Source organism: Amblyomma mixtum, chromosome 5, assembly GCF_055824585.1.
Source record: "Amblyomma mixtum isolate Tamu chromosome 5, ASM5582458v1, whole genome shotgun sequence".
NCBI classification, from domain to species: domain Eukaryota; kingdom Metazoa; phylum Arthropoda; class Arachnida; order Ixodida; family Ixodidae; genus Amblyomma; species Amblyomma mixtum.
In genome coordinates, this window is record NC_143016.1 from 172189790 (window position 1) to 172250737 (window position 60948).

General features: G+C 49.8%; 1 protein-coding gene and 1 pseudogene across 1 annotated transcript; one reads left to right on the plus strand and one right to left on the minus strand.

The window, feature by feature from the left end:
* Positions 1–45571: 45571 nt before the first annotated feature.
* LOC149344693 (uncharacterized) lies at positions 45572–51075 on the minus strand. Its single transcript, XM_089546342.1, has 4 exons — positions 49707–51075; positions 49347–49624; positions 48620–48880; positions 45572–47514 (listed from the first exon to the last, which is right to left on the minus strand). Exons 2-4 carry the CDS (start codon positions 49450–49452, stop codon positions 47210–47212), a joined length of 672 nt encoding a protein of 223 aa, XP_089402468.1. The 5' UTR covers positions 49453–49624; positions 49707–51075; the 3' UTR covers positions 45572–47209.
* LOC149344694 (uncharacterized) lies at positions 45960–47742 on the plus strand (annotated as a pseudogene).
* Positions 51076–60948: the final 9873 nt, after the last annotated feature.

A 60948-nucleotide genomic window follows, 5' to 3' on the forward strand; every position in this document is an offset into this window, starting at 1 on the left:
CAATTTAATTGTCACGCACACACACACACACACACACACACGCACGCACGCACGCACGCACGCACACACACACACACACACACACACACACACACACACATGCATGCATGGCGCATTTAGATAGAAGAAATCATCTCTGATTAACAGCAGACGTGAACTTGCTGTGCATTTACAGTGTGAACAGGCACGACACGAGAAAGGATTTCAAATGGAGGTGTAGCTTAGCTTTAAAAAATAAGGAAACAGTAAACGGCTCTGTCTCCTGAAGCCGCGATGCTAAAGGTAGCTAGCTTTTTTAATGTCGTAAATTCATTTGTAATTTGTTGTTCTTTGGATTATTCTGTATTGATGGCTCTTCTTGCATACGCTTTTGCTTATGTACCGTACTGTGCGTTTTTGTCGTAAAGACTTTCAAAAATTTTCCCGCCTCATCCACTCGATCGTTTGCGGTGAAACTGCACACAGAGCTTGCGCAACACGGTAACTTTTGTATCGTAGCAAGTTTTAGAACGGTACTTACTTAGTTGAGCCGTGCATGATGCGAAATCGTAGTTGTCTGCGTAGGGATCGTCGAACCAAAACCCGCAGACGCCGTTTTTTCGCTGAAAGGCGGCAGTGGCGCCATCTGTTTTCAGCAGTGAAAAGCGTCACGACAAGGTGCCGAGGTGATTTTGCAAATAATATCATCTGAAAGGTAAAGCCTCGTTAAATCTGTTGTTCTGATATTTCTTTTCGCTCAGTTAGCCGAAAAAAACGGCATATTCAAAGGGCACGCGTACAGCGTAGGCACGCGCTTCATGCAACGCTCACCTCGGCCAAACATGCCCTGGTTCGAGAAGAGCCTTGCGGGAGGGCTACGCCTGCCGCCAAAGGACAGCGAAGCCATAAACTTTGCCCTTGGCGATTTACACTAAGAAGTCGGGTTACGCTTTAAGTATGACCAGTATTGATCGCTTAATGTGATCGCAGAATGGCGACTGTTGTGGCCTCCTTCGAGAGGAGACGCGATTGCACTGACTTCAGCACGGGTGACTACATTAATTCGCAATGGACCACCTAGAGCAGGCATCGACTCTCTCCTCGGCTCTCACGCCTTACGTCTCTTCTGATCTCAGAATGGCGACCATCGTGGCCTGCTTCGAGAAAAGACGCGTTTCCACGTGCTCCGGCAGAGATGGCTACCTTACGCCACCAACAACAGCCATCGACAATAGCTTTCACTACCCAAATAGAGCCCAACATAATTGCTGCTCGCTTTAATTTCAAAAATCGCGACGATCGTGACCTGCTTCAAGAAGAGACTTCTGTTTTCACTTGCTATATATATAGCGGGGAGGCCTACGTCACACCACCTACAACACGCAATGACTGTACCTTGCACTGTTTACACGAAAAGGTAGTGGCTACATCGAGGACCTCAGACTCCCCACCATCGCTCCCTGTTTCGTGAAGAGACGCGTTGCCACTTCCTACACATGGGTTGAGTAAGCCCATTACCAATGGACAACCTCTAAAATGCACCACATCTACCCTTCACTGTATCTATTATGAGGTCTCATCACGTCTCACGTTGATGCACCTTTGCTGTTTCTTTCCAGGTCCTGGCATTAACCATCGTGGCCTGCTGCGACAAGAGCCTTGGGTTTCCACTTGCTCAAATCGCGATGGCTGCGTCCGTCCCCAATGAATCATGAAGCCATCAACTTTATCCTTCTCTGTTTACACGACGTCGGGTCAGGTCTTACGCCTCACCACCATTGCAGCTTACTTTTATCGCAGAATGGCGGCCGTCGTGGCCTCCTGCGAGAACAGACGCGTTTCCACTGGCTCGAGCACAGATGGATGACTACGTCCAGCGCGAATAGACCACCTACAACAGATATGCACTGTACCTTTCACTGTTAACCGGAAAAGCTCTGGTCATGCCTTCCGTCTCCACGATTGCTGCATGCTTTGATGATCTCAGAATGGCGAGCGTCGCGGCCTCCTTCGAGAAGAGACTTGGCTTTCCATTGATTGCACCAGAGATGGCTACATTCCTTTGCGATGGACGAACTAGAGCAGGCATCGACTGTACCCTTCACAGTGTCCACGAAGAGGTCAGAACATGTCTGTGCCCACTAAGAGATCGGGAAATGCCGAGGCTGTGGGAGATGGAACACCAAATTTCAGTTTCTTGGTGCTTTTCTGCTCTACACGTGTCCATCGTGTGACGATGTCGGCGTCCTGGCCAACCACAAGAGCGTCGGGTGGCCTCCTGACCGCTCTGCCCCGTAATCCCCCAAGCTCGCCCATTACCGGCAGCACCCCATGCTGGACTCATGGAAACTCTTGCAAGTGACAACACAGCGTCCACCGCAGCAGTGGCAGCAGCAGCGCGCAGAGGCCGCTGTGTGATGTGCACACTTAACTGTCGAGGAATTTTTGGAACGCGGCGTGTCGGCAGTGGTGCGTCAGACAGCGGAGCGCCATGCGTGCCAGCTCCGCGTTTCGCGTGTGCTCGTGCGAATGGTGTGCGCGAGGCAGGCACGAGGAACACACCGCACCACAAATCTGGTCGTTCAAGCGTGGAAGTGGCAGCTGTCGGACGTTGGGTCCGAGCTGCCACTGACTCCTATGGATCATCGACGGAAGACCATTGAGTCCCATTGAAGCATTTAGGCGGCAGCGGTCGGACTTCGGGTCCGTGCTGCCGTGGACTTCCCTTGAATCAATGACGCAGGCCTACTGCGTCCCTTTCGATTTCAGAAGAGGCAGCATATAGATTGAGGGTCCTTGCTGCCAAGGCTTCCTTGGATAGCCTGCACAAGCCTACGGCGTTTTGGAATGCCGTCGACAGGACCTGGCTACGGTTGTCCTGCTGCAGCTACCCAGTTCTTGGGGGCGGCTGACAGGAGTTCGTCAGCATCTCCTGTGCCCATCTCTGTTCCTCACCTCCTGGCTCTATACCACCGCCGCCCTGGACGCAACGCCAGCCACGCTTCGCAAGTTTGCAACTCGCGTCCTTGGTGCCTGCAAGACATTGCCGCTCCACTAGCGACGCTTTGTATCCGGTGAGCTCTCCTTTTTATCCGTAGTGTTGTACGCGTGTCTAGTCTGTGTTTTCTTTGGTGTTTTCGTTTCATTTATTGGCTCCATTCCTTTAAAGCATAAACACGGCTTCGTTTTGTTTTGTTTGATTCGTTTGTTTTCTTCTTCGAACCTGCACGCGAAAGCGTTCCCTTCCAGCCTTCGGGGACGCGTCACCCCAATTCGCGACACACTGTAGCCACGGCCATGGACCAAGAATATGGAAACATACGACCGTGAGATCGCGCAACCGGCAAGATACTGGACGAAACTGCAGAGGACTTGGCCCAGACCACATTTACGCTCGTGTCTTACATTGCAAGAAAAAACGTGCTGCTGGGGTTTGTGTCGCCTTCAGGCGCAGAAAAAACTAGGAGGCGAGTTATGGAAAACCAATCCTAACGCCATGGCAACAGCAGTTGTGATGTCAGCCCAAGCAAATGTGCTTAGACAGCGCCACAAAAACAGCAGCTTGTTAGGTTGGGCACTTACGCTTCCCCCCCCCCCCCCCCCCCCCCGGCCCCAACAAGCCGTCTGCTTGCAGTGACAGAACTGGCTGGAGTCGCTGTAGAGTCCCGCGTGCCACACTCGTATAAGGCAAGCTACGAGAAAATGGAGGACGCACATCTGATTTAAACAAACGAACACCGGCATGACTGCCTGCCGGAGCGAAGCATTGTCTTAGCAAGGAGACTCACCGCTCACAGTCGTGAAGACAGTGGAAACATCATGAAGATACGTCGTCACACCATAATAATTGAATTCACCAAAGGTTATCCGCTGCCTAAAGGGGTTACACTGGGCTTTTGCAGTTACCCGGTAACTGAATACTCTAGAACAACAACACATTGTTTTAAATGCCAGAAATATGGACACATCTCAAGGCATTGGAACCTTCCTCTACGCTGCAAAGTATGTTCTGGTCCTCACTCACACAAGGAATGTACATCGAGAGCGTGACCAAAATGCGCAAACTGCCATGGGCCACAACAACGCATCATAGGGTGGGTGTCGCAAACGAAAAGCCACTACGCTTCCACGCACACTGGAACAAGTACACGAAAAGCCGTCTAAACGTCTGAACCCGCCGTCTAATCCTGAATTTGTTTTTGCATCAATCCAGGACGAAGGTCAACAAACTTCACAACATAAAACAGCTGGGAACTCCTACGCAACTGCTAGTAAGAAAAAGCACGGCAAGCCCTCTATCTCTTCACCTATTTTAAAGTGATGCCCATCTTTCGCAAAAGAGGCGGTAAATACCAACTCCCGCCTGCAACCTAAGACACGGCAACGCGACAGGATGACGTACCATAAGCATCAAATTGCCGCAGAAAAAGATATTTTGGGACTACAGATACATATCCTGTTTGCAGCCAACAAGTCTCTCGTCGGTGCAAGCCCTTCTTCACGAAGTCTGGCTGAGGTGAAAGCTGTTCTGGCAATGGAGCCGCTGGTGTCATGGCTTCGACAAAAACAACCACACCTTGTCTAACCATTCTACAGCCGAAACTTTCAGACTTTCGACAGGTGGTGCGAGCGTATATTAATTTCCTTTTGTTGCGATATCAGAGTCGCGTGTTTGTGAAATCACTTCCGATTGAACGGCAACCACTTGCTTCAGTCCCACCGGTCAGATAATGTCAGCAGGTTGCTGATGGGTTTCTGTTAGGATATTCTGGCTTCCTTGGTTCAAGTGTCATGGTCAAACGACTTGATGTCATGGGATTTAGGGGTCCCTTTAACGATCTGCTGAAAGACTGACTATTTTTTCTAATCTGCCCCATATTCTCGAAATAGGTGGGCATCGAAGTGCGGAGCCACTTATGGCAGCAAGCATTCCACAGGGCTCTGTTTTATCGCCTTTGCTTTTCAGTTATGTCCAAATGATTAATCAAACACTGAAGAAAAATGCGACTGTTTCAATACGCCGATGACACACTTTTGTTGTCAACAAATACTTCCGCTCCTCTGGCCACGGATGCTCTTAGAGATGTGGTGCATGTTACGGACCGGTTCTTAAGTGACTCTCTTTAAATTAATCAACAGACTAAACTCGTCTGGTTTCTCAATACCCATAAAGCTTCCCCACTGTTTAACCTTCTTTCTTGCTAAATGTTCTTGATAAATAAGCTTGATAAGCTTTCTTGATAAATTTAAAGCACTTTACACCGCACATTTTCCGTACAAGGCGCACGTAAGACCTCGGAAAGGGCGCAAAGAGTGGATGACGTCACAATTGCTCAAGGAGATACAATCTAAAGAAAAAATGTACCAAGACTTCATTAATACACGCGACCCCGATCTATTAGCAAGATACAAAGCCCTCAGAAATAAGCTAAACAAAAAGTTAAGGCGCGCTAGGGATTCGTATTACTACGGCAAATTCGAATCATGCCACGGTGATTCTCGAAAGTTATGGAACCAGATTAACAACGTTGTTTTACGCACACCCCAGACACAGCCCTCCTCAAGAAGTACTTATTAAAGGACGAAGAGTAAATGGGCAGGAGCTAGCAGAGGCGTTTAATCGATATTTCGTCACGCGTGAATACCTAAGTTCGTCAAACATGCCATATGATGCCCACATAAGTCAAAGGATTTGGCGATTCTATGTATCTAAGTCCAACTACATCTTCCGAAGTATTCACTGCATTCATGAACATGAAGAACAGCAGATGCCAGGATGCGGATGATTTGCAGATACGGCCTGTGAAGCATGTGCTAGATATTCTAGCACCAATTTTAGCACATATATTTAAGTTTGGAATGCGGAGTGTTCCCACAGCGCATGCAAATTGCTAAGGTGACAGCTTTGTATAGGAAAGGTGATAAGCTTTGTGTTTCAAATTATAGGCCAGTTTCCGTGCTGCCAATCTTTTCTAAAGGACTAGAAAAAATTATCCACACGCGAATATCATGTTTTTGTGACAAACACGAAATAATAACAGATTCGCAGTTTGGAAGGCAAAAAGAGTACCTCTTACAGTGTTTCGAGGAAAAAAAAATTGCTCCTGGCGTTTTTATAGATTTTTCGCAGGCTTTCGACTACATATGCCACAATATACTTTTGACAAAACTGTTCGACTACGGTTTCAGGGGTCGTGTTCACGCGCATCTTACGTCATATCTTGCACATCGCTTTCAGTGTGTTGATATTAATAGCTGTCGATCCTCAGTAAAGAAAGTACCTGCTGGCGTACCTCAGGGAAGTATCCTTGGACCGCTTCTTTTTAACTTGTATATCAATGATATTGTTAATCAATGCCTGCATGTGAAGTGTGTTATGTATGCAGATGACGTCTGACTGTTTTTCTCATCAAGCGCATGTGAAGATGTGATAAACGAGGCCAATAGGACACTAAGTACACTCCATCAGTGGTCGCTTAATAATCTGTTGAAAATCAATGTAACTAAAACTAAGGCAATTATGTTCAAACCAAAAAATAAACACGTTATTCTACCATGCGATCTTAAGCTAGGTTTGGAAACGATAGAGGTTGTAGATAATATTAAGATATTAGGGGTTCATTTCAGCAGCCAGCTAAGCTGGGACAATCATGTTAAAGCTGTCATCAGTAAGCTTTCTCGTGTCACAGGTATCATTAACCGGCATCGTCACTTACTTCCATGCAAAGTTAAAATTCTCCTATATAATTCGCTCTTTATGTCCCAAGTGAACTATGCGCATTTAGTTTGGGGAACAACTACAGGTACCAATAAAAATAAGATTTATGTTTTACAGAAGAAGGCTCTGCGTGCAGTACTTAATGTTGGTTCTCATATAAACACATGCGATTTATTCCACCAGTTCAATGCCATAAAAGTGTCTGAAATGTATAATGTTAGGCTAGCTGAAAGATACAAGAAGGACATAAAACAAAATATAAATTACTTGCGTGATACGGCACACCTTTCACTAAATGTACAAGTTTATCCTAGCAGACACAGAGAACTGTGGCATATTCCAACCTGCCGCACAATATATGGTACACATAGTCTACCTAGCAAACACGTTGCCCCGTCTTCTAAATAAGTTTCAAACTGCACAAGTTGATCTTTCACGCGCATGCCGCCAAGTTATACACGATGTATGTGCCACTTTATATATTCATTGCTTCTTTATCCCTTCACTGCTTCTTTATCTCCTTCGTTTCCGTATAGTGTTGACCTGATTTCAGTAACCGAATTCCTGTTGTTCGATGACGTGTGTTTTTCTCTTTCCTTTTTTTGTTACCATTTTTTATTGTAGACTTCATTCGTTGTCATTTTTCTAATAATACGCAAAACCATTTTTGATAACTATTGTTAGCATTTTGAGATGCTACTTGTTTAAAACATTTATGTTACCTGCTGCCCGGCAATGTAGGGGCCGAGAAGCACGTCAAGCCAAAATTTCTGGCTTTTTTCCCTCGGCCCTCACCATGTGTACATGGGAAAATAAATTGAAATTGAAATTGAAATTTTTAAACCATCCAAACAACCAAGATTCTTCACACTGTATGTCTTAATTGCTGTTGCTTTGTTGTTAAATTTTCACAAGTGTCAAATATGTTGGTATACTTTTTCACAAAGATATGTCTGGGAATAGTGAAATTATCTTAGTACGTAACAAGCTTCATGGTTTAGCCTGTGTTCTATACAACGTCCGATATTTATAACCTTTCCAGACTAGCCAACTTAGTGCGCAATGCTTTATTTATGGTACCTCAAGGTCACTGTGTTTTTTTATCAGTGCTTAAAAATTTGGCGAATAAAATTTAAGCGAACTTCGATCCGTTGTATACAACATGGTCGTGTCACATGACAAATTTATTTTAGTTTTTGCAACTGCCCTCTTTTGACGCCATCTTTTACCATGTATGTAGTTTTTTGTACTCACATTTGGAAAAATGTTCGTATCACAGTCGTTTTATGTCACAATAAAGTATTTCTTAAAACCTCTTCTGTGGTAACTTAAACTCTTTTTTGTTATTGTTTTGTTATTAAGGTAACTTTTGTTTGCTTGTTTTCCTTTCTCACACCTGTATCGCACTATCTTCGTCATTCACCGACTGCCGGGTAACGCACTACAAGCCTTTACATACTTAAGACAGGTCTGCCCACGCCGTAGACAAGTTTCCTATAAAATAAAGGTGCTTATTTTTATTACTATTAAGTCCTACATCACTGCGACAACGATGAAGTGTGTGCCCTGATAGTAATTGGCAGGGAAGTCTACAATCTCACTGGTGTATGTTTTGGAGCCAGGCAAGCCACTAGACATCTGTCAAGGCTTGAACATTTAATATCGACAATGTATTCGCCACATATTATTAGTGGAGGCAATTAAATATGGGTCCACTAAAACACATATGCGCCAGGTGCCAAACTTGCCGACATTTTCGCAAAGTATTCAATTGACCCCCAAAACGACCGCAGTATAAGCTACCTCCGATGTGTGACGACTGGCATTGATGTGACCTTCGCAACAAGTGCAGCTGCTCAAATCTTCTCCTGGTGTGCTGAGCTAAAAAAAAGTGCCAGTGATCACTGCCCAATTCTCCTATGCGCTAACAATGAATGCGCAGACGTCACCAAGAATAAAAGTTCCGAAGTCTGCGAAATTATATGCCTATAATAATGCAGTGAGCTGGGAAATTTCGGCTGCAACCCAGAACATGGAATTAATGGCCACATTGGCTCACTACCTGGCATTGAGCACACAAATCGCAGCCAAAAGTGACAGAGTACCGTTAAGTGGTGCGGAATACGAAAGGCTGTGTGCGATGCGCAGGCGTGCCGAAAGTAAATATTTGCGCACGGGAACCCTTGAGAAATTTTGGGCCTGCGGACGGGCACAAAGACCCATTAGGCGCTACCTAGACAAACTAAGTCTGCAAAGGTGGCGAAACTTCTGTTCAACATTGGATGTACGAAAGCCAGCTTCTAGAATATGGCGGACTGTTCGAGGTGTGCGCACGCCTCTTCACCAGATTCACCCATTGCCGCACTATCTCTGCATGAACGCAAACCTCTATGGGAAACTTCAGAGGAATACTGCATGTTTTTTTATCAGCGGGCTCGCAGCCTTCGACACCGGACTTAAGATGTCGATTGTACCTCCCACAGGCGGACGCACCTGCGATGGACAACCTGCGATGGACTAAACACGGCTATCACTGAGACGACAACAGCACGTCGCCGGGCAGAGAAGGTGAGCAGCGAAGCTCTTGCAAAGCTACCTCAGAACTGCCGGCTTCGCCTGGTAGAATATTACTATTCCTGGCTTAGTGACGAGATATCTGCGGAGTGGAAGCTGGTAAAAGTTATTCCCATTTTGAACTCGACTTTCCGGCCCATCGCCCTACTGTGGTCCCATGGAGCGTATGATCCAAAAGCGCATAGTGCCTCGAAAGCCGCAATCCGTTACCCCAAGAAATGAAGGGGATTTGTGATTTGTCAGCAGATATCTGAAAATTTCATTGTCTTCGTCACATAACATAAAGGAAACCTACATGCTGGGTGCACCGTGATAGCTATTTATCTCGACATCGACTGCTTTTCATTGTTTTCCACCATGCATTCTTGCAGCATCGGCCAGTCATGGATCAGTCTTGGACAAGTAGATCGAAAACTTTTTAAAAGGGCGATAAATTTTTATGAGTACCCCGGACGCCCGAACCTTGTCTCACGCAGTAGAGAAGGACTTACCGCAGGGTGCTGTGCTCAACCTCCTGTTCAACTGTTCAATATCACACTGATACAGTAGCACGAAATCTACCACATGGAATACGCACCACGCTTTATGCAGATATCTGCCTATCGAGCGAATCCAGATCGCACCACGTCAGGCAGCGACGTCTTCAGTAAAGCATTAAATAAAGACTTCCACGTGCTAGCCTGTGCGAGGACTGTATCTTTTGTAGGAAAAAAGTGCTGCCATGGGATTCACTAGAAAAAAAAAAGACCAAATATCTGCTCCTTTTTGGTAGAAAGCTGCTACCCTACGTACGGACCCAGCGATTCCTCGGCACTGTCATCGACAGAAACATCTCTTGGAAACCCCATGTTAAAGCTCCGTGCAACAATTGCAGAAGCATCACAAATCTTCAAGTTCATGGCAGCAACACGTTGGGGCTGCAATTATTTTTCTCAACTGCTTTTTCAGTTCAAACAGACGCATTTTCAACTACTTCATCACTTCTCACAATAAACGTAGATTGGCGAAAACGCCACCAAATTTCAGGCCTTGTGAAAAAGCCTCAGCTGAAATCTCCACCATCGACAAACGATATGGCGCCACAGGTGCGATTGAAGACAGAACGGCTTGATTTCCTTCGCCGTCGTCGCTGCTCACGATGCGAATATGCGACTTTTGATTGATTCAGGCAAGTGACCCAAAGAAATGTAGCATGAAACATTTCTGCAGACCAAATGCCATTTCTGTGCTAGATTTGAACTCGAACAATCAACTCGTTTATCTGAAAGAAGCACTCTACTGCGCGCGATTATTTTCGCAAAAGTCGGTATTGCGTTGCAACCCTCTTCAATGAACACACTCTTTTCTACCACCCTTCATTCATCTTTACTCTCCGATTCTCTCCCCTACGCAGGTTAGCAAGCATGTCAGGGAATGTTCAGGCCGGCTAGAGCCTTTCTTTACCATTAAAGAGCTCTCTCTCTCTCGGGACATGCCTCACGTCTCGCCGGCATTGCTCCTCGCGTTAGCATTCTCAGAAAAGCGACGACTGTGGCCGGTATGAAGAAGAGTCTCTCGTTTCCACTTTTCTCTAGCACAGATTACTACGTCCATCACCAATGGACGATGCAGAACAGGCATCGACTCTATTCTTAACTTTGCAAAAAGAGTTCTGGATATTACCGAAAGGTTCCCACGGCACGCGGTCTCGAATATGCAGTGAATTTATACGTGTTGTAAATGCGCACAACAATGACTAGGCACTAGCTCATCAGCGGGGCGAACGTGTTGCTTTTTGTATTTTGTGAACAGTAAAAATCTTCCGCGTCTTTTCTCTTGGTCGCTTTGCTCTATACTTCTCGCTATCTTCGCCATTTGAATTTAGTTCTTCTGGCTAAAGCTCTGGTCCTTTCTATTTGTATCATTTGTCATTAAACCATAACTGCGACTGCGGGCGTTTCCAGAGAATTTCTTAACCCCATATATTTTCCACCGCAGGATCATGGAAGGTAAACCGTGGATGTAAGTATAGGGTGTGGTTCCCAGAGAACATTTACCATTCTCCTGCGTCATGAAGACTTCTGCACAATTTATCTCTGTCTCCAGCACAATGGTTCTGTTAAAGTAAATCTAATGGTTACATGCCTGGAAGTACTGGGCCATGCACCGCGCTTCACTCTCAGTTCATTTGTCAGACATAAGCTTTTTGCTGCTTCACCCTTTCCGACATATTGCTGGTGTCCCGAACCTAAACGCGAAGCACTCGAAACTGGGGGTTTTGCACACCACACCTAGCACATATTCTTTATGATGACGGGTCTTTAGGACGGTGTAGGTGGCACCTCATAATGGAGTGCGGCTTGTGTGCAGTTTGCGCCGCTACGTCCACTGCTAATGCACCACGTACAAATGACATCGACTTTATCCTTCAATTTCCAAGAAGAGCTCAGGGCACGCAGTAATTGTGCTTGACCAAATGTTTAGGGAAATCCCCCAAGGTGGAGTAGATTTGTAATAAGCGAGTAGTTTTACTCATTGACGTCCACCCGAGCGCAGCCATACGGCTACAAAGGAAAGCTACACAGCTTTCTCAGAAACTTCGTAGTCAAAGAAAAATTCGTCCTGGTGCGGGGTTCGAACCCAGGACCACTGCTTCACCGGAGCAGTCGCTCTACCAATTAAGCTAACCGGGACGGCAAGCTTATGGTAGGGCGAGAGCGAATTGATCAATAACTCGAAGTGCGAATAGTGTTGACCAAATGTGTGGAGAAAGCTGTGTAGCTTTCCTTTGTAGCCGTATGGCTGCGCTCGGGTGGACGTCAATGAGTAATTACTCCCTTATTACAAATCTACTCCACCTTGGGGGATTCCCCTAAACATTTGGTCAACACTGTTTCCACTTCGAGTTATTTGATCAATTCGCTCTCGCCCTACCATAAGCTTGCCGTCCCGGTTAGCTCAATTGGTAGAGCGACTGCTCCGGTGAAGCGGTGGTCCCGCGTTCGAAGCCCGGACCAGGACGAATTTTTCTTTAACTACGAAGTTTCTGAGAAAGCTGTGTAGCTTTCCTTTGTAGCCGTATGACTGCGCTCGGGTGGACGTCAATGAGTAATTACTCCCTTATTAATAATTATGCTTTAAAGCTCCCAAAATTGCGACGTACCCGGCCATCTTCGGAGAAGAGATGCCTTTCGACTTGCTCCGGCACAGATGGCTACGTTACGCCGTCTACAACAGACATCGACTATATCTTTAACCGTTTGCACGAACAGGTGGGGTCACGTTGCTCGAACATTGCTGAATATTTTGCTGTTGCATTTGCGCAAGCAGAGACAGACAGCTATATCCAAGGAGAATGGACCACCTACAACATGCATCGACTATAATTTTCGTTTAAACGCGGAGGTAGGGTCACGCCTCACGAAAGACTGCGCACAACTGCTGCCTACTTTGATCAGAGAATGGCGACCGTCTTGGCCTCCTTCGGGAGGACGCTTGCGTTCACACTGACTCCAGCAGGAACGACTACATTCATTCGAAATGGACCACGTAGAGCAGGCATCGACACTACACTTCGCTGTGTCCACAAAGATGTCGGACATGTCTCATATTTGCCCAGCAATGATGTTTACTTTGAAGATCCGGAGTGGCGACCAGGTGGGAATGCCTCGAGAAGAGACGCGTCTCCACTTTCTCCAGCAGAGATGGCTGCGTCCTTCGTCAATAGACGACCTATACAATGTCATCGACTCTACACTTCGCTATCTACGTAGTTTCGTATGCGCCTTACGTCTGTCCAGCATTGCTGCTCGCTCTAGGATTCCCCAAAGAGCGCCGAACATCGCCTGCTTCGTAAAGAGACGGGTTTTCATACGCTCCGGCAGCGATGGCTCTGAGCATCGACAATGCACGACCTACAACTCACATAGAGCTCGACACACGCCTTATTACCCAGCATTGCTACTCGCTAAAAATTCTCCAAATCGCAACGATGCTGCCCTGCTTCGAGAACAGAGTTCTGTTTCCACTTGCTACGGAAGAGCTACGTCACTTGCCACTTGCTACGTCACGCAACCTACGAGAGACATCGACTATACCTCGGCGTTCGCTCGGTCCATCGCCAATGGATGGCCTTCAAGAAGTATAGAATCTACACTTTCGACGAAGAGCTCCGGACACGCCTTACATTTGCCAATCCCTGCAGCAGTGTTTAAATTTCGGAGAATGGCGATGATCGTATCCTCCGTCGACAAGAGATTTGCACTTCACTTGCACCGGCAGAGGTGGCTACATCGCGCCACCTACAGCGCGCACGCACTGCAACGTTAACAGTTTACACGAAGAGGTCAGGTCACGCCTTAAGTCTGTCCAGCATTGCTGCACACCTTGAATATATCGGACCGGCGACGATAGTAGCCTGCTTAGACAAGCAGGGATGGCTGCGTCCCTCGCCCACGGTCGTCCCTACCTTTCACTGCACAAAGAGCTCGGGAGGCGCCATCTGCCACCACTGCTGCTTCCACTGAAGTTCCACAAATGGTGACGACCGTCGCCAGCTTCGCAAGCTTACGCATTTCGACATGCTCCAGCCGAGATGGCTCTGTCAGCCACCAATCCACGACCTAAAACAAGATCGACTCTGCCCTTCACTACGAGCACAGAGCTCAGGACAAGCCTTACATCTGCGCAGCACTATTGCTCGCTTTAAATTCCCCAAATGGCGAAGACCGTGGCCTGTTTCGAGAAGAAACGCTTTTCCACTTGCTCTAGCACAAGTGGCTGTGTCCATCGACAATGGACTCCAAAATCCTTGCCAGTCTCGATACCCCAGAGAACGCTGGTATCTGCAGTTTCGGCAGCACAACACATTAGGCCCATACAGAACAGAATGTTTGTCCTGAGGCTACGTCTCTATGCTGGCGAGGCTGTCCGGGCGGCACTCCCGTGGAGCCGGAAGAGAGACAGGCTGCGTGATGAGGCGGACGCAGGTCTGTACAAAATTAACCTTGCGGTCGTATTCGAACATAGAGGCCATCTCGTCGGCGAGCACACCCTCTGGACGATTAGTTGGCTATAACATGTGAGAGGTTCGCTTTGACCAAGACGAAATCGAGCGCTACTAGGGCTTCGAGGGAGGCCATCCCCTCCGTGATTAGGGCAAGCACGGATCCTCGGCGACGTCTGAGCTGGTCGATAAGCGCCAGTCAAATGGGCCAAGGGGTGATTCCTCTTGCTTTGACCACCAAGAAAAGTGGCAAATTAGAGAGGAAAAAATCAACCGCCTGGTCTTGTCACATATGCAAAGCCTGTGCGCGTTCGGGCTCGCTGTAGGCGGGGGGGGGGGGGGGGGTGGAGGGAGATTATCTTTATTTTCTTCAACAGTGGCCCTCTGCGCTGCCTGAGTCAGGAGACTTCAGGCGCCGATTCTTCGTTGTCATGGAACCAAACAGCAGATACAATAACCCTCGTGGAGTTGCGTGTTTCGCCAACAGAGATTGTTAACCTGCACAGACACGCACTTAATTTTTTTTTGTTTTAGTGCTGACTGTATTACAGAACATTTAGGTAGAGTGATCAATAAACATTTCCCCAGACCTAGGCGTATTTATTGTAAGGTGATGAAACGGCGCACATGAACTACCGTTAGGCTACAAGTCAAGTTGAAACTCTCAACTGATAGCGGCCTTTCTTTTACAGGCGCTGAAGTGGAGCGCTATGGGATAATATATCGACACGAGTATGAAGCAGTCGTCAAGTTTCTCTACTTGAAATGCCGCATATGTAGGGAGAGCTTCGACGAGAGATGCTTGTAGAGAGGATTCCTCTCTTTATTAATGCGAAAACATTAGTAGCCTTTGTCGGTTAGGTCGTGTCATCAGAACCTGTCCGTAGTAGTTGTGTCGTTCTTAGAAGAGTTAGGATCAAATCAATAGCTGTAATCAATATTCGACGATGCGAGGGCAATGCGCGAAAATTACGATGTCACTAGGAAGATTAGTTAATCAATTAGAGCCAAAAATGTCAAAAACCGTCAAAATAGCGCCGACGTCGACATAGTGAGTGGACGGGAAAAGACCCGTGGACGGCAAAATAGTGAGAAAATAGGCAAATGAGTGAAAACAAAGTTTGAAATGCAACAGAACGTGTTCGATGAGCGATAATTAATCGAAGAAAATAGTTTGAATGACATAGATTAATTAAAGAATTTAAAAGAAATATTCGGTGGATCGTCGAGGCTGGACGGAGATACAGTACGCGGACAGGAAAGCCGCAGTGGCGCCAAATTTACAAAACCAAAATGCGTGAGATTCAGGTGAGAATGGGTGCAATCAGAGCGAATGTGATAAATTATGGTGAAGTTATTGCAATCGATAGCCATAATCAATAAATATGAGCAATCAATAGCAAATAATGACAATTGGCTAGCTAATTAAAGTGCTAATTACGGTCGCTGCTTATGCTAATTAAGAGCAAAGAAGGGCAAAGAGTATCGAAGAGGGGAAGAAAAAACGAGTGCCGTATAGGCCTCAATGCTCTCGCATTCTCCCAGCGCGGGTCACCGCAGTGATTAAGGCTTTAGTCAGTCTGGCACCGTCAATTTAAATGTGGTCACACATCGCTGCAAACGACTGCAATTGCAGGGTGCCAACACACCATTTTCGGTGGACCCACAATCCAACAGGTGGAGGCCACTATATTGGAGCATCACTGTCTAACCATACGAGACCTAGCCCGAAACGTCAAGAACTGTGTGAGGTCCGCGTTAAAATCATTCAGGACCGTCTTCATATGCGCAAGGTATCCACTCCTGGGTCCACGTAGTATACCCCGGGTTTCCTTCTGTAGTGGTGAGCTGCCCTGGCCCTGGACCTACCGTCCTGGTCATCCCTGGACGTTTTAATCGGGAGTGGTCTTACGCGCAGGGCGTAACGCCACTCCTTGCAGTCTTGCTCTCTCCTCGGTTAGAGTCGTGTGTTCTATGTGTATACGGGCCAATATGCGGTTTCCGATGGCGTCTGGGATAATCGCCGGTATTGACCTGTGAGGTGGGCTTCTTTTAATTCCTCGAATGTGTTCGTCATACCAGGGCGGGTGGTACACGGCGGCGGTGATCCACGAGTCCAAAACAGTGAACGGGCTCACCTTCAAAGCCCGAAACGTAATCCAAGCAGAGGAAGTCGCCATCGCGTTAGCGGCAACACACTCCGATTCCAAGACAATCATAACCGACTCGCCAGGCGCGTGTCGGAACGTCCAAAAGGGCTGGGTCCCGGACCTGGCCTGCCGGCTACTGCAAAACAGCTCGTACCCAGGAGGTCCATCCCACCGCATCATAGTTTGGGCTCCGGCCCACTCGGGGCTAGGAGGAAACGAGGCAGCAGACGCAGCCGCCTGCGTGCTCTCTAACCAGGGAACCTCGTCCCCCGCCTCCTCTGAATAAGTAGCTGAAGCCACGCCTGCACAGGAAAATACCTCAACTATACCAAGATAGACAGACAGTAAGTGGGACTCCCTTGAATCAATCAATCGAGATGCTATGCGTGCCATAACTTATCTTCCTCGTATCACACCCATACCCATTCTGCAAGAGTACGCTCAACCTAACCCTATCGAAAAATCTCATGAATTCATATGTGTCTCGTATCGTTCCATATGTGTTACATACGAGCTATATGTGTCAGATATGTCTCCCGTATGAACTCGTATGCAGCCCATATGAGTTATATGTGTCAGTATATGTGCCTGATATGAACTAGTATGCAGCCCATATGAGTTATATGTGTCAGTATATATGCCTCATATGAACACATATAGGCTTCATACGAGTTCATATGTGCCACATATGTGCCTCGTATGGACTCATACGGGCATCATATGAGCCATATGTGTCGACAAATGCGCCTCGTATCAGCACATATGCTTCATACGAGTTCATATGTGCCACAAATGTGTCTCGTATGAACGCAATTCGGCTGCGTACCAGGTCATACGCGTCACAAATGTCACGGATGGAAACATGTGGTGCATATATAGTAGTTCACGCGCTACGGAAATGTGACTTGTATGGACTTATTACGTATGTGGCATACCTCAACTGACACGCGACACTCGTGCGTACACAAGAGCTCCGATATGCATCGTATCAGCTTACATCAATCTCGTGCGAAACAGATAGCCGTTAATCAGTGCCTCTTATAGAGTGGGCCTTGCTGTCTGAAGCACGCGGAAAAGAAGGAATGAACAAGCAATTAACAAGCGATTAACAACTGCCCAACCAACGCATAAAAAAACTCTTGGGCTATTTTACATATTTTTCTCCTTGATTTTCTGCTTGTTCCCTCTTGTTGTAAACAGCGCCTATCCAAGCAGTATGACGTTAGGCGTTTCCAATGTGCTTGGACAAACGCTCACCTAGAAGGCAAATATTGCCTTATGGGCGTAGTTGAGCTGTTGAGCGAATAACGCCAGGTATTTTCATGCAAGAGCTCCGACTGTAGTTAACAATAGGTGCGCAATGAGAGTACTACCATGAATGGTGCAGGCGCTGTGAAAATTAAAATACGTACAAATATCAGATTTTTCAGTGCTTATCACACAGCACATCAAGATTCACAATATTAGTGGAAGTGCACTCGGCTGTAGTTCAGCTCCTTAAACCTGACAAATAAACATTTGACCTCGCACCTAACCGTCGAATTCTTAAGTAGTGGGAAGCATAGCGTAAGTCTTGTCATCCAAATATAACGCAATTATTCTCCGTGTCAGCCGTTATCTTGTCATCCGCGTGCTAGGCGGATGTGCATTCAGGCAGCCGTTAAAACGTTCTTCTTCAAACTACACACAGCGACGCTGCCTGTCAAGACATTTCTTAATGACAAGGAGATGTTTGTACCCTGGAATGAGAATTGCCGTTTGTATAACGTGCCTCAGACAATTGATCATTGCTTCATCCTGTGCCGTGATGCCATGTTCTTTTGGGGCATACTACAACAAACTCTTAAGAAGGACATTGAAATTACACCATACACTATTAGATTTCTGCCTGTTGGCAAACACTCTGTTGTGCTTTATGATCTGTTTGTGTTGATGGGACTATTCAGTCTTTGGAAAAGCAGTATGATGGACAGACATGCCGAGCCACCAAGGTCGTCCAGATCTGTGTTTCGTGAACAGTGTGCTTTGGTGAGGAGTGTATAAGCTGCACGCGAAGAACCTACAAGCTGGCTGCTGTGCCTAGATGCATGTGTATGCCTCCCTGGATTTTGATGTTTTGATGGGGATGCAGTGTTAAGTTAGGGCTATGGCGGGCTCGTATTAAGCAGCCCGGTAACTTGAGACGCAAACCAGTTTGATTGAAGTTTCCCCCGTTTTTACGGAAGTTCTTCCATGCAATGAAGAAAAAATAGTGTCAGCCGTGGTGTCACTTCGTGGTGTCTTCTGGGATATCCTGCAACGCACATTTAAAAAAGAATTCTACTGACTCCACATTCTGTTCGCTATCTCACTGCGCTGCCATTTGATGATGAACCCCTGGACATGTTCTTTCTGACTGGACTGCACAGCCTCTGGAAAACCCGCATGATGGACGGACACTGCGAACCTGTTGTGTCTACAAAGGATCACTTCAGTCGAATGGTTGTTCATCTAAGAGACGTGTATGCCCAGACTGAGTACGAACGGGAGAGGCACCCACTGTTAGTGATGTGCTCTGCATTGCCCCTTTTCAGGTGCATGGTCTTTTCAATATGTATTGTTTTAACGCTGTTTTCATAATGGCTTGTATATAGTTCATGTACATAGAACATTACATCACTGTAATAAATACCATGTTGAAGGAAAAAAAAAAGTCAGCCGTGGTGTAGTGGTTAGAGTGGTGAGCTATAGATCTGCAGGTCAGTGAGGGGTTCGAATCCGTAACGACCCGTAGTCTTTTTTCGCGTCCAAAATTTTTTTTCATTTCCTTTAGTTCACTAACTTCAATGGAAGCTTTTTTTATTTTTAATTGCCTTTTAATTCCACCTCAGCCCTTCCCTTTCCTTTCCTTTCCCAATAATTGTAAACCAGACACATATGACACATATCACACATATCACGCATATAACACATATCACACATATAACACATATTCCATAATCTCGGATTTACCAGACACATATGACACATTGTAATGGGAACGACCGGCATCCGTTCACGCGGTGCGACGAAGAGGTGAACGAAGGGCTGTTCTGGTTCCGGAGTGACTCCTGGGTGTGTGCCTGCCGTGACGAGCCTTCGATCAACGGCCTCCGACCTGCGCTTCGAAGACGCACCTGTACACTTGGTGAAGGTGCTTCGAACCCCGTCCCGGTGCTCAACCTGAAACTTAGGCCCGAAACGCTATTTGCACCGCCAACAATGCCCAACAATTCGACGCAGTCATCGCCGGCCATCCCTGCCACCGTCCTCTGTTCCGGGGTCCATCGCCAGCGCGACCCTTCCCCATTTAGTGGTACGGACGACCAGGACGTCGGCGATTGGCTGGCCTCCTACGAGCGCGTCAGGACTTACAACCGGTGGTACGACGCCGTGAAGTTGAGCAACGTCCTCTTCTATCTCACAGACGTTGCCAACTTATGGTTTCGTAATCATGAAGCCGACCTTCGCACCTGGTCATCATTCAAGGCAAGCTTCGCAGACGTTTTCGGCCGCCCCGCCGTGCGGAAACTTCGCGCTGAGCAACGTCTCCGTGCTCGAGCCCAGCTACCGGCTGAAACATTCACCAGCTATATTGAAGGCGTCGATTTACGTAAGCGCGTGAACCCTTAGATGCCAGAGACTGACAAAGTTAACAACATTCTCAAAGGGGTAGTCGATGACGCTTTCCAAATGCTCCTGGCAAAGAATCCCACCTCCGTCAGTGCCGTCATCGAGCTGTGCCAGAGCTTGTCTTGCCGGCTTGGCCCTTGGTCCCTCGCCTTCGGACCAATCACTATTCATGGAGCGCGTAAAATATTTTATACGCGAGGAAGCCGCCCGCCAGCTTTCTCTTCTCCATCACGTTCCAGACCCTGTGCGCCCTACTGCCGACCTCGCGCCCTCCCTTGCGCCGACTATCCGCCGTGTTGTTCAGGAGCAAGGTCGCTGCAGTCCTGCCATCCAGCCCCTCGCCTCATCCTGTCGCAGCACCACTCACCTATGCTGAAGCCGCCACCTGGACACCGGGCTCGCTTGCCTCCCCCACGTATCGCAGCAGCCCTGCCTATTATGCTCCACCCCAGTCCATGCCCCTTTCCCCAGCCTCGTGTCCTCGCACACGACGACACCCTAGGAACCCTTGGCGCACCGCCGATAATCGGCCCATCTGCTACGCTTGTGCGCTTCCAGGGCACGTCAGACGTCTCTGCCGTCAGCGCTTGCCTCGCTCTGGGGAGGCTGTGCATCCGTACGGATACGATCACGAGCCGCCCTTGACCAATGGCTCTCCTGGCTCGTCTGTGCCTCGCTCCCAGTATTCTACTCGCCGCTCGCCTTCCCCTCGCAGCCGTTCAATTGCCCCAATGTTTCGGCGACCGGAACACCTCCGAGAGGAAAACTAAGTGCCTCAGTTCCGGAGGCAAAACTGCCTCATTTGCGAACTCGCGAAGTCATCCGTTTCGGTTTGGTTTGGTTTATGGGGTTTAATGTCCCAAAGCGACCAAGGGCTCCGGAAATTTCGGCCACCTGGGGTTCTTTAGCGTGCACTCACATCGCACAGTACACTGGCCTCTAGAATTTCTCCTCCAAAGAAATTTAACCGCCGCGGCCGGGATCGAACCCGCGTCTTTCGTGTCAGCAGCCGAGCACCATAACCACTGAGCCACCGCGGCGGCAAGTCCTCCGTTTCCTCCCGCCAACGTGATTCAGGTGATTGTCGAAGGTGTCCCTGTTCTCGCGCTCGTTGACACGGGCGCTGCCGTGTCTGTGATTAGTGACTCTCTTCGCCGCAAAATTCGCAAGGTGACGACGCCCCTGTGTGACTTTTCGCTCCGTACGGCCAGCTCACAGCGCATCCACCCCATCGCAGCCTGCACGGTACAAATTTCTGTCAACAACGTATATATATATATATATATATATATATATATATATATATATATATATATATATATATATATATATATATATATATATATATATATATATATATATATATATGTGTGTGAGATTTTTCGATAGGGAATACATGAAATGAAATGATCGAACAACGTGAGGCAAACACAGCACGCAAGATGTCGCTTCTGCTTCATTGTTTACAGAGTATCCCTCCATGGTCATACTGTCAACTCACAGACAATCGCTCCTCTGCTTCGACGCCGATATCAGCTGCACATCGTCCCTCAGGGTGCGTAATGTACACCGATGCATCACACACAACACTGCAGGGAGTTACCGCAGTTTACAGTCCCTCCCATCCTCATCTTAATTCCCGCGCTACATATAGCGCGGATACTTGCTCCCCCATTGCCTTGGAGCTTCAAGCTATACACAATGCCATTGCTTCCCTTCCACTCGTACCCACTTTTGGTATTGTTCATATTTACACCGACTCCCTTGCCGCCCTTAAGCAGCTCAAGGCTGTCCGGCGCACATTCCAAGTCACACAATCCATTCACGAAATATGCACAGAATACCCCTATCCTGTGCGAATGCACTAGATTCGCGGCCATGCCCAGGATCCCCATAATATTCATGTGTATGAAATGTCACACCTTGACACATTAGACATCCCGCCACCTTCCCCTCTTTCCCCAGATCCGTTCCTGTTCCATGTTTCCGAGAAACGGGCTTTGCGTCAGCGAACACGCGCTCTCATTCGTCCGTGTTCGTACCCTCTCCCTCGGAGTCTCACTCGGGAGGAGGAGGTATCTGTGCGCCGGATTCGAGCAGGAGCGGCTCTGACTCTTTCTGTGCGTTATCGGTGGCGTGACAAACGTTTCCAAGTGACTGACAAGTGTCCTCATTGTGGTGCTGCGCCAGACCAGTGTGACGAAAAACACTTGCTGTGGACTTGCCCGGCTACAGCTTCCGTGAGACGACGCTTCCTAAAGAAGGTAGACGACCTGCGATGGGCGTTGCAGGCGACTATGGCAAGTGGACTCATGATAATCGCTTTATCGGGAACTTTTGCAACTTTTTTAAGCGAGGCTTGTTTACACTCCTTCTCATAACTTTCTTTCCCTTTTACATTTTGCCTAATGCCGAACACCTCGAATAAAAAATAAACTGTACACCCACCCATGTAAAGGATTAATGAGAGCAGAAGAACGCCTGTTCCTCTGCCTCGTCACGAACACCATGATGTGCCCGGCCTCGCTAAAGCACTTTGACCCTGCTTCTCCGGGGAGTGCCCGCACTGTGGGAAAGAGAGTGCCTCGGAACTCTGCCACATGGTGTGGGCATGCCCCTCCAGACCTGCCTTTACAACCAAACCAAACCCCGCCCGCGAGGACTGGGAGGTGACCTTACTCGCGTTTTCCGACTTCAAAGCCCAAAAAGCGATGGTCGGACGAGCAATGGCTGAAGCGGAAGCCTCTGGGGTCCCGTATTAGGCACTCAACCTTATTTTTGTGAGGGGAAGTGCACTGAGCCTGACCCCAGAGCAACCTCCATGTAACTCCCTCTTTTCGGAGGAAATACACGTTTTTACCACCACCCACTGCTGGGTTCCCCGACTGGTCATGCCTTTCCTGAAACAAGAAGGAGTCGAATGCCCCAGGCTCTTTTTATGCTTTAATATATTTACTGCTGCTGATACTGCGGAAGGCTATCAAAACCAGATGTTTCTCGCTTACAAAAGATGTCCGTCTTCTGGAAGACAATCCCCGATTTCGGAACTAAAACTTTGCCCAGATGGAAGCACACTACAGCGTGTTTGAAATTCTGCCGCATCCCCCTCACTCACCCGACCGCCCGCAAGTGGACTTCCCCGCTTTACAACACTGAAGTAATTTTGAAAGGCAAGCATTTTCCATATGATGAGACAGATTTCTCAAGTCACAGCGTCACTTTTGCAGCTACATATCGACTTCTGGAAGCAATCTGTATGTTTTTCAACCTCCATAAAGAGGTAGGAGGAGTGCGTTTCCCTAGTTGCCAGTTTTACAGATGAGGACTAAACAGTGACCAAGTTGTGTCGCTCTCATTCCACAGGAAATGCGTCCGTAGAAATGCTTAGTGCCTGCACCTCGTATAAAGCTAAAAAGAGACAATACCGATAGCACAGTTTAAGGGCAATACTTGATGAATGAATACTTGCCCCATATAGATCTCTATAGAAAAGCGCACCTGAAGTTCGCCCCCCCCCCCCCCCCCCCCCCCACTGCACCAGCGCTACCTCTCCCCTGGTGGTCATTTCCGAACTTTCGCCTGGCACGTCGCTGGCGGAACGCATTGAGTCAGCAACTTCTCGACTTACGCGTGCTGCTTGCACACCTGGCACTCTCTTTCACTGTGAGCACGCGCCGTACTGCTGTAGGTACCCAAAAAAAGGTGGTGTTGCCGCTCGTTGTGAGCCATGACTGGAATTTCGCGACGTTCGAAGTCTGGAGAAACTTACGGTTGTGTTGGCGGTCGTCGCAATAGTTACCTCAACACCAAGGATCACAAGTTGCCCGTATAATTCTACAGATTTACTGCATGTGTTCTCTATTTGAGGAAATATTTTGAATATCGGAAAATTGGAAGGTACTTGTGAAGTTCGCTGAACTTTCCGATGCGCCATCCAGCCTCCAGCACAGTGCACGGAGCGAGACTTTGACATGTGCACATGTCCCTAGTTGAAGGGTCACCAAATTCGTGGAACCATCCCCAGAGTGCTCGTTCTGTCTTCGTCTTGCCTCCCCACTACAGATACTTTCTAGCGCGCCGCTTTCTGCAGTGCAGTGTTGGACAGCCCGCAGTCGTCGTGTTTGTGGCAAGTGGATGTTTATTTTTTTTAACCTTCTCGCTTCCCTGCGGATTACTGTGAGGACGCAGGTGTACGGTGGCCGATCGGTACGCGACGCGGCGCTGATGGGTCTATGAGCATCGGGTACTCAGAAGAGGCCCATAGTTAAGCTGTAGTTGCCACTGGGCGCTGGACCCTCCAGCGACAGCTTTCCTTTTTTTTATAAAGAACCTTCAGTGATTGTTCCCATGGCATACGTGTTTCCCGCATGCACGTGCGCGGAAAGGGAAACGGAGAGGGAGGGCGAAGTTCGGAATGCACCGAGTTCAGTGCTGTTTGTATGCGTGCTCGGAACCTCTCCATTCTCAAGTATTTAATTAGCTGACATCCTTTCCCCAGTCTCTGATTAGCTGACGGAACATTATTTTCCTTTCCCTGATCATCGATGGCGAGAAGTGTCGCATGCGATGTTATGCTTCAACTTAACTCTTTCCTGTCCGCGGGGAAAATGGTGGTTTTCAGGTCATATCATTAATATTTTTTTTTCTTTAAGAAAACATGCTTGGTACAGGAGTGTATGGTACCGAATTGTAGAGGAGGAAATTCTCTTCACATTGTTATTAGTCACAGTAAACATCTTTATTGAGTAAGAGATGAAAAAAAAATTTATCAGAAAGAAAATTGTAGTTACAAAGAAAAAACACACAAAAACATCAAAGTTCTGTCACAAAAATAAAACATAAAAAAATTTTCAAAATATACATTTTTTACAACAGGGATAGATGCAACATTGGAGGAAATTTTAGTTTGCTGCGAACAGTATTAGCTGGGCTAGAAAAGGAAACAGTAGTCCTAGTGACTATCGTGCCACCGCGCGAAACAGTTCCTTGTTGTCGTGAAGCAGAGGTTGGCCGCACCTGTCTCACAGAAAACATCTGTTTTTTGTTCCACCTTTTTTTCTTCGTAGCACAATTTGCACTTCCGGCACTTTGCATTTTCTGCGGCTTGGGCTGCAGCCCCTGAGGTGAATCACGAGGCGGAAACAGAGGGCGAACATTGGGGTCCTCAGGATGTGGCTCAACAAATCCGAGGAGTTGCTCGATCAATTCAAGTCTGAACGCGAACTGATCAAATCTTGATGTCCTCGACAATTCTGGCGCTTCGGGATGCTCCTGGCGATGCGCGTCAAAAAGTATGAAGCTGTTGACGACCGCGCCGCCGAGCGCCGTGCGACACTCCGGCGCGCAACGCCGAGGTCGACCCCTGGCTGTCTTCGAGCCGAAAACACGACTCTCTGCGCTGCCGGCGGCAAGTAATCCCGCCCGAAAGACGTTGACACCCTGCAGATAAGAGTTATGACCTTCAGAACACTATGATCTTTTCCGATAAGCGCGCAGCAAAAGCGGAACATTTCGGGGGAGAAAGCGAAACTTACCGAGGCATGGCTGTTGACGTTCCGGGTCGGTCTGACGCAGTTTCGCTGTCGGTGCTGAAGTCTGAAGAGCTGAAGTCGTCTTCTGAATCCTCACTGCTGCTGTTCTCGTCCAAAAACGAACTCTCAGGAGCATCAATTTCTGTGGAAACGCGCGGTTTCGGCGCAGCAGCAGCGCGCGACGTCGACGCCATGGTGGAAACAAGGAGCGCCGGTCAGCTGACTCCGGAGGGGCTTCAAAAATCACCGCTTGGCGAAAAAAGTCCAACCAAAAGCGAAACTGAAAGAAGAGTCCCTTTATTTCACACTGGATGAAGCTAGTTGTCCAGGAACGCTTTAAAAAGCGGGAAAATACGAACTTGAAACCATCGATAGCGGGCTATCGATGGGAATAGGCGCGGACAGGAAAGAGTTAAAGAACAAGTGCTAGACAACGAAACAGCTGATACCAGAGTAATAGTCGGCCTTGACGTGGCCAAAGCTTTTGACAGCGTTGACCACGCAGTCATACTAGAACGCTCAGAAACTCTAAATGTAGGGGGAAAGGTATACAACTACGTGAAGGACTTTCTTTCAAACAGAACAATTACTATCAGCCTAGGAGGGAAGGAAGAGAAAGGCATAAGGCTGGGCAACAAAGGTACTCCCCAAGGCTCGGTCCTATCACTAACACTCTTCAACATTGCAATGATTGGCTTACCACATAAATTGGCGTGTATAGAAGGGCTCAACCACACAATATACGCGGACGACCTCACCCTCTGGGTTACCAGAGGCAGTGACGCGCACATCGAAGGTACCCTCCAAAGAGCGATCGAGGAAATTGAATCGTACCTAAAACAAATAGGACTCAAATGTTCTGCCGAGAAATCTGAAGCGCTCTTCCTCGGCCCACAAAAGAGACAAAGAAAGCCCCATGAACAAGGGATAACGCTAACGGTAAACGGGGACAAAATACCCTCAGTGGAGATGATTAGAGTACTGGGTCTTAGGATACAGGCAAACGGTAAGAACACCGAAACGATACGAAAACTCGAATCGAGTGTAAGCCAGACGTGTAGGCTACTCAAAAGAATAGCAAATAAACACGCGGGAATGAAGGAGACGAACCACTTAAGAGTAGTTCAATCATTTGTAATCAGCAGAATCACATACGTGGCACCCTACCTACGGCTAGCCAAAGCAGAAAAAAACAAGATTGAAATCCTAATTAGGAAAGGCGTCAAAACCGCTCTGGGCCTCCCCCCGTACACATCCACCCAGAAAATTCTGAACATGGGGATTTCGAACACACTAGACGAGCTCATTGAGGCTACCAGAGTAGCGCAACAACAACGACTCCTACGCAGCCATTCGGGGCTAAAAATACTAGAAAAGCTAGGCTTCGAACGTCGAGCGCGGCGCAAACACGCGGAGAATATCCCAACAGACATAAGGAACAAAATCAGAATCCCACCACTCCCAAGGAATATGGATCCGGTACACCATGAGGGTAGGCGAAAGGACAGAGCGAAAGCTCTGCAGAAAAAATTAGCCAATAGACAGGACGTGGTTTACACGGACGCGGCGGAATATGAAGGCAGAACGGGTTTCGTAGCCCTAGCGACCAGGGAGGGCGGAGACCGAGTCTCGTGCTGCAGCACCCAACAGAGAGATGCAACAGCGGCTGAGGAGGTAGCCATTGCGCTGGCTTTAACTCAACGGAATGTCAGGGTGATTATAACGGATTCCAAATCGGCTATCCGCAACTACAACGCAGGCAGGGTATCTGTCGAAGCAGTCAAAATTATGAATGCCGGCCCGACACCGGCAGAACTAATTAACCTTGTTTGGACTCCTGCCCACGAGGGCCTCCGGGGAAACGAGACAGCGCACGCATTGGCCCGAGGACTCACACACCCAATGCGGTCTCGTCGAGCAGAGAGCCCCTTCAGACGAGCGAGGAGCTGAACACGTACCAAGATATTCTTAGCCATTACAGATTAGGAAGACAGACATTACCTGGAGCATGCAAGGGCCTCAGCAAAAAGGAAGAGGTCATATGGAGAAAGTTACAGGCGGGAGTTTTTCTGAACCCACTCGCACTAAGCAGATGGCATCCGGCGATCCAAGACCCCAGGTGTAAACATTGTAATGAAATAGCAGACATGATCCACATGGTGTGGACATGCCCTAGCCACAACGAACCAGACAGGAATATAGAGTCCTGGGAGGCTTTAATGGCCAGCCAGAAAGAAGAAGAACAAAAAGAAGTCATCCGTCTGGCCCTGGACACCGCTGAATGCCATGGGATCCCAGCCTGCTGAAAGGGGAGGAAGATGACGGCGGTCAAGACTCGTCTTTTTCGCCATCTGATTCAGCCCGAGAACATCATCATCATCATCATCATCATCATCATCTGATTCCTTGACGGGTGCCAATAAAGTTATTTCATCATCATCGCCTGTTTTGTTATTGGTTGCTGTGCCTGCCAAGGATGGAGACAGAAGGCTTAAAACTTAGTGCTCTCGGTTAAGCGGGGGCTGATTTCGTGTAATCAATGGTTCAGTCATGTTGTAAATAGTTTTCTCCTTGGTCGTTTCTTCTTGTTTGTTCATCTGTAAATAAATAGTTAAAATTATTTTCGAGCCATCGAGTAATGTGGTTGCTTGCGAATCCGAACCATCAATTATCAAGAAACCCGATTTCATCATCGTCAAGTGTTTTCCTATCGTCGCCACGTAAAGGGGAAACTCAACTGGCGCAGTCGTGACAGGATCGCCACTTCTTTCTACTCGAGGCATTGGATGGAATGTGAGAAGAACAAGTCGGTGGACAAGCTACAGAGTACCTCACCCTAAAGGAGGAAACGTGAAGCTGAGTCGAGCAACAGACGTCGAGAAACTTCAAGAAGACTGTTCGAGTTCGAGAGGACGTCGGAGGCTGAAGTCAGCGAGGAGCTGAAGGAGCCGGGAAAGACCAGCCGTCGAGGGCTCGAGACAACGAGCTGCTGAAAGGAACCAGGCGTTCACATCGAAAGGTTCAGAGCAAGAACCAGGCGACCAAGCGAAGCAAGTTCCAAGGCAGTGAGCTGCTGTGGGACCAAGATCAACCCGTGTGCGTCTACCTTCCCGGGAGCCCGCTGTCATCACGCCGAGTGCGACAGCAGTGCGGTCGACGGAGCATCGAGAGAGGTATGACACCTTTCTGCTTTCTATGAAGCTGCCTTGTCTGTGTAGTGATTGTGAGCCATAGGAAGATGCAATGACTGATACAGTGATGGAGGCCGCAGGGAATGGTCTATAGCTTAACGGCCAATCTGCGTCAGCAGAGCAAGTGCCAGCGACAGAACAGGCACTAGGAAATATGGCACAAGGGTTGCTGGTAGAAAAGCAGCATAAGGTTAAACTGTGTGAAATTGAGAAAAAGCTCCAAACTGAGCTGGAAAAGATAAAACTGAATCAGATGCAACTTCAACCACTAGCAGATGCGCAACATGGACAGAGGTCAGGTCCAAAGCTGGGCGATTACGCAAAAGAATTAAAAGCGGTTCCGGCGCCTATGCCAGACAAGATTCCAATGGTGCCCGCATGGTTCAAAAGTGTTGACGGAATGATGGAGATGCTTAATGTTCCAGACGAAATTCGTGGGGCTATTCTATTGCCATTTTTAACTGAGAAAATGAGGGCGTTGGTAGCCACACTGTAAAAAAATTGGCACCCTTAAGGGTGCATTTCCCTGTCTATAACTCACACCCTCCCAAAAGGGTGCAAAGCATGCTCGTCGCACCCATAGCAAGGGTGGTATCGTTAGAGTCGCACCCTTAGTTTTTGGCAGCCTAAAAGGGTGCAAAGTATGTTTGTCGCGCCCTTTTTCCGACTGCTTTAAAGCTTCATGGGTTTTTTTCTTGCTTTAAAAGGCGCTGATCAATTTCTTTTTTGGGCTGCACTCTTGAATCGAAGCTAAACATTTCCTACGAGAAGCTGCCGACGACCTGTCTCACTTTGCAGTAACGTTACGGCATCTCCAAATACAATTATAATACCCAGATCTGTGTCTCACAGTCTTTCTGAACCTCCTTGCTGAAGAGTCATGCACATTTGTTGTTGCGACTGAAAGAAGGAGGAAAAGGAACGTGCACGGGTCTGCTGACTGGCTAGAACCGAGCCACCACCGCTGCCACGTGCAGATAGAGGATAATTAAAAAAAAAGGGGCAAGAAGAAAGAGTGAAAGAACAGACGCACATCGCAACAACCGCGTCCACCGAAGCGAAGGCGCCAGCTGAAACATCAGATACCCTTCCGCGCATATTTTCTCTAAGTTTATATGTAACATTTCAGCGACCCCCTATTTGGAGTCAGTGACGCTTAGCACTGCAGCTAAAATAATTCAGTTAATTATCACATTCTGGGGACGCAGATCCCAGCCATAGCTGCTCGCATCAAGGTTGCAGCTGTCTTTTAATGGAAAACTCGAATAGCTCACATCATGTTAAAAGCACGCTTGATTGAACTACTGGAATGTTGGTCGGCAAGTCAAAGAACACCGTACACCCTTTCGCACCCTTGCACCTGAAGGAGCTACGACAGCCTTGCACCCGTTCAGCTTTGAAGGGTCCATGGGTGCACTAAAGGTGCTAACGTGCTCAGCGCAAACTTTTCCAAAAGAAAGCAAAAATGAGGCTGTGGAAAGGTTGGTTTGTGGGGTTTAACGTCCCAAAGCGACTAAGGCTATGAGAGACGCCGTAGTGGAGGGCTCCGGAAATTTCGGCCACCTGGGGTTCTTTAACGTGCACTCACATCGCACAGTACATGGGCCTCGAATTTCTCCTCCAAAGAAATTCAACCGCCGCGGCCGGGATCGAACCCGCGTCTTTCGGGCCAGCAGCCGAGCACCATAGCCACGGAGCCACCGCGGCGGCTGGCTGTGGAAAGGGTGCAGCCATGAGCGCTACACCTTTAAAGGTGCAATATTTTTTACTATGCAGCGAATAAGATGGTAGGGTCATGCCATATAAGCAGCTTCAGGACAGAATTTCAAAAGAGCTTCAAGTGACTCCGAATGAGTACAAGAGGCTGTTTAAGGCGGTACGCAAAGAACAAGGCGACTCATGGCATCAGGAAACGACCAGAGTCGAGACAATGGTCACGTACTATGTTAGTAGCCGAGATGTTGAAAGTTAGGATTTGAGAGATTTGATGATAGCAGATCGTTTCACACAAGTGCTGCCAGACGAAGTCAGGACATATGTCATGCAAAATGAGAACCAGAGCTACCTGACGGCCGATGAAATGGCCGGTTTAATAAAACGATCAAGGAAAGCAGACGGGTAGGCAAACCGGGGGAGCGTTTCAAAAGTTCTAAACCGCCGCAGCAAGGTGGGCAGACACGGAAAAAGCAGCCGCCAACTACAGGCCCTAACGCTAGAGGGAAAAACATACATACAGGTGTGAAATGCTTTCGCTGCAAGAAATAAGGGCATATCTCTATTCACTGCCCAAGTGCAGAGCAAAGGCATGACGCAACAGATTCAAAAAGGGACATGAGCAAGCTAGTAGCCCGAGCAGAATTGCTGGTACCCGATAAACTCGACTCCGAACTGGAAAGGTAAGAAGAACCCGATCGAGCGGTTGAATCAGACTCCCTGACTTGGGTAAAGCTGCAAATCGGAGATAGTCCGACAGAAGCTTGTGTGGAGTCAGGGGCAGAGATTACAGTATTGAGGGCAGCGACGGTACCCGCATCTTGTCGAGATGACTGCTCCTGTAAAACAAAACTGAGAGGTGCTTTTGGACCGACAGTCGGTGCAGAAATAATGTATGTACCTATGTCTGTAGTATCGGAAGGAGAAACAGTCAGTCAGCAGGTGTGTCAGTACTAGGGGCTGTGAACGCATAGCTAGCCGCTTCTCGGCCTTTTGGCTAAGTGGTTGTGTCGCGCTGCTGCTCCGCTCGCGATAGTTTTCTTCGTAGGTTTCGGTCCCGGCGGGCGGCCCCCCCGGATCCCAGCTACCCCCCAGCGACCCCGGAGGACCTGCTGTTCCTGCCCCGGCGCCAGGCCTGCTGCCGTGGTGTCCAGGGCTTCGCAACATGGCCCTCCCGCCTCCCGAGACGCGAAGAGCATCTGGCTGGATTTGACAGTCACCCCTATCGCAAGCGCAAACCAAAGACACCAGAGCATCAGGACCCCCCAACCCCGAACATAAGTCATACTCCTCCCACTTTAACGCAACAGGCACTCCCATCGCTGCCACATGATGGCGCCCTCTAAACCTTTATGCACGGTCTGGCAGTGGAACTGCCGGGGTTTTGGGAGAAAAAGAGGGATCCTCCAACAACTTCTACAACGTGCTTCAGGCCCGGATGTCTTGGCGCTACAGGAACCGATTAATCGCATTACCCTGCCGGGATATACACCTTATTTACCCTCATCGGAGGCACCACACAACGTAGCATTTCTTGTTAAACGTACGTGTCCCGTATTGGTGCACAGCCTCCCCGTTTGCGACATTGACCATATCTGCATTGAGCTAGTACCCAATAACCCAAAATTCCACAGTCTCTTTATTCTCAACATTCATAGCCCCCCTAAAAGGGCTCTCCCAAACTTCGACCGGCTTTTCTCACTTGTCAAACAACTTGCGCATAAGCGACCCTTGCTAATTGTAGGGGACTTCAATGCCCCACACACAGCATGGGGGTACCCTACAGACACTCCAAAGCGCCGCCGAGTCTGGCTGTCCGCACAGCAGGAAGGCTTCACACTTCTTACTGATTCCGATCACCCCAATCGTGTGGGAACAAGTGTGAGCAGGGACACCACACCAGATCTCACATTCACACACTCCATTCCTGATGCAAAATGGTGCAACACTAATAAAAATGTAGGCAGCGATCACTATAGAGATTACGCTCCTTAGCCAAATTGGCAAACCCTCCCCTAAACACCCAACTATCACGAACTGGGAATCTCAGAAAATGCCGAAGCAATCGAACGCACACGTCCATGACGGACATAGAGGCGTGGACCACAAAACTACAACAGGATATACGAGCAGTTACTCGCACTACCCCCCCGGATTGCCCCAGTTAGGCGGTAGACACACGCCTCTTGCGTTTGTGGGAGGCAAAAACGGGCCTTGAGCGCCGCTGGCATAAACAACTGTGGAACCGAACTCTTAAAAGAAGACTATAGACTAAATGCAGAAATAGAGAAGCACGCAACCACTCTGATGAGGCAAAAGTGGGAGACCTTATGCACTCGTCTCAATGGAAACATGAGTCTCTCTCAGACATGGCGCCTATTTAGGCATCTTCTAGACCCAACGCCGTCCAAAACGACCCAGAATCATAACCTCACTAAACTCATTCATGGCAGCACAGTTCAACCACAGGACCTCTTATAACAGCTTAAAGACCTCTACCTTCCACCATTCCCTGCCCAAACTCACCCCGACTACGAAGGCGCCCCAAACGCACTCTTAGACCAGCCCATTACAGAAGCAGAGGTAAGGGCAGAACTCCACAAACTGAACACATCCTCCGTTCCGGGACCAGATGGGATCATGAACAGGGCACTACGAAATCTGGACACCCCCTCTATCGAAGTCTTAACAGCCTATTTCAACGAGTGCTGGCAAAACGGTTCCCTACCTCCTCAGTGGAAAACAGCGAAAGTTGTATTTCTGCCCAAGCCAGGCAAGCCGCTTCACCATACTAATCTCCGACCAATCTCTCTTACTTCATGTGTAGGCAAGCTATTCGAGCATGTCATTCAAACGCGACTCAGCAACTACTTGGAGGATATTGAGCTCCTCCCTAACAGCATGTATGGTTTTAGACCAGGATTGTCAGCGCAGAATGTATTCCTCCAACTACAACATCAGATACTGGGACCCAAAACAAAGGATACGAAAGCCATGTTAGGAGTAGACCTCAATAAGGCCTTTGATCACGTTACCCACGCGGATATCCTAACGAACCTACAATCCCTCGACGTTGGACAACGCATGTACAACTGCATTCGCGATTTCCTCAGTAATCGCACGGCCCATCTCTCATTCGGCCCGCATTCCTTAAACGACATCAACATCGGAGCACGAGGCACCCCACAGGGAGCGGTCCTCTCCCCGACTCTCTTTAACATAGCCATGATGGGATTACCTAAATTACTCAAGTCGATACCCAACCTACACTTCAGCTTCTATGCCGATGACATTACACTATGGACATGCCGAGGTAGCGACGCGGAGATAGAACACCGCTTACAAACAGCACTAAATATCATTTGCACGTACGTCCATGATAGAGGGCTCTCATGCTCCCCCACGAAATCGCAACTTTTCATATACAAACCCCACCGAATGTCTGGCACACCACCGAATATTCAGCTCGTTTTGGGCAAGGAATCAATTCCCACAGTGCCAAAGGTTCGCATACTGGGAATGTTTCTCACTACTTCTGGCTCTCACACTGACACGATCCAAGCGCTACAAACGCACGCACAACAAGCCACTAGGCTCATCAAACGTGTGGCACACAGAAAATCGGGCCTACGGGAACCAAACACGCTTCGACTAACATAGGCTTACATCACCAGTAGAATACCATATGCACTACCGTATCTGCCCCTCTTAGTGAAAGATAGAGAACGCCTAGACGGCCTCATTCGGAGCAGTACGCGCACAGCTTTACGCCTTCCCCCATGCACTTCCACAGAGCGCCTTCTTCGACTAGGAATACATAACACTTTCGAGGAACTCTGTGAGGCCACCAAAACGGCACAACTAGCCAGACTCACACGCACCCCTGCAGGACGAGCTCTGCTGCAGTCTCTTCGCATATCGCCTCTCGGCGTTATACCCGGCACTGACACAATCCCCACTCCCATAAGAGCTGCAGTTCAGATACCCCCCCTACCTAAACACATGCACCCGGAGCGCGATAAAAAGCGCAGAGAGGCCCGGGCCTTAGCACTACACAGAGATTACGGAGAGGATCCCAATGTAGCATATACTGATGCCTCGCTCTACGCATCAGGCGCACAGGCAGCTATAGTGGCTGTTCGCAGTGACGGCCGCCCCATCACGGCAGGAACCATTCTTACCTCATCCATAACCAGGGCAGAGGAAGCGGCTATCGCTCTAGCCATCTCCTCTTCAGCCGCTACCAAAATTATATCCGATTCGCAAACAGCAATCCTAAATTTTAGCACTGGTCGTATCTCTCGGCAAACCAGCAGCATACTCCGACGCTGGAATCCCTCCAGAACCGTAACGCTCATCTGGGCGCCAGCACATGCCGGACTACCCGGAAACGAGGAGGCGCATGCCCTCTCCCGAGATCTTACCCTCCGGGCGGGTGAGCACAGCGCCTCCTCCGTCGAAGGGGAGTGCCTGTTAAATTTCAGTGACATCCTACAACACTATCGTTCCAACAGACAGATATACGCACCTCCTCACCCTTCGCTATCAACCACGCAATCAACTTTCTGGCGCAGGCTTCAAACTCGCACACTCCCATACCCGATAGTCATGCACGGACGCTTCCCTGACCTATTCTCCTCCTCCTGTCGACTATGTGGCAAACCAGGCGACTTTCTGCATGTTCTACTCACCTGTTCCACTTACCCGCACCCCCCTCCCCCAGAGGTGGCACTCACTTACTGGGAACAGCTGATGTCCAGTTCAGCACTCCAAAACCAACGACTCGCCATCACCAGTGCCTCTAACAGGCTGGCCCTCCAGGGTCTGGCACACCATTTGTAAGGGAGGAACCCACTGTGTGGGCCACTCCTGCAGGCCATGAGGGGGGCTCTGCCCCCCCCCCCCCCTGTACTTTGTCATGGCCAATAAAGTTTACACCACCACCACCGCGCCCCACGAAGGCGCAGTGTTTTTACTTTACAGTGCCGGAGCCTGTTCCGGCGGACGACCTAATTGACTCCATCGAGGCGGTCGTCGGTGTAGGGGGGCTGCAATACCTGCAGCACCAAGGCGGAATGAAGTTCCTTTGTGCTGTGAGCTCCATGGCTCAAGCGACGAAGATGGTAGCGGCGGGGAGCCTCCTCGTCGCTGGGAAATCTGTACCGCTGGCGCAGATGGCGGCGCCAGTGGTATCTGTGACGGTGTTCCGACTGCCACCCTCCGTCTCGGACGACGCTCTCGCTGCGGCCCTGAGCGCGTACGGGAAGGTGCGGGCGGTGTCGCAGCCCGTATTCAAGGGCCGGGGCACTATCCGGAACGGCTGCGACACCGTCAAGCTCGAAATGCAGCGTGCGCCGCCCAATTTCCTGACTGTCGCGGGCCACCGCGCATTGTTGGAATACCGCGGCATGAAGAGGGTTTGCTTGAGGTGCGGCGGCGAGGGCCACCTGGGTGCCGCCTGCACTGCTACGCGTTGCGGACGCTGCGCAGCCTACGGACACGCGACGGAGACCTGCCAGGCGGCGTGCAAGCGCTGCGGGGGCCAGCACACGACCTCCGACTGCGTGCAGCCCCGCTCGTACGCTGCAGCCGCCGGTTCCAACAAGGCAGCAGTCGAGCCGTCTACGAGCGACAACCAGCCCGCTACCCCACGGGACGAGGCCACGTATAGCTGCGCTCAAGACCACGCGGAGAAGGAGTCGTCTGACTCCTCCACGGACCGTACCGAGGAGGATCAGCCCGAGGGCGTCTTCGACGCCGAGAAGTCCGCCTCGACAGACTCCGACGGGTCGCTGCTCGGATCGCCCCTATCGGAGCCTCCGAGCCTGGAGGCAACCCTTTTTGACGCGCCGACATCGCCAGCACCCGGAACGCCCACGTCGCAGACCGTCTGCTGGGAGATTTTTTCATCAAATCGACCGAAGGAGATATGCCTCTCGCCGGCCATCTCAAAGAACATGAAGAGGACGTCTGCTATGGAGTCATTACGGTGGCCAACCATGAGACGTCCGAATCTCTTCAACCTAGCGTGCAGTGGAAGAGCGGCACTGTACTGGATATCCGCAAGTTCGGCAACGCAAACAAGGCCCGGCTCACCTTTGCCGGCACGTTGAAACCAAGATACGTCCACTACAACTCTGAAATCGTCTCAGTGCAGCCGTATTTGCGCACTATTCCGGCCTGCAGCTTGTGTGCAACTATCGGCCATCAGGCAGACTCTTGCCCCAACCCAGCACAAGATAAGTGTGGCCTGTGTGGACAGCAGGCACCCATAGAAGAGGTGGTGCGGGCCCCTCAACAGCGTATGCCCAAGTGTGCAGTTTGTGGTGGTGGCCATGCCACGAACTCGCGGGAATGCAATGCAAAATACCATCCCAACAAGCTAGCCGCCCGCAAGGGCGGCAAGTCCAGCGTGACGGGCAGGCAGCCACGTCACCCCGGTAGCGTCGGCAGCGACGCTTCAAAACGACAGACGCCTACCAGCGGGAAGGACGTCAAGGACTGTCAAGTGCCACCACCGCGCCCACACGGCGGCCAGGAGAAGCAAGCCCGCTCCCAAGACAAGAATTGCGCGGCCGGTTCCTGGGCCAACGCTGTCAAAAATGGCAAGCAGGTGAGCGGTTCAGGCAGGGTTGCCTCCTCGTCCTACCCCCTCTCACCTGCCCCTCGCTCGGCGGCTGACGCTGAGCTCCACAACCTTGTAGCTTCTCTCCGGACCCAAAACGAGATGCTACTTGCCAAAATTGAAGCCTTAGGGGCTGGAACGACTCCCCCTCCCCTTAGTAACCCCGACACAGAGGCTATGGAGAGCGAGACGGCGGCGACACCGGATCTGGAACCTTCCCTTGCCGAACTCGAAGCCCGTCTCAATGCCAAATTTGACACCTTGTTGGAGACAGCGATGGAACGCCTCATCGCTCGAGTCGTGGAGGCTATCCCCTCTATGATCGCTCAACACGTCGCGACTAACCCCCGCCTTTCTCGCAGAGCCGGTCCCCTTAAGGACGTATCTGGTCGGCCCTCAAGATTATCCCGGCGAGTCAATGACCTCGATGATGACGAAGACAGCTGCCCCCTTCCAGGTGCTGAGCTTCAGCCCCTGGTATCTGGCTCGGGGGCAGCCTCACTTCCACCTCTCACGTCAAAATCTGAGCATGGCGGGACACCCTCGGTGTAGGCGCTCCCCCCTTTCTAAATCGGCTTCCCCCATTACGATTACTCAATGGAACTGTCGGGGGCACCGGTTCCGTTCCAAGCGCGCCGACCTCCGGCTTTTCCTATCAACCTTTGAGCATTTGCCAGCGGTGGTTGCCCTCCAAGAACCAGGGAAAGGCGCCACACTAACAAATTATAGGACGTTCCAGCAGGACCCCTCGTCTTGTCTGTGCGTTCATAGAAATTATACAGCCAACCAGGTCGACTTAGACATAAAACTTGAATACTCCTATGTAATGGTGACCCTCCTCCCACTCCGCAAGCAGGACCCACGGTTACACATACTCAATATATACTGCAATCCGAAATTGCCGAATGTGTCACTCGCGGACCTCTTTAGCCGCGCGCTGAGAGTGGCGGGTCGGGACCCCCTCCTGATTGTGGGCGATTTCAATGCTCCCTCTCGGATGTGGGGTTACTGCCGTGAAGAGAAGCGGGGACGCGAGTTGACGGAGCTTGCGTCAACGCTGTGCCTCACTCTTCACACTGACCCCATCCATCCAACTCGTATAGGCAGCTCCGTTACAAAGGATACGTGTCCGGACTTGACCTTCATCCACAACATTCAGTACGCAGACTGGGTCAACACCGAGGAAACCCTCGGCAGCGACCACTGCTTCCTGAACATTGCGATTAGGACCTATCCTTTCGCGCGAACAACACAAGCCCGACTCCCAGATTGAACCAAGTTCAGGCAAAATTATAACACTGCCACACCAGTACATGAACAAGGCTACCAGTCTTGATCAGAACAATTGGTCTCTAGCGTTCGCTCCCCCGAAACTAAAATTCAGCTCTCAGAGGCGGTCTCTGATGTGGACAACCACCTGCTCTACCTCCGGGAGGACCGGCATTGCCTCGTCTGTCGGTGGCGCCGGCAGAAGCACAACCGGAAACTTAAAGCTCGCATCGCCGAGCTCACTCAACGATCGGCTGAGTATGCAGCCCAACTCGACGACTCCAACTGGGTGGCACGATGCAACACGGCCGCGTGGTAAATGTCAAGCCGGAACACGTGGCGACTTTTTCGAGCCCTAATTGATCCCACGCAAACACGAACGGAAACAAAAACACCTCCAAAGAACCATACACAGCTTTCAGGGCAACACAACTCAGTTGGCGCACAAGCTCCGGGACCAGTACTTGTGCACCACCCAGGACCCCCGCGGGCCGGCGTACTCTTATGCAGGTTCTGAGAACGTTGAGCTGATCAACCGTTCCAGCTCCATGACCTGAGGGCGGCCCTGGCAAAAATGAAACGTGGCACCGCTCCGGGTCGGGACAAAATTACAGTCAAATTGTTAGCCAACCTCCCCGACCCGACATACTTGTCTTTACTGAATTACATTAACTGAATCTGGCTTGGGGAAGTACCACTCCCCATCGACTGGAAGACCGCCCTGGACACCTTCATTCCTAAAGCTGGAAAGGCCATCAACACGGACAACCTCCGCCCCATCTCTCTGACTTCCTGTGTGGGCAAACTCATGGAGACGATGGTACGCGACAGGTTGTCCGAGTTCATGGAATCCAAACATCTTTTCGCAGACACCATGTTCGGGTTTCGCCCACACACATCTGCGCAGGATGTCCTGATACAACTCAATCGGGCTGTCCTCGTCCATGTCGAATGCCCTCACAATGACAAGGTCGTACTCGCCTTGGATTTGAAGGTAGCATTCGACAACGTTACCCACGAGATTATTCTCACCCACCTTTCTCAAACTAAGTGCGGCAGAAACGCCTTTCAATACATTCGGCAATTTTTTTACAGACAGACAATCTTACATTCGAATCCAGGATAAGGAACATGGCCCTTTTTATTTAGGAACCAGGGGTACACTACAGGGCGCGGTGCTCTCTCCCCTTTTATTCAATCTGGCTATGATGCGCCTACCGGCCCAGTTGGGCGCTGTCGCCGGTGTACAGCATGCGCTGTACGCCGATGACATCACCCTGTGGGCCACACAGGGTTGCCTTGGAGACATTGAGGCCAACCTGCAGGACCATAGTGGACCGTTATGCTCGCCGCTGCGGCCTCCAATGCTCCACCCAAAACTCTGAATTTGTGCACATACGCCCCTCACCAAAGTGCACAGCCAAGATTACTTTGTCTCTTGAGACAGGTTCAATCCCTGAAAAAAAATCGAATTCCGGGTACTGGGGCTCTTTATACATAGAGGCAGACGGTCAGAAACAACATTGGCCAAACTCCGTCAGGAGGGGGACCAGGTGGGCCGCTTAGTCCGCCGGGTTTCTAACAAGAGCGTGGGGTTACGATGTAAGGACGCCTTGCGGCTGGCGCATCCATTTGTAACCAGTCCAATTCTATATTCGACTCCATACCTCCACCTGCAGAAGCAAGACGAGGATTCGCTCGAAGTCATCCTCCGCAAAATTATTAAGCGGGCTCTGGACCTCCCCGTGAACACCTCCAACAAGCGCCTCCTGGGGCTGGGCATGGTGAACACATTTCGGGAGCTCCGGGAAGCCCACTTTACCAACCAATACACACGTCTCACGAAGACATCATCAGGTCACCGCCTCCTTGCGCGACTACACATCCAACACACCACTCTCATGGAAGAGCGCGTACGTATTCCATTACAGTGGAGATGCGCCCTCCACTTGCGCCCTCTTCCCGCGAACATCAACCATGAGGACCATAATGGCCGGCGCCTGGCGCGGGCGGAAGCCCTGGCCCGCCACTATGGATCGAAACTCGGCGTATTCTATGTGTATGCCTCCGGCCCCCACCATGGGGGATGGTTCACGGCCTCAGTCGTCCACGAATCCAAAACAGTGAACGGCCCTACTTTCCGAGCCCGTGACATAACACACGCGGAGGAGGTCGCCATTGTGTTGGCTGCATCTCATTCCAATTCAAAAACAATTATTTCCGACTCACGAGGGGCATGTCGGAACGTCGAGCAGGGCTGGGTACCGTATCTAGCCTACCGCATTCTCCAAAACAGCGTCTATACCGGGGACACCCGCTCACCGGCGTATCGTTTGGGCTCCTGCTCACATGGGCCTTGAGGGAAATCAGGCAGCTCACGCCCCCTCCCGCGCGCTCTCTCACCGGACATTCGCCTCCGACCCCGACGATCAGGAACTCAAATTCACTCCAGCTTACTCGTTTAAAGACATTTCTTTACTTTATCAATCTGGCCATGGTCTTTATCCCCGCCCGTGTAAAGGTCCCTCAAAGGCGGAGGAGCGGCTTCTGCTTCTCCTATATACAAATACTTTGCTGTGCCCGGCAGCTCTCAAACACTTCGACCCTTCTTTCTCTGGCAGCTGCCCGCACTGTGCGGAGAAGTCTTCGGACATCTACCACATGGTGTGGGCCTGCCCCTCCAACCCTGCTATACCCCCTCACCCCAACCCAACTCGGGAGGACTTGGAGGCGACCCTGCTCGGCTGCTCTGACCTGCAGGCCCAACGGGCCCTGGTCGCGCGAGCCCGGGCAGCGGCCGACGCCACTGGGGTCCCGAACTAGGGACCTCCACCTAGTACTTGTGAGGGCTGGTCCCCTCTGGGTCAGCTCATACCTCACCTCCCGAAGTTTATCTATAAATAAATGTTTTCCACCACCATCACCGGCGGCGCAACTGCAGGACGCCGAGCCGGGCACCGAGTCGCCCGCGACGGCCTCCGGCGCTGCGCTGCACACGCCCGTCAAGGACAGCGACACCAGCGACAGCGCGAGCGAGCCGCACCCGCAGAGAGCACACATCCCGGTGGCTCCCGAACCACGCCCCCCGTGCGCCGCGAAGGTGGTCCGGGCTGGTGTACGTAAAGCCCTGGAGCTGGACGACCCTAAGCGCCAGCACTCGTTGTCCGAGGGCAGCGGTCCGTCGCCGCTCGACCTCGCGCCTAAGAAGAAGGTGCGGCCGGCGGACGAGGAGAACGCCGTCATGGACTTCTCCGAAGACATATAGTCTTCGCGATGGCGCCTCCCCGTGGGACTTGGGCCGTGACGGCCCCTTTCCCTCTCCCTTGCTTGGCGGTGGCCCGAGCGCCGTCGTTTCGGCGCTCAGCTTACGCCACTATTTTATCGGCGTGCTGGCTCCGTCGGCGCGTCAGGCAGACGATGGAAGGTGTTTGTGCGGTGGTGTGTGTTGGTTCGTTTGTGACTGTGTGTTTGCGTCGCAGCCGCGCGCATCGGCCGCACCTTACCACCGCGCAACCGTTAGCACCGCTTGGCATTGCCGCCCAGTCGCCGCGGGGCCGCCAGCCAGGACGCCAGCAGGGACCCGGGACGCCTCCTCAGCGCCTCGCTATCCCCCCAGCCCGGTTTGTCTACGCACCCACAGACTTTGATTGCAGAACTGTGCCGTGAGTCCGTCACCGCTTTGTTTTTTTCACATGTTTCGTTGTTTAACTTGTTGTATTGTTCTCCTTTTTAATTTTATGATGGCTATGTCTCGTTTCCCTTCTTTTAACGTGCAGGGCTTTCGCTCTCCCGATAAGAAACGGGAGGTGCTACACCTTACACGTTCTTTTCGTATTGATGTGTTGTTTTTGCAGGAGTGTAATTTCCGCACCCCTGCAGATGTTATTTCTTTTCGTTGACGTTTTCACGTTGATGCTTTCTTTTCGTAGACGGACTCGCGGTGTTGCTGCGTGGGCGTTGTATTTTTGACTCCGGCTTTTCGCGCTGTAGCGCATTGCACCTTCGGCTACGACGGTAGAATGTTGGTGGTTGACATCTTCCTCGACGGGCGGAGGACGCGTTTTCTAAACGTATATGCGCATGTCACGCGAGCGCTGACAAAAGAATTCTTCCGCTTGGTCGCGTCCCACTGCCTCGAAATTATGCCGCATGTCCTCCTGGGGGATTTTAATTGCGTGCTGGACACCACGCGGGACATTACGGGGCCAGGGCAAGGTACCTCCAATTACCACGCGCGCGAACTCGGCAGGTTAGTGCGCCAAATGAACCTATCCGACGCCTGGGCTTTGAAGCACGATAGCGCCTTCGCAGCCACTCGCACGAGAGGCCAAAGTGCGAGCAGGATAGATAGAGTCTATCTTCCCTCCTGTTTTCACTCGTCCTTGGATTCGTGCGAGATAGTTCAGTTCCCGGCAGGCGTCCGCGACCTCAGTGACCACCTTCCTGTTTTGGTCACGCTGAGGAACGCGGCAGAGCGAACCAGTGCTTCCGACACTTGGCGCATGGATGCGTCTCTGTTGCACGACGAGACCAGTGTGCGAGACCTTCGAACTGCTGTAGCCGAGTCTGTTGCAGGCGTGGACCGTGTCACCCCCGACGGGTGGGACGAACTCAAATGCCAGTGGCGCCTCATCTTGATCGCGGCAGGAAAAAGCAAGCGCGTGAGGCACACGCAAACCCTTAACGATGTCCTGCGCAGAATGTGCATTGTCAAGGGGGGAGGCGACTTCAACTTCGCCATGCCGGAGTACTTGGAGATCCTCCGCGTTAGGTATCACCGCATTTTGGAGGAGGGGTCTCGCCCTTCACGCGTAGCCGCTGATCTTCGGGTGCCTCTCGAAGACACTGCAGACCTCTTGCACGCGCACAGTCTCTGCCATCGAGGCGACCGTCCAGCCCATGTTGAGGACGTCGAGCTGGCAGACGGCTCGAGGTCGTCCGACCCAGCCGACATCGCTCGAGTCTTTCGTGATTTTACGCCCAGTTGTTCTCTACACAAGGCGTTGGCCAGCAAGAGGCATTCGAGGCGAGCGTCACGGAGTTTTTCGGCACTTTGCCGCGCCTACCCAACGAGGTTGGCGATTTGCTTTTCACCCCTGCCACGCGGGAGGAGTTTTCGACGTCATCAGACACATAAGGCAGACATCTGCGCCGGGATCAGATGGCTTAGTCGTGGCCTTTTACCGCGAGTTTTTCGATACTCTCGGCGGCCTCCTGACTGACCTAGTAAACTGCTTCTTGCAGGAGGGCGTGAAGCCTCTCTCTTTCAGTAAGGGAAGGATCGTCCTGATCCCAAAAGACGGTGCGGAGCCGTCACGCCCCGATGCGTGGCGGCCGGTTACACTATTCAACAGCGATGATAAAATCGTTGCCTCGCTGCTTGTGAAACGCTTGCGACCCTCTTTGGAGAGCCTCGTCAGCCCTTTCCAGTCGTGCGCCGTGCCGGGACGGTCCGTCTTTGCGTCACTGACGCTGACGCGCGATGTCTTCGCGTACGTGCATGGGAAGGGACGTGGCGGGGTCTTCGTATCGCTAGACCAGGCAAAAGGCTTCGACAGGGTTGTACACGTTTATTTTTTTGCTGTGTTGCGGTGTTCCGGTCTTCCCGAAACATTTATTGACCGCATCGCCCTGTTGTACGCTGGATTAACCAGCGAGCTCTTTGTGAATGATAGGGCTTTGTCTCCTTTTCCAGTGACGCGAGGTGTGCGCCAAGGGTGTCTCCTGTCGCCAGCACTCTTCGTCCTGTCGTTGGACCCGCTCTTGCGAGGTGCTGCCTCACATCCACGCATCCGCGGCTTTCCGATGACGGCACAGGAGAGGGTAGTGGTTTTGGCAGAGTGCATCGTCATCGGCACGCGTCAACAAGACGAGCACTGCGCATGTCTGAGCTGAACAGCTGCCGGTATAAATACCGGAGCACTTCCTAATACACATTCATTCCTTGTTCCCACATGCTTGCGTGTCACAGTGGTCTCAGCCTATGCAGACGACATTTCAGTTTTCGTCCGCGACAGTGAAAGTTTCCGGCACTTTCTGAACACCTTTGCCGCATACGCGGCGCTGTCCGGGGCGAAGCTCAACGCCGCTAAGAGCACGCCTTCCGCTTTGGATCTTTTCGCGACCCTTTGCCGATCCCGGTACCTTTCGTGGACGCCATAAGAGTGCTCGGCGTTTTGTTCAAGCAGAGCGGCGCTCACCTCGCACGTGGGAGGTCGTCGTGGCGCGAGCGACAAGCGCTTTGTCAGGGGCGGCTCACTTTGAGCTTTCCATAGAGGTAAATGTAGCAGTGGTAAAGTCTAGAGCTTACGCCTTTGCTCATTACGTAGCTCGAGTAGCCGTGATGCCGTGTCGGACTGCGGGTCGTCTCGCGTCTCTAGTCGGCGCGTTCGTTTGGGACGGTGGCACGGCGCTCGTTGCGCGTCACCTCTTGCACCTCCCATGTAACAGAGGAGGACTCGGGTTGCCGTGTGTTGCCACGGTGACGCGGGCTCTTAGCGCGAAGTGGGTGGGCGCGCTAGTTGCCAACACGTCTTACCCGGGGTGTTCGCTGCTCCTCTACTGGTTGAGCACTGCTCGCCGAGCGTTTGCCCCTGGCCGGCATACGAGCCCGCAGGCCGAGCATCCGCTTCCGTTTTACCGCGCCGCCGCGGGCTTCCGGTTGGCTCTTGAGGCCGACCTGCCCGGTGTTGACGTGAGTGACACCCCACTGTACGAGGATAAGCGAAATGTCGCGTGCGCGCGTCTCAGCCCTGAGGATGTAAGGCGGACCGCGCAAGGAAAATGGCGGGTTTTGTCCGCGAGCTCGCTTCCCACTGAAGTTCGCGACCTCGACTGGAAGCGACGGTGGGGGGTGCTTCCAACACGCCACCGACTTGCGGCTTCGGGCGTGGTCCCTAACGACCAGTGCCCCAAGTGCGGCGCGCCGGAGAGGACCCACCATGCATTTTTTGAGTGCGCTGTCGCTTGCGTTATGTGGTGCCTTGTTTCCCGCATTTTCTCTGTTCGCGGTGGCTCCGGAGCCCGGCGCCAGTGCGGCCTTTTTGCGCGACTGGTCGTCGCATGTGTGTATTTTGTGTTGTAGCGGCGACGCTGCCTAGCCGAGGCCCGTAGGCAGCCTGCCCGGGCAATAGAGAGTTTTAGTTGGGCGGGTTTACGGCCAGCGGAGCTGAGCGGGCCAGCGGATACACCAGCGGATACGTGGCGCAAGAAAGAGTTTTAGCCCGGCGGAACCCCCAGCGGCTCTAGCGGAGCGCTCTGCTGCCCCATCTAGTGGTCAAAAGTGCAGTTAGCGCGATAGCGGAGCGCTCCGTTGCCCCGTCTAGTGGGCAAAATTGGAGTTAGCGTGATAAGAATATGAATCACACTTGCTTTTGTTTTGGTAGAAGTGCTAAATAAAATCGTTTTTTTTTAACATTGCTTTATAATAGTGTTGTTTTGTATGTAATCGCGAGGATGGTATGTTAGAAAAAGTGTTGAGCACTGAAACACTGCAGTGAAGCCGCAGCCACCAAAGAAGCTGCTTGTTTTGTTTCTCCGGGTTGTTGCTGCTTACAGCTACAGCTGCTTGCACGATGCCGAAGAGCATACTACAGGACCCGCTGCTTCTTTCTCGACTAAAATGATCGGAGATTGAAGATCTGCTGTGCCTAGAGGTGTTTGGTGAAACACGGCGTGACCCGCTGTCAGTTCGTGTACTTATCAACATTGATGCTATGGACAGTGGCGTCTTCAGGACGTATTTTCGTTTCGAAAAGGACGATTTACGCAAACTGCAGTCGGCTTTGCGCATTCCCGAAATGGTGGTAACTCCGCAGAAAGTGTCAGTTCCTGAGGACGAGGCTCTGTGTATAACCCTTCGACGGCTGGCTTATCCGAACCGCCTGTGCGACCTCGAGGACGTTTTCGAGCGGCACAGCTCAGCGCTATCGTCCCTGACAAACGAAGTTCTCCGGCACATCGACGAGTGCTTCTTCCACTTGCTGGACGACTTCAATAATCACAAGTGGCTGAACCTGAACACGCTTGAGAAATTCTCGCAGGTAAGTCGCAAATACAAAACATTTAGGGTCAGAATTTCGTGTGTGGACATTTCTAACACATATTTGCTCATTCTTCAGGCCATTCATGCTAAGGGTGCCCCTCTGACTAATTGCTGGGCGTTCATCGACGGCACTGCACGGGCGATATGCCGGCCATCAAGAGATCAAAAACTTTATTTCAGTGGCCACAAGCGCTTCCACGCTTTGAAGTACCAATCGATAATGTGCCCTAACGGGATCATTTGCCAGTTGGATGGGTCCTACCCCGGCAGCAAACATGATGCTGGAGAGTAAATAACGAGAAGCCCCGTTACATCATAATGTCCAATTTATTTTTACTCTTTCAGGTAACTTCGGGATCAGCAAGGTCTACTCAAAGCTAGAAAACCTTGTTCAGGGCCAGAGTTATTGCATTTATGGAGATCCTGCTTATCCACTGCGACCACTTCTGCTGAAGCCCTATGGCGGTGTGTCCCTGACTCCGGAGCAATGCGAATTCAACAAGGCAATGAGTGGTGTGAGGCAGGCTGTGGAGTGGGGGTTTGGCAAAATTGCGGGACTGTTCGCCTTTGTCGACTTTAAAAAAAAACCAAAAGCTGCGCCTCCAGAACTTGCCACGCATATATAAAGCGAGTGTACTTTTCGCGAACTGTCATACCTGCTTGTATGGTGCCCAGGTATCGCACTACTTTGGCGTTGATCCACCAGAACTTGAGACTTACCTCACCTCTCTGTAGTAACACACAGTTGCAGAAACGGTGCCTTTAATCATGACATTCATTTTAAGTATGATTTCCATTAAAAAATTCAAGCATTTCATTGCGTTGTGCATTGAACATTTTCTGTATGCTGTCAAGCAGTTTCTCATTGCCTCTTTCATGCCGGGAAACTTCCAACTGGTGCTTGCGCTCTTCGAGGTCCAACTTCCGCTCCTCTAGAGCGATGCGCCGTGTTTCATTGTCCGCTTTTTGTTTTTCAATAGCAATCTTTTCTTTTTCATTTTGAATCTCTCTCTGGCGTAGTTCGTACTCATTAGACTCGCGCGTTGTGAGCAGCTGACGTCTTAAGTTCTGTAGTCCTCGGATTCCTGCAAAGACAGGCAGACAGGGTTAGTTCGATCTTTATTTAAAGGAAGTGCATCCACTGCAGCAAAATAGCTGCCATAGTGTTTTTCGACCAGCCATAATGAGTTGGCATGCTACAAGTGCAGCTGAGCTCAGCTTGTTTGTATGCAATGTGTATTACAATATGAGCATTCATAAAATGGAAAAAAAAATTGTGTAGGAAGAACAGTAAAAATATTACAATTCCTGTGTTTCTGCTTGTGTGACATTTTCAATAAGATTTCAGTCAACAGAGTTTCACTTGCAGTGTGTCCTGTGTGCTAACTGCAGAAACCGTAATGACGACGTCATTTAAATTTGCTTTTATAGTGCTTCTATATACTGTTACGTTGCAAGACACTGCTGGCCTGTGGGCCAGAGATCCGGAAACTGTGCCGCGAGCGTTCGGACCTTCACTCGGCATCGCAGGGTGCCGGCCTCTTCACGGACGCGGGACTGCGTTCGAAAACGCGAACGTAAATGCCCAGGGACGCGAACGCCTGGACACGGCGTTCGAGAGCGCGACCGTCAGCGCAGAGGGACGCTTCCTCCCGAGAACGCCCAGCTGGGTCACGTGGGCACGGCGTTCGAGGGAGAGTGAACGCACGGGAGTTAACGAGGAGAGTCGTCCTCCAGCAGCGGAAGAGAGCGGCTGCTCGGGGAGCCAGCCTGTACCTTCCAAGGGCCTGGGGCCCTCTTTTTCTTTTGGGTCAAATTCTGTGAATAAAGACCCAATTCCTTCACCAGTGCCTTCACCGAGTCCACAGCCCGTACCTCGCAACAAACTGGTGGCAGCGGTGGGATGCTGCTACCTCGTCCTTAACAATACGTCATTCTGCCATGCACAGTCGGGAACGAAAGTCGCCAGTATGTGTGAATGACAAACGCCAAATTCTCCCTTACTAGCCGCTACATCAAGACCACACTTGTGCAAGGCAAAGACAAACTCGCACTTTGTACTCTGTGGTAGTGGAATGATACGATTGCTAACATACACGGCAGCTATGTTCATAAATTTCTATCCGAGCCGTCCAGAGATTTTTGTCACCGACTGTACATGCAGTGGAAAAATATTCCTTCATGTCTTGCCTGTAGTCGTGACAGGCAGGAGCTGTCGCCCAGCTGAAGACTGGTGCGGCTCTCTGGCTGATCCACTTGTCTGCTGGTGGGATTGCGCTGCGGGGACATGGTGCTGGTGCTGCTGCTGAAGGCCACCTGTTGAGGGCGAACCTCCTCGTCCATCTGTCTCTGGCTGCTCGGCCCCTCCATAAGCAGCAGTATCAGCAGGAGGTGGCGTATCCGGAGGATTTTGCCCAATCGTGCTTAAAAGGAGCCGAGCAGCAGCAGATTCTGGCTCGAATGTACGAGAAAGAAGAAAAGCAAAATGATAGCAGTCATCCTGACAGCATCTTTTCGTGCAACTCGATCCCATAAAAATAAGCACACTCGCACATTCTAGCTCGCCTATTATTTGTTTCAAGCCTCAACAGCCGAATATTAAGTGAGCCCACTTTATAATTACAGAACCATAATTACAATTGCTTAACCCCACAAGAATACAAGTTGAACATTGAGGCTAGCCGTCTTGGAAGTAGGGCTTAAAAAGACAGTCCACACACCTCAATGCGTTTTTTCGGCTGTATGAACATGCATGCGACACAGACGAAGCCCTTGTAGTCCAGTGTTTCATTTGTACAAAGACATATTCCTGAATAATATCCACAACTTTCGCGTTTTCCATGCGCTTTTAAATTTCAGCCGGCGAAAATCAAAAGCCGAAACGTGCGAAACTGGACGTGCGCGTGACAAGACTTACCAGCTATCTCTCCAAGCACGCAACTCTGAGAAGACGCCGCGACAGAAGCGCTGCAGTCACCTTCCGCTGCCTGCACCAGGGTGCTGCTACCTGCCCGTGTGTCCATTACGGACCTCTTCACGGAGGTAGTGTGGTCAGTAGTTGCTTGTCGCTTCCTAGTAAGTACGCTGCCGCCACTTCGGGGAATTATCCGGGGCTCATAGTTTATAGCCCGGGCGTAATCCGACAGGTCCTGCAGAATCTGTAAATTCTCGGAGTACTGCTCCTCAGTCCCCGACCTGAATGCACAACATGAACGTCACACAAACAAATGCACCAGAGCGCATGACCGTTTTTGCTGTAAAGAACAACAAAACTCACTTCTTCAGGTTTCTTGCGTCTTGTTGCCTCTAATATCCTATGAGGAGATCGATCCGGTCTTTCACACCGCGCAGTGTAAGCTCGCGGCTTATCGCTTGCTTTACATTTGCGATTACAGTCATCCACTTGATGTCATCACCAAATGGCCTCATCGCTGCAACTTTGCATAGCAAACAGAGGTCTTCCTGCGCGGTGTAGCACTTACGCGACTTCTTCGCTTGCAAACGGGCCTGCGCCGCGGTCGGCGCAGTCGGCGATGCGTCTGTGTAGCAGGCCGCCATGTTGAATAAACCATACACGCCCGCGCGCGCTGGGAGAAGCTCACGCGACGCGTACGCTCCGCTGGGAAAGGCCGCCCAGCGGATGTAAGCGCCGCTCCGTAAACCCGCTCGCTTCCTCAGCGTTGTGCGCATGCGCAGTGGCGTCCCCGCAGGCCTGCTCCGCTCCGCTGGCCGTAAACCCGCCCAACTAAAACTCTCTAATGTACCCAGCGCTGCAGAATCTGCGCCTCCTACTATGGACATAACTTCTTGACCGATTGGACCAGGATGGAGAGAAGCGCTCTTTCTGCACCGCTGCCACACGCGCTTCTTTGTTGTGCAAGGAGGCAGGCTGGGAGTTCCAGCCTTACAATATTAGCCTCTCTTCAGTGCCCTTGAAGTGTTATTTTGAAGTTTCTGTAAGGCAGCATGTACTGCGCCTTTGAGTGCTGCATTCCTTTTCCTCTTCTTTTAGCAGCTTTGCTTTGTTGTGTCGGCCTTTGCGTCGTACCTTTTTTCACTTCTATGAGTGCATTGTATATTGAGTGCATTGTATATTAGTATTGTATAATTGTATATTGGCATTCTATGAGTGCATTGTATATTGGCTGCTTCTTTCTGCATCTGTTTGTTTCATTTACTGGAGTGTATCAGCCCCCCCCCCCCACCCCCACCCCAAGGGGGGCGTTCTTACTTTACACAATAAACTTCTCTTTGTTTAGGTGCGTTGCTGACACCCGAAACTCATTCACCGCTTCAAAGAATCGAAAAGCAGCAGGTGGCAGATGGAGAAGAGAGAGCTGTTTTCGAACAAGAGCTGAGCTCTACACACGGGGTGGATGAGGACAAAACAGGCTACACTCGAGTTCGAGGAGGAATATATTGCGGAGCCGATAGTTGTCTAAGCTTTTGCTATAGGGCAGGAACGAGCAGTGTCAGAAACTACATCGACGGCTCAAGAATTTAAGGTAGAGCAGCGGGACGATATATCGTTACGAGAAGCGTGGAGACAGGCAGGAGGGGGTAGCCACGGGATGGTTGTACGTGAGGAGTTACTTTCCCATGAAAAAATTATTGATGAAGAGATGTACAAACAGCTAGTCCTCCCAGAATCTAGCTGTTTGTACCCTTAGCACCCCGCACGAGCAAACGGCTCAGCTAGTGCGGCATATTACCCGTCTCAAATTCGGCGGAAAGACTTATGTTGTAAACGCTTACGTGGCAGCACCGGAAGACGTCCTGCGCGGCGTGATCCACGGTGTAGACCCAGGTACCCCTCCTGAAGAACTCAAAGCACACTTACGAGTCAGAACTCAAGGAGTGACCATACTTCAGGCAAGGATGCTGGGAAAATTCAAGACGACAGTGCTCACGTTCGACGGCCCAGTCTTGCCGAAATTTGTTATATATTACGGACGAGAAGTACCATGCTACCACTACCGACCCACTAGGCAAGTGTGTTACCTCTGCTTCCAGCAAGGACACCGCTCCGACGTGTGCCCCACACCGAACATTATTGTGTGCGGACTGTGCGGAGTTTCGAACCCGCCCGACGACCACGAGTGCGCGCCCAAGTGCATAATCTGTGGCGAGGCACACCGGACCGGATCCAAGTAGTGCCGAGAGAGATTGATAAAAGCGAGGCCAAAACCCACAGGAGGAAGAGGACGGAGCGACCAACGCGGGTGACCACCCAAGCGATGGCTTAGCTCAGAGGGAGAGACATCGAGGAGCCGATCGAGGTCCAATTCCTTCCCGCCTCTAACACCAGCCGGCCCACAGGAGGGGGAGAAGCAAGAGAAAAAGAAAAAGAAGAAGCTTTCCCAGACAAGCGGCAGCAAGGTGAGCTGGACTTCTACCACTGCTTCGCACTCGGTAGGAAAGGGTAGTGACATAAACAACACAAACAACAAAGACAGTCGCGTCACAGAACCGAAGGACGCGAACAGCGATGCGCTCAGACGCGAGCTAGACCTCGCTCGAATCAAACAAAACGAGCTCGAACGCATAGTTGAGGAACTCACAAAAACACTAAAGGAACAACAGCGGGAACTCGACACGATTAGAGCCCTTCCAAAACGGCAACCTCAGGCGTCGAACGAAGGAGACCTCGAACAACGAATGCAACAGATGATGCGGCAGATGATGCAGGATATGATGCAGCAAATCCAATCGCAAATGCAACAGATGCAAGTACAATTCCAAGGGCAGATCTCAGAGATCAGAAGCGCTTTTAGAAAACAAAAACATACCGAAAACATTAGGGAAAGGGCGTACAACCGTCCAGCGCTAACAGCTTTCGCAAACGAACAAGGCAACAGCAGTAACGCGTAAACATGATCAGTACGTATCGGCAAGAACAAGAACACTTAGATATTTGGCAATGGAACTGCACAGGCTACCGCAAAAAGCAGGCCCTTTTAAAACAATATATAAACACACAACTGACACCTCCTGATGTAATTGCGCTCCAAGATACTGGAATCAAGCCGACCTTACAAGGGTACGAGGTTTACGAAAGTCAAAACGAAGGTAAAGCGGCCGTCCTAGTCAGCAAACCCATTACCGCCATCAGGCACGATACCATCGCCGACACCGACATTGAACACGCGCTTGTTGAACTCATTCCGAAAAAGCGAAGGGGAAGCAGCACGTTCTTACTGAACGTGTACAGCCCGCCGAGACAAAAAAAAAAGCCAAACTCTTCGAACTGTTTCATGGAGCGCACAAGCTGGCCAAAGAAAATGCACTCATCATCGTAGAAGATTTCAACGCCATGGACAGGAGTTGGGGATACCAGAAACAAGACATCAAGGGAAGAACATTAGTTGAAGTAGCGGAATACTTTGGCTGCAGTCTAATCACAGATCCTGCGAGCCCCACGAGATTCCGAAATAGCGTGAGCACGGAGACATGCGCGGACCTCACCTTCGTAAGGAATAGCAGGGAGTCACAGTGGGAAAACATGGTGGAAAATCTAGGCAGCGATCACTTTATCCTCCGGACACGAATAGCATCCGACACCCTAAGACACCAGATTGCACAGGCGAAAATCACTGACTATAACGCGTTTCTCGAGACTTGCAACAAATCTGAAGGCGGTATCCAATCATCCAATCACTGGAGGATTGGAGCGGCATGCTGAGAGAAACGCGACAACGATGCACAAAAAGTCTGAGGAGAACGACAGCAACGCCCGAAGTAGACGCCCACCTCCTCAGACTATGGGAAGCGAGACGCAGTCTCACCAAAAGATGGCGGAAGCAAAAACACAACAGGAAAGTAAAACTAAAGATAGCAGAAATTACGGCAAAGGCGCAAGAATACGCGATGCAACTCGCGAAACAAAATTGGGAACAACTCAGCGACTCGCCTAGGGGAACTCTAGTCTAGGCCAGAACCTGGAATCTCTTAAGAGCACTAATCGATCCGACCAAAATAAAATCAGAAAACAATAAAACCATCCACAGGTTCATCAACTCCTTCGAGGGATCAGACATCGCCCTACTGGAGAAGGCACAAATCTCTCAGCAGAGAGGAAGCTGTCACTTGGAGACAATTACAAACAGGCTCTTTCCCAAACCTACATGTACTAAACAAAATGCACCCTACGATATACACGGACAAATGTCCCTGGTGCGACGAAAAACCTACTCTATACCACATCACATGGGCCTGCCAAAACATACACGTGGTCCCGAAAATACAAAACCCGAGTGCGGAGCAGTGGGAGACTCTGCTGTCCAGCGACCGCTGTGAATACCAACAAGGTCAGGTACAGCGAGCTCAACGGCCGGCAGTGGCCAGCGGAGCCCTGGACTGAGGGCAACCGACCACTGATTAGAGGCGGACGACTTCGACAGAGAAGGCTCCTGGGAGTAGAACCAAGACGCATCTGAAGATGCCCCCAAACCGCAGGAAAAACCATTAGTGTAAATAAAGTTTTCCCTTCCTTCCTTGCGAACGATGCTTTCTTTTTGTTGAGGAACTGTGAGGTTACATCGGTCCGCCCTCTTTTCAGAGGACGATCATTTCAAAGTAAAGAAATAGCCATAGAAAAAAAATATTTTTCCGCTATGGTGCCAGCCACCCACCACGGAGCCCAACAAGGGGACGGGACAGGAACTTGGAAAACAAGCCCTGCACACGCCAGCTGTACACACTGCTATAACTAAATATGACAAAACCTAGGGTAGTTCTCCAGACAAGGTTAACCCTAGCCGCCTATGAAAAGTGAAAAAAAAAACGGAGAAAAGAGGAGGAGACAGGAGAGTTGTAAGAAAGAGATAGGAAAGTGAAAGATGGAGGGGAGGACAGAAAAAGGCGACTGCCGATTTCCCCCGGTCGGGTCAGGACGGAGGTGCGGTTCCAAATTGGTGTGTTGCCTGCGCCGAGGGGCCTTAAATGTCCGAACGCTCGGCATTGGCTCATCCACCAGGATCCCCTTTTCCCCAGACACGGCGATGCCACGCACGGCTAAGCGCGGGTGCTCGTGTCCGTGGTGACGCACTGCTCACCATCATCCCCCTGCGGGGATGTCCCTGCGGATGCTCAGGTACCCGTGGAGTCGCAACCCACCAACGTCTGCGTGAATCAGACGCCCCTGCGTTGTAGAGGGAAAGCTGAGGTGTACCGGGCAACTAGACGCGGCTTCGCGTCTGTAACCTTGTCAGTTCCGGACACTGGATAGGCAGCGCACCCAATCTGCCTGTTGTTGTTGCGACTTAAAGAAGGAGAAAAGAAATTGCACGGGCCTGCCGACGGGCTCGAGCTGAGCCACCACCGCTTGCACGTCCACATATCATCATCATCATCATCATCATCAGCCTGACTACGCCCACTGCAGGGCAAGGGCCTCTCCCATTTCTCTCTAATTAACCCTGTCCTTCTTCAGTTGCGGCCACCGTATCGGCGCAAACGTCTTAATCTCCTCCGCCCATTTAATAATAATAATAATCTCTTTATTTGTGTCGTAGGGTACACAGTCGACACTGGAGGCCGGCAGTAAAAGCTGTCAGAAACGACAGCTTGACAGAGCCGCAGGCCCCAGTGCACTTGGCAGCAGTACAGTGGCAATGCTTATATGCAAAAAAAAAGATGCTATACACAGTACAGCTCACAGTACCCCCTGATAAATAAATTCTATTTTCTTTACAGAATACAACATAAAATTCTGTGATATACGGCATAAATTAATAGAAAGAACATAGAATAGAACATACAACATGATGGATAGAACATAAAATTACCGTGGCTTAAGGCATGAAACAATGACAGATCAGTTCTATGAACTCATAAGAACAAAATACACAGGCGGTTGTAGGCAAGAAAAGATAGTCAAGATTACAGTTCATTCGACAGGAGCAAATAGCATGGATACAATACGATAAAAATAAAAATAAAAATCCGGTAGGTAAACATGGTCACTCAGTGCAAGAAGAAATTATTCAGTTGAAAAGGATATGGGTGTAGAAACAAACTCAAGTATTAAGAAACAAAAAGAAGTGTAATTGCGGATTGTCAGGGACAATCAGGCATGATCATTTGGACATGTAGTATTTTCTGATTTTTTAAATGGATATATTTGTAATTGTACATTTTCTTTATTTAATTTATTCAATAACCTCGGCAACTGATTTTGCAACGTTTGATGACCATATATTGTGCGGTATGTTTTTACCGTCCAGTATTCGCTGTAACGGGTGGCATGACTTGGGGTGTTGTTTTGTAGATTCGCTAGCTGTTTTAAGAATGTACCACAATTCTTTACTTCCTGTTTATAAAGCTTACTCAGTCGGTAGTCATACATTGTCATAATAGGCATCACATTGTATTTTAAAAATATTTCATGGCTGTGAAAGCGACTATGTACATTTTCTACTGTAGGAAGAAACCTTTTCTGCAGTATATGAAGCTTTTGTACATTTTCCTTTGTTGTAGATGCCCAGACTAACTGACAGTAGTTTAACCTTGAGGAGAATAGGGTGTTATAAATGGCCAGCATAACCTTTCGGGGTAGAATATTTCGATTGCGATATATGAGGCCTATAACTTGAGAGATTTTTGCTGCTAGATGGTTGATATGATAATCCCAGGATAAAGTTTCATGAAAAATAACTCCTAAGGTTTTAAAAGTAGGAACAATTTCAATGGGAACAGAGTGTAAGGCTATATTTCTGTTTGCTGTTATGTTTCTGCCCTTTGACCTGAACAAAATGCATTTAGTTTTGGACACATTGATCGTCAGGCAGTTTTTCTGAGTCCATTCCTCTAAAGCATGTAGTGTAGATTGTACGGAGTCACATAATTCTTCAACATCTTTTCCTGCAAAAAAAAAATGCTCGTGTCGTCGTCGTATATAATAAATTTTGCAGTGGGGGAAATATTAGTAATATCATTTATGTACATGTTGAACAGGAATGGGCCCAAAATACTGCCCTGCGGTACACCACTACATACCTCTAGTTGTTCAGAAACCGAGAGAGAGAGAAAAACTTTATCATGGCAAGTGTGTTTAGACCCCCCTTGGGTCCCTGGACCACCGCACGGTCCCACTCTACGTCGGAACGTTCAGAAACCGAGTCTGCTATTCTAACTATTTGTTTTCGATGTTCCAAGTATGATCGTATTAAAGGTATGGCTTTGCCACGGAAACCATACCGCTGACATTTCAGAATTAATATTTCATGATTTATGAGGTCGAACGCTTTGGAAAAGTCTAAAAATATTCCAAGTATAAAATTACCTTGCTCGAAATGTGTTAAAATATGTTCCTTTAGTGTCAGAAGAGCAAATTCTGTACTTAGACCTCGCCGAAAGCCATACTGAGAGTTAGTTATTATCTTAGGTTTTTCTTCAAATTTGCTAAAGCTGCACAATATCAATTTCTCGAAAGCTTTAGATAAAATAGGTAAGATAGAGATAGGCCGATAGTTGTTCATGTCATTCTTGTTGCCCTTTTTATGAACAACACTTACTCGCACAAGCTGCATTTTGTGGGGAAAGACACCTTGGCTAAGACCAAGGTTGAAGGTATGTGTTATAGCTGAGGCAAGGAGATCAGCAACATATTTAAGAGGTTTTGTTTTAAAACCATCGACATCTCTGGCATTACTGTTGTTTAGGCTCGTTACAACTGTGAGCACTTCAGCCTCGCATGTTGGGTACAGAAAAATTGTCTCTCTATTCCATCGAAGGTTTTCCAGATTGTTGTGAACGGTATCTTGCACCTTAAGATTAACAAGATATTTATTAAACGCATCTGCAAGTGGTTTTCCAGTTAGTTCGAAACCCTCTATATTCAGTTTCTCAGTCACATTCGGTGATGCCTTATAATTCAATAGCGAAGCTAATCTCTTCCATGTGACGTCTGTGGATCCTGGCTTAAATTCCAGAACATTTGCAAAATGTATACGACGTGCTATTGCTAAGTCCTTGTTCAGACGATTTCGATAGACTTTAAATTCTTTATATTTATTTAGATCTTTAGTTTTGATAAAGAGATTGTAAAGATAATTTTTATATCGAATTCTTGTTTTCAGTTCAGCTGTGACCCAAGGCTTTCTAATCTTTCTCTTTTGTTTAATACGCACTTCAGGAAAGCTAGCTGCGTATACAGGCTGCAGTATTTCAAGAAACGTGTCATAAGCTACGTTAACATCGTTACTTTCTAAGACATCCTTCCAGGATAGCTTTTCTATTTTTTTCCGAAATATCGAAAGGTTTTGTTCGGTAATATGTTGGACTGTTAGTGCAGGTCTTGAAAGCTCACTCCGTACATATCCTTTAGTGCAAAGGAATATCGGTAAATGGTCACTGAGGTCGAAAGAAAGTACTCCCGACCTAAGTTTATCTTGACTTACATTTGTATGAAACATGTCAATGAGCGACTGTGAATTTGCAGTTACTCTTGTCGGGAGGTTAATTACATTCCTAAGCCCATTAGCATTGAACAGGACTTCAAAATTGGTTTTTGTAGCACCATTTTTAATCATATCAATATTCATGTCTCCACCGCAGATGAGACTCAGAGTATTATTAGTAATAAAGCTAAACAGTTTTTAACTTAACTTTCTTCCGCCCTCTGCTACGCTTGCCTTCTCTTGGAATGCACTCCGTTACCCTTAAGGACCAGGGGTTATCTTGCCTTCGCATTACATGCCCTGCCCAAGCCCGTTTCTTCGTCTTGTTTTCAACTAGGATATCATTAACCCGCGTTTGTTCTCTCACCCACTCTGCCCGTTTCCGGTCTCTTACGTTACACCTATCATTTTTCTTTCCATAGCTCGTTGCGTTGTCCTTAAGCTGAACCCTCCTTGTTAGCTTCCACGTTTCTGCCCCATAGGTGAGTACCGGTAAGATACAGCTGTTTGGTACTTTTCTCTTGAGGGATATTGGTAAACTGCCATTCATGATCTGAGAAAACCAGCCATATGTGCTCCACCCCATTCTTATTCTTCTAGTTATTTCCCTCTCATTATCCGGATCTTCGGTCACTACCTCCCTAAATAGACATATTCTCATACTACTTCCAGCACCACGACATCGATATAGGAGAGTTGAAAAATATAACAGCAAAGAGTGAAAGAAAAAAAATTGGCTGTGGTTTAGCTCTGGTTAAACCTGGAGTGACGCGATAGCAACAGCTGGGCGAGTGGCACTCTCCGAGTGGGGCAACTTGCAAAATTGCGGGAAAGCTGACTTACAGGAAGATGTTTTCCAACCAAGAACACTCGTTCACAGACACGTTTTTGCTTCCTGCAATGCTTGATGAAGGGTTTAGCGCGAGGGGAGATGAGTCAGCAGCCCTGCACTGTGTCCTTCTTCGAAAAGGTGTGCGGGGCGCCCCACAAATCTGCGTGAACCTGAAGCCCCGCCAGACATTGCCAGCTTTCGAGGTAGAGTGTAAAGGAAAGCTGTGCAAAGGTTACAATGATGCATTCCCTTGACGACTGCCTGTCACGACCCGCACCTGCCGTTCACGCCTCGGCTCTATTGTGTCCTTTCAACAATTTCCCTCCCATACAGAAAAAGGGACCGCTCTCCTCTCCCTTTTCGAAGAAGAATGAGAGATTGCCGTCTGCGTACGAGGGTTCTTGGTTGGAAAATTGTAGAGGGCGCTCGTTATTCTGCAAGTTGTCCATTGCAAAGTCAGTCTTTCGCCGCTGCGTTTCGCTGGGCGTTCCTTCTTCATCTTCTTCCCTGGGCGTGGAATCAGAGTTACTGCGTAATTTCCTCTCCTTAAATTCATTTTCTTCATTACGGGCCCTCTTTCTCTTTCTTCTTTCACTCCCACTTACTCCCTTCCTCTACACAGGGATGTGGGGCACCCACCGAGATATGCGCGACAGTTACTGCATAATTTCCTTTCCTCAAATGCAGTTTTCATTTTCTCCATTACGGCCCCTCTTTCTCTCTGTTCTTTCACTCCCACAACCTTCCTTCCTGTACGTGCAGTTCGGGAGTCCACCGCGGCGGTTGCTAGGCAACGGCGCAAGGTCAGTGCGCTCACGCCCGAGGTGCAACCAGGGCGAAAGTGCGACCATACTGAAGAAAAGCGTCTGGTGCAGCTAGTAGTGTAGCTATTGCTACAAAAGACATGCGTCGCAGTAACCGCGTCCGCCAAAGCGAAGGCACTGGTTGCGACAAATACCCGTCAGCCTGAACATGCAGCGCTGACAGACGAGGGACGAAGGTGAGACGACACACACAGGGCGCTAGACTAACAACTTTAATTTTGAAGGAGGGCGATGAGCATGTTTCATACTGCATCCAGAACCCGTGATTGTAAGGCACATGCGGAAGTCAAGGCAACTAACAATAAACCAAAGAAAACAGGTTGGGCCCGCAGGCGCGTATTGACCCACACAGTAGAGAAGCAAGAAAAAAACATAAAAAAGGTACACTCATTCTGGTCGGCCAGGTGCCAGGTGCACCCCTGAGGACACAAACAGCAAAGATCGGCAGTGAAGGGGGCAGGTGAAATATATAATAACAAAATTTGGTGAAAAAGCGAGATTACACGTGTCGGGAGTCGTGTGCAGCTGGGTGATGACCGTGATAAAAAGATATAAACGGTAAGATGCAAAAGGCAACGACGCGAAAGATATTAAAATTTCAGAAGACGGTGTGAAGACGCCCATAAAAGGGAATGAAGCGAAATGGTGGTTGAAATGGGGGAAGAATTGATGGTCTAAAAGCATGCGAGAAAGCCAACCGAACAAACACGGCCTAAAAAGATGCGATGCAAGCCGACAAGGAACACGGCTAAAAAGTGGGATGAGGGTAAACCGTAAAATCGACCTAAAGTACAAAGATGGCTAAGGCTAAGAGAGAAATGAAAGCTAAAATAAAAGAATAGACGTAGTGTCCCCAAAATATTAAAAGAGAAGTGGCGAAAGAGCTGGGGGGGGGGGGGGGGGGTTGACAGTGAGCCGTGTAAGGGACGATGGCGCCAAATTACAGGGACTGGGAAAGAAACGCAAAATCCTTTTCCAACAGGGCTACTGAGGGCGTACTGACGTAAACATCTTGTTGCTTGTTAATGAAACCTGCCTCAATTATTTGCCGATTAAGCTGGTTGCTGCTCTTTCCGAGAATTGTGTTTTTTTTAAAGATCGGAGGGCGCCGGCGACAAGGACTGCAGTCACGAACGTGGACGGCTAAGTTGCTGGAATTATTGGCTTTGTGTTCGAGCAATCTCTTATTAATGCATCGACCAGTCCGACCGATGTATTTCCTGCCGCAGGACAAAGGGACTGAGTACACGACACCAGTGCTGCAGCTTAAAAGGGGTCACGATGTCTGACAGGACATTCGAGATCTTTTTCACCGGAACCGTTCACTCTCCTGCTGAGTCTAGAGAGGCGGTGAGGGGCTTAAAAAACAGCGTCCTCTCCTACTTTTTGTCCCATCCTATTGAGGTGGTGGGAAACTTGGTGTACGTAAGACGTAAGGAATAACAGCGAGTTTCTTGTTGCGTT

Coding starts and splice junctions, on each gene's coding strand:
- LOC149344693 (XM_089546342.1), bottom strand. CDS start 49,452: ATGGACACACGGGCAGGTAGCAGCACCCTGGTGCAGGCAGCGGAAGGT. Junction 48,881..49,346: donor CGTGCTTGGAGAGATAGCTG/GTAAGTCTTGTC, acceptor CATTCGAGCCAG/AATCTGCTGCTGCTCGGCTC. Junction 47,515..48,619: donor CCTGCCTGTCACGACTACAG/GCAAGACATGAA, acceptor CTGTCTTTGCAG/GAATCCGAGGACTACAGAAC.